General features: G+C 35.2%; 3 protein-coding genes across 9 annotated transcripts; 1 reads left to right on the top strand and 2 right to left on the bottom strand.

The window, feature by feature from the left end:
• Positions 1-21,808: 21,808 nt before the first annotated feature.
• Positions 21,809-26,361, bottom strand: LOC7455719 (DUF21 domain-containing protein At1g47330). The gene is made up of 12 exons (XM_002320596.4): positions 26,049-26,361; positions 25,817-25,893; positions 25,624-25,707; positions 25,388-25,501; positions 25,076-25,162; positions 24,738-24,877; positions 24,562-24,649; positions 23,852-23,925; positions 23,468-23,634; positions 22,947-23,215; positions 22,564-22,610; positions 21,809-22,278 (listed from the first exon to the last, which is right to left on the bottom strand). The coding sequence occupies exons 1-12, from the start codon at positions 26,224-26,226 to the stop codon at positions 22,062-22,064; spliced, it is 1,542 nt and encodes a 513-aa protein (XP_002320632.1). The 5' UTR covers positions 26,227-26,361; the 3' UTR covers positions 21,809-22,061.
• A 5,365-nt stretch (positions 26,362-31,726) lies between these two features.
• LOC7464428 (uncharacterized) lies at positions 31,727-34,023 on the bottom strand. 3 transcript variants are annotated; one of them, XR_002977666.2, is made up of 7 exons: positions 33,745-34,016; positions 33,555-33,662; positions 33,357-33,487; positions 33,167-33,267; positions 32,630-32,689; positions 31,873-32,048; positions 31,727-31,818 (listed from the first exon to the last, which is right to left on the bottom strand). XR_002977666.2 is itself a non-coding variant. In XM_002320595.4 (6 exons), exons 1-6 carry the CDS (start codon positions 33,923-33,925, stop codon positions 31,964-31,966), a joined length of 666 nt encoding a protein of 221 aa, XP_002320631.1. In that variant the 5' UTR covers positions 33,926-34,016; the 3' UTR covers positions 31,727-31,963. The 3 variants fall into 3 exon arrangements, 2 of the variants coding, with proteins under 2 accessions (XP_002320631.1, XP_024440512.1); XM_002320595.4 differs by having other exon boundaries at positions 31,727-32,048; XM_024584744.2 differs by lacking the exons at positions 31,727-31,818; positions 31,873-32,048 and adding an exon at positions 32,054-32,155 and having other exon boundaries at positions 33,745-34,023.
• A 6,106-nt stretch (positions 34,024-40,129) lies between these two features.
• Positions 40,130-47,241, top strand: LOC7464427 (uncharacterized). Of its 5 annotated transcripts, XM_024585697.2 has the most exons (18): positions 40,572-40,719; positions 40,910-40,992; positions 41,430-41,752; positions 41,833-41,910; positions 42,001-42,221; positions 42,834-42,926; positions 43,237-43,320; positions 43,517-43,624; positions 43,974-44,079; positions 44,182-44,244; positions 44,395-44,448; positions 44,883-44,940; positions 45,282-45,358; positions 45,846-45,916; positions 46,358-46,418; positions 46,493-46,576; positions 46,674-46,736; positions 46,897-47,241. In XM_024585697.2, exons 3-18 carry the CDS (start codon positions 41,447-41,449, stop codon positions 47,017-47,019), a joined length of 1,650 nt encoding a protein of 549 aa, XP_024441465.1. In that variant the 5' UTR covers positions 40,572-40,719; positions 40,910-40,992; positions 41,430-41,446; the 3' UTR covers positions 47,020-47,241. The 5 variants fall into 5 exon arrangements, with proteins under 5 accessions (XP_024441464.1, XP_052303117.1, XP_024441463.1 ...); XM_024585696.2 differs by lacking the exons at positions 40,572-40,719; positions 40,910-40,992 and adding an exon at positions 40,130-40,386; XM_024585695.2 differs by lacking the exon at positions 40,910-40,992 and having other exon boundaries at positions 40,131-40,719.
• Positions 47,242-72,089: the final 24,848 nt, after the last annotated feature.

Genomic DNA, 72,089 nt, shown 5'->3' with positions numbered 1-72,089 from the left:
TCATCTACCCGAATGTAGCTCTCCATATTTTGCTTCACTTTGAGTAACCTTCTATTTGGTAAGGTGTACCTTCACAAGGTTTTTTCCCTCACTCCACTAATAAGGGCTTTTAAAGCTACATGTTCGGTTAAATCTTCAACCAAGTATTTCCTTGTTAAATCTCTTGAGGTATGCTCTTGTAGACTCATCCTTTGCTTGGGTGATTCCAAAGAGTTTAGTAGAACTCTTTTTGGCTAGAATACTTTTATTAAAATGTGTCACCAGTAGTTTGGCACATAGATCACTGAAACTGGAGATTGAAGTTGGGTTCCAAGTTGTTGATAGAAGCTGGTTCCAAGTTGTTGTACCATGCTCTTACTTAACCTCTAAAGGTCATAGGGAGGATCTTGCAGATAACATGTTTGTCCTGAATTACTAGCTCCAGACTGTTGTGCAAATTTTGAACATGTTCTTTGGGATCTATGAGCACATCATAGTTATGTAGGGTCATTTTTGTGGCGATGTAGTCTCTACGTATGTGAGTGTTAAGCACATGTCTGGATAAAGGAGAATCTCTAATCTGATGAGCAGTGTAGACATCTTTCTAGATGAACCCTTCTTCCAACTTTTTGCCATTCCTACGCTTATCGAGTTCAAGGAAACTTGAAGTCTCTGGTGTAGGATGAAGGGATAGATGGACAACCTTTTTTTTACGCTACCCAAATAGGACGCCTAGAAAAAACAATTTGCACCGGAGCGCCATGAAAGTGTGTATGCTCATTGGAATGGCTCGATGACCCATGAGATTGAAGACCCTCTATAGGATCATTGTATTCGTATTCTGCTTATTAGTATAATCATCTACGGATACCAGATGGGGCCTATTGTTGTGAAGGTTAATGGAGAGATGCAACAACTTGTTAAGGAGGGGCTAAGACTCATTAAGGTGGATTTTCTCTCGATTGTTGATTTCCCAATAGTGTTTAGGTGAGGAGTGACACGATCAAAGAGTTGATGTCTTATCCCAAGTGCAGGAGTGTCAAAATAATAAATAACCCGGCAAGACTGGGGTCGATCCACATGGAGGTCAACTATATAAATTATAAATTATATATATAAATTAACAAAGAGTTAAAGAGATTTTTGAGATGTGAGATTAATGTGAGGATTAAATAATGATAAAAACTGTTGTCAAGGTTAGAGGATCCACTAATGGTATTAGAAATAAGTATAGTATAAACTCTTTTTATTACTCAACTAGAAACAACACACAAAGGAGATTCCAATCGAAGGATTTATCCTTAATAGTTCATTATAAATTTTTAACATGATCATATTAATGATCTTATTTTAGTAACACCATACTTTTAAATATTGTCAGGAATTCATGATGCTAACTTATGTTAACAACAAATCAAGTTCCTCTCATAACAACGATGTCGGCCGAAGACTATGAAGGATCAAGCATTTGATGTACCAAGTGTTATACAATACAAATCTAGATTAACCATTTAACAAGCAAGGTATTAAGAATTGATAAGATAAAAAGGTAAGATATATTAATAACAAACTTTCTTGGATATAAACATTGAAGTCTATGTTGAGTTTATATTATACATATTTTAACACCATTAATGAAACCTTTTCACCTTGACATAATTAACTTAGCTAGACATTATGAAGAAGAAGAACATAAATAAACAAGATAAGAACATAATTATGATATAAGTTAACTAAGAGTAGTAAAGGAAATGAAAAGCATAAACAAGAGATTAATGAAAATAAAACATGAAATAAAACTTGAACATTACAAAGAGAGAAAGCAAGAAAATGATCTTGATATGAAAACCAAGATGCCTAAATGAATGGCAAATGCCTCCTTTTATAGGCTAAAAATCAGAACTATTCATTTGATAATTGATTATTGATGTAGTGGCCAACTATTGATTTAGTGGACTTGGTGGACAACAGCACTCAAGCATTTTGGCGGGATGAAATGACACTGATGCAATCAGAATTTGGCAAAGTGTTCTTCATAAAAGTTGTTGGAAATCATCTTCGCTTTCTACCCACAACATTTGAGAGCATTTGGATCACTAAAGCTCGGGATATGGCTAAAATACCGAGTAGTGCTTCTGGTGGACGTGGTGGATAGCCCTCAAGCGCTTGTCTGGATGAAATATCATTGCTAACATCAGAACTTGAGCAGGTGGTCCTATGAAAGTTGTTGGAAATTGTCTTATCTTTCCACCCACCAAATTTGACGTTATTTTATCTTCTAGAACTCCAGCTATGGGTAATATTCTGAGCAGTGTTTGGGCAAGATTGCAGGACAAATTCTGACTTCTCTTTTTTTGCCAAGCTTTGAATTTGAAAACGGCAGATTTGGGTCTTCCACTCTTCATGAAAGTTGTAGGCCTATGCCTTAAATTTCCAACATAATAAACCAAACATACATCCAAGGTCCACTACTCCAGATATGATCAAATGACTGAATGGTGTTCTAGTTTGATCCAGCATCTCTTCTTTAACCTTAGCCATTTCTGTCTTTTCACTTTCAATAGTCAATCACATCAATCAATCTTTTTGTATTGTGAGATATGCCTGCATTTAAAATGAGCATTTACCATAAATTAAAGCTATCTATATTATCAAACTTGTTATTATAAAAAACATGCTTAAGTTAGGAATTTAATGATACTAAAAGTACAATATGATGATATAAAGCCTTAATAACAATGCACTTTTAAGTACTAATCACACCCGTCAAACAGCTTATTACTAGTCTCTAGTAATTAAAGCGTTACAATAGAAAAACAATTTGCAAGATCCAAAAGCAAGGTATTCATCATTTAACTTCCATTAATCTATCCAAATAAACAAAATATCATTAAATTTATATATCTGCTTCATACTTCTTAATCAAGATATTAATAAACCTTCATTTTGTGCTCAATATATCAAAACATAACTATGGGGCTTTTCTTGGAAGAAAACAAAATTTTGTTCTAATGTTTAAGGTTAACTTTCTTGGGTTAGGATTATTATCTTTTTTTCTCTTTTTTTTAGTAATAAATTAAAACACAATGCATCATGAACCCATGTAACGAGCTTTATGCTAATAACTCTCAAACCAGTTGGTCTTAGGGCATTAGGTGTTGAGACACCCCTTAGAGCTTAGTAACTCGGGTTGGAGATACTAAAATGTAGATAGTGCAATGTTTGATTCCCTTAAGCTTTTCTCCTCAACCTATGTAACAAGCTTTGGGCCAATAGCTCCCAAGTCAGTTGACTTTAGGGTCTTAGATGTTAAGACACCCCTTCGGACTTAATTGCTTAGGTTAGGGAGGTTACAAAACCAAACTTATCTACGTTTTTATTTTTTTTATTTTTTTGTTTATTTGTTTTTTGCAAATTATATACTATCGTTTTCCCTTTGTTGTAACCTTTAACAAAAGAATATAAATAATATAATAATCCAATGTGCAACCCACAAGCATATGTTAAAGTGTGTGTGAAATGATGGTTTATAAATACTTGTTAAATAAGTATATGAGTAGAATCAAGTGATAACAATGCGAGAGTTTGTAAACCTGAATATTTCATAAGAAGTGTGTGATAGACCTTGTTATGAATATTGCAAATAACCTTTGGAAAACATTTACTAAGATACATCTCATGAGTCAATAGAATTCCTCCTTACTCTGCCATCTTAATAATAACAGTTATGTCAAATGGTTTTAATACCAGCAAAAACAGTTAGTTTTTTTTTTGGGTGTCAACTACTAGTCTCTCCCCCCAACCAAAACGAGACATTGGCCCCAATGTTCTAAGGTAGAAAGATAGAGTATAAAAGACATCACCTGAAATAGTGACTACTGATAAACTTGAAACACACTTAAACCAAAATAAGAAATAACAAAACAAAATATTAAACTAAAACCAAAAGACACAAGTTATTACAGAACATGTATATGCACAAATAGTTGTGATTGTGGCTCACATCTTCCCTTGGTTTTACGTCCAAGAACAGCTTAAACGCCCTCTATAGGTCGGGGATAGGCTTCTCATCTAGTTTTCTTAAAAATTGACAAACATGGTCTTTTATAGTCAGATTCCCAAGATTATGCCGAGCATCTTCTTTATAAAAATGGGGTCATAAGTCATGAATTGCACAATGCACATTGCCACTAGGATATGTCCCAAAAGTCAATAGAAGATTATCTAAAGACTCTTTATGTTTTGAAATAAATCCTGACTTTTGACAATTTTCACAAGCTTTGCAGAACATATGTGTGTCTTTGAACATGGTGGGCCAATAGAATCCATATTGTAAGATTTTTGCAATCATCTTTGTTGACGAGAAATGACCCCCACATGCCTCAGAATGATAAAATTTAATGACACTACTTACCTTATTGTCGCGAATACATCTTTGAAATATTTGATCAGGACAATATTTGAGTAAGTAAGGGTCATCCCAATAAAAGTTCTTCACGTCATCCAAAAACTTACTTTTGTATTGGGTACTCCAATGAGCTGGCAAAAATCTTGAAACAAGAAAATTGATATTTTTAGCGAACCAAGGCAGAGAAAGTAAGGATTCGTCAGGAAAGTAATCATTAATTTGTGTGATGTCAGATGTTAAATCTATTGTCAATCCTGACAAATGATTCGCGACAATATTTTCAGTGCCTTTCTTGTCATTGACTTCTTCCTGAGAATAAATCATTTGCAAATCTTTAGATTCATTAAAGTCAATTTTACTCAAAGTAGTTTCAAATTGATCATAAACTAATTCTTCAATAAGATCTACTTCCTGGAAATCATTATCATCTCCAGGTTGCTAGCAAATGTTAAAAACATTCATCTCCAATGTCATGTTTCCAAAAGATAACTTCATCAGTCCATTCCTACAATTAATCAATGCGTTAGAAGTTGTAAGAAATGGACATCCTAGAATAACAGGAATTGAGTTACATGCTTCAACAGGTTGTGTATCCACGACAACAAAATCCACAAGATAAATGAATTTATCAACTTGTACTAGCACATCTTCAACTATTCCTCTAGGCACCTTTACGGATCTATGAGCAAGTAAAAGAGTTATAGAAGTTGGTTTTAACTCACCTAGATTGAGACTTTGAAAAACCGAATATAGAAGTAAATTCACACTAGCTTCAAGATCAAGTAAAGCTCTTTCAATTTTATGTTCTCCAATAAAGCATGAAATTGTAGGACAACCAGGGATTTTATATTTCAAAGCATTATTGTTTTGAATAATGGCACTTACTTGTTCGACTAAAAAGGCTTTCTTTTTCACATTCAGTTTTCTCTTCACGGTGCACTAGTCTTTCAAACATTTAGCATAAGAAGGTATATGTTTAATAGAAACCAACAAAGGTATATTGATCCTTACCTGTTTGAAAGTTTCAAAGATTTCAGAATTGTGATTGACTTTCCTTTGTTTGGTCATGGCATGAGAAAATGGAAGTTCTTGTGGGGAATCAGTCTTTTCTTTGCAATGTTCAGGTTCAACCATTTCCTTACCCTTAGAGACTAACTCATCTTCTTTCTCACAAGGTTCAAGAATGGGTTTTTCAATAACCTTACCATTGTGGAGAGTAATGATTGATTTGACTTGATCCATATGTTGGCTTCCAGAGCTACTTGCACTTGAATTGTATTGTCCTTTGGGATTTTGCTGTGGTTGAGATGGAAACTTACCTTTCTCCTGAAAACTAAGAGTATATGTGAATTTTGCAAGAGTATCTTTTAAATCTGCCATGGTTTGAGCATATTGAGTGTTGATTGTCTCTTGCTTTTCAATGAATGCATGCAATGTTTCCTCAAGATTTCTTCTAGGAAGGGGAGCATAAGGAGGTGCATATCCTTGAGAATTTTAAAAATTATGGTGGGCTTGAAATGGTGGTTGTGAAGTTTGTGCATTACCACTCTTCCAACTGAAATTTGGATGATTTCTCCAACCAGGGTTGTACGTTTTCGAGTATGGGTTATGATTTGGCCTTTGGAAACTGTTTAAAGCATTGGTCTGTTCATAGAGACATTCCTTAAAAGAAGGCAAAGTTGGACAATCATTGGTTGAATGTTCGTTAGTTTCACAGATTTGACACACAATGTCTTGAACAGATTTTAATTGACCACTCTTTTTAAATTCAAGTGCCTCGACTTTTCTAGCTAAAGATGCAAATTTGGCTTGGAGGTCATGATCATCCCTAAGGTTGTACATTCCTCCACTAGATGTATGAGGTTGAGTTTTACCTGGTGCCTCACAAGTGCCTGTAGTGTCCTAATTTTGAGCATTTTTAGCTAACAAGTCTAGGTACTCTATTGCTTCATCAGGGTCTTTATTTTCAAAAGTTCCATTGCACATCAATTCCACCATTTGCCTACCTTAAGGTGTTAACCGTATATAAAAATGTGAAACCAATCTCCATGTTTCAAAACCATAATGAGGACAGGTATTAAGCAAGTCTCTATACCTCCCAACATTGGTAAAATGTTTCTCCTGGTTTTTGAGTGAAAGTGGTGATTTGTCTTTTGAAAGAGTTTGTTCTATGAGAAGGGAAAAACTTCTTCAAAAACTGTTGTTGCATTTCATCCCAAGCACGAATGAATCTTTACCTAAGATTTTGTAGCCATGTTTTAGCTTTATCTTTTAATGGAAAAAGAAAAAGCTTTAATCTGATGGTGTTCATGCTACAATTTAAGTCATTATAAGTGTTGCAAACCTCTTCAAATTCTCTCAAATGCAAGTATGGATTTTCTAGATCTAAGCCATGAAAAGTAGGTAAAAGTTGAATAATGTCTGGCTTAAAATTAAAGTGAGATGCATCAAGAAGGAAAACTATAAATGATGGTGCACTTGTTCTTATTGGATTCATGTGGTCTATAAGTGTTCTAACACGATTATTCTCATTATTCTCATTATGAAGTGACTGGTTATCCTAGTAATAACCTATTTTTGGGTTATTCCCTAAATGTGTTTCAATCACTATTCCAAAAAAAAAAAGTGCAGGACACGGTGTCGACCATGCCCTACAGACAACCTGCCACCTTACCCTACAGGGGTAAGGTAGCCCCATTTCCCTCCTGCACCTTGATGGAACAAGGCAAGGGGGACTCCCTCTCCACTTGGCTATAAATACAAAGAAGGGGGAAGATTCCAGGGGGAAAGGAAAAGGGAAAAAAGGAAACTAGAGGGGGCAAAAATTTTGGGAAACGAACTTGAAGAAGAGAACCGAATAGAGAGAAGGAAGCGAGGGATTGTTTGAGAGAGGAACAGAGATTGTTTTGAAAATAGGGTAGACGAATAGAGAGGGGAAGACTTGAGCTGACGAGAGAATAGAAGCAAAGAACAGAAAAACAAAAGAACAGGGGAGAAGAACAGTAACTCACCTCTCTCTCTGGTCTCTCTCTCTTTGCCGTTAGAAGCAGCACCACCGTCATTCTGCCCAGTCACCAGCAGCCACCGTCAACAACCACACAATCACCGTCAGAAACTGAAGAAGATACAGAGAAACAGAAACAGAAAGAAGAAGGAAAAGCAGAAACAGAGGAGAAAGGAGGAGAAGCCACCACCTGGAACCACCATCTGTAGCCACATTCGGCCACCATTGTCACCACTAGCACCGTGAGCAACAACAGTTGCTACCACAGAAACAAAAGAACGATCAGAAAGAGGGAGAAGGAATAAAACAGGGAACGAAAGGAAGAATAGAGCAGAAGAAAAAACACAGAAAAGAAAAAGAAGGGTCGACCGCTGTCCAAGCCATTCTCCAGTCAGCAACCGCCAGCAGCACCGCCTCGAAGCCACCGCAGGTCCGCCCCTTCTTTCTTCTTCTTTTTCTTCTTCTTCGCTGCACTGTCTCCACTGTTCTGCGTGAGCAGTGGAGAGTGAATTAACTCTCCACTGTTCATTGGGGTGGACAAGTCTAACCCAACCCAAAATGAGTGGGCTGGGTCCAGCCCGGTCCAAAAAACATTTTCAAATTTTTTTTTGAAAATTTGTGATTTTTCCACGTATTTTTCTACTAAATTTTGCTTAATATTGGTTTGTATTTTTATACCGTAAAAATATAAATCCGGTATTAAAATACCCGGTTTTCGTTAAAAAAAATGTTTTTGTTTCATGCATACGACAAAGTCTCTCAAATAAAAAATCATATCATATTTTAATACAACAAAAATTCAAAAAAAAAAAACAAAAATGTTTTAGCATGCATTGACTTTAATAACCAGTTTATTAAAGTCACGAGAACTTGGCCAATATTTCAAAAAATCCAAAAAAATATTTTGTTTTGTTTTAGTATCGCGAATTACGAATTTATACGTAAAATATATTCTCGATATTAAAAGGTGGTTCTTTTGTTGACGTTAGAACGACTAGATTTTACCCGATAAAATAAGGATCTTCTTACCAAGGAGAACTTTTCTTAAACCATAGACATACCAACAATTAGAAACACAATGAAACCTTAGCACATATTAGACAATAAAACAATGCAACTTACCTTAGGTAGGGCATATTTAGGGTGCTAATACCTTCCCTTTACGCAACCAGTCTTTGTACCTGATCTCTAAGACCAGTTAGGGTTCCTAGTGACCAAAATACTAGGTGGTGAATCTCATTCCTTTTTTCACTAATAAGAGACAAGAATTCCTTGTCTCTCCACATTTGCCAGATAAATACCATATACCTATGAGAGGGTGGACGATCGCCGCAACGTCGCACACGTGCGACAGAATGGTGAATCCACTAGGGACCCTATGGACTAAGCATTTGTTTTGTCTTATTTTTGTGTTATTGCTGGGTTTGTTTTTTCATTGTTAATATGCAGTTCTCATTTGCTCATACACTTTAATTTTGTACATATTTGTTCATGCATTGTATAAAATTATTTCATGCATCATTCACATTTGAGGGGAATTATACTGAAAAAACTTTAGGTTAACTGGGGGACTACCAGCTTACCTTACGACTTTTAGTTAAGGTTTAAGTTTGTGTAAACCCCAACTCTTCGCTGAGTGCTTAGACTGGTAATGATTGGTGCACATGCCATCCCATTACCTACTGAGCCCCCATATTGCCTTCATGAGGGTGATCACTAGGACAACAAGATACCATTTTAAGACCAGGTAGAAAGCCACCCATCATGTAATGGCCCAAACCTATCCTTAGAGTATGAACTCTCTAATACGCATGTACATACATTTGCATCATACACATACATCCATTCATTGTAAATAACATACATACATGCATTAGGTTGAAATATAGGTCCCCAAAGAGTCTACAACACCCAACTTCGAGCGAGAAACATGGAAGATGAAGAGCGTGCTCACCGTGACGCCCATTTTCAAGAAGAGTTGGAATCTCTAAAGACAAGTGTGGCTCGCCTCACTAGCTTACTCGAGCAAACACTGAGAAATACCTCTGGTGAAGGTCCTTCTAACCGACCGGTCATCTTTAATCAGATTCCAACAATAGCTCAGGCCGAAGAAAGAATGAGTGAACATGGTCAAGAGCCTCAACATAATCCAACATTTGTGCAGTCAACGACCCCTGCACCAGCCCCTGCAGTCATGGATGCATTTGCTAACAAGTCCCACAAGGCCAAGTCATCTGATAGCATTGATCAAGATAAGATGGAGGCGCTAGAAGCCAAAATCAAAGTAATTGAGAGGGTAGACTTATATGATCCAGTATGGGCAGCAGAGATGTGTCTGGTCCCAAATGTGGTTGTCCCGAAAAAGTTTCGTGTTCCTGAGTTCATCAAATATAGTGGAACACAATGCTCCATGACTCATCTCAAGTCCTATTACAATAAAATGGCAAAAGTAGTACATGATGAAAAACTAATGATGCACTTTTTTCAAGATAGCTTAAATGGGGCAACATTGAGCTGGTACATGAGATTGGATAACACAAAGATCCGGAGATGGAAATATTTGCTGGATGCTTTTATCAAGCAGTACAAGTACAACATAGACATTGCTCCCAACAAAATCAGCTTGTCCAATCTAGAGAAAGAGGACAAAGAAAGCATATGGGAATATGCTCAAAGATGGCGAGAATCAGCTGCTCAAGTCCATCCTCCACTTTCGGACAAAGAGATGGTCACTTTATTTGCCGACACACTTAAAGCGCCATATTACGAGCATGTGATGGGTAGTTTAACTCAGCAATTCACTGATGTTGTGGTAGTGTGTGAACGTATAGAGCAAGGCGTCAAGAGTGGTAGAATTTTTGCACCCATCGAGAAAAGAGGCTTCAGAATGAAAGAGGTCAACCATGTTGGAGATGACTACAGGGGTAGGAAAAACTCATCCCAAAACTACCATACTCCATCCCAAGTTGCCGACATCAAACAACTTGAGCCCCAAAACTTTCAAGCCAAAAGCCAAATTGGAAATTACCAAAAGGTCCAAGAACAACTACCTCCATTACCGCCATCCTTAAATGAGATGTACCAGAAGCTATTAAGCATCGGGCAGGTAGCTCCCAAATATCTGACGTCTATGTAGCCACCTTAACCTAGCTGGTACAAGCCAGAGCTCACTTGCGAATACCATGTTGGTGTTGCTGGACATAGCATTCATACTTGCAACGCCTTCAAGAGATAGCTTTTGTAATTAATCAAGGCAGGGTGGATAGCATTAGAAGACGCTCCTAATGTGAACACGAACCTTCTACCTAATCATGTTTGAAATGGTGGATCAGTAAAGCATTAGAGGCAGAATGCTCAGAAAGCATCGATGGTCAAGGTAGGGTGCGAAAAAGACAACATAAATTTTGAAGGACTCGAATTTTGACCACAGTTTTTGTCCCCACCATCAATGAGACCTCTATAAGAGCTGTTGTGGGAAGGCTAGCCTAAGAGGAGATTTATGAAAATGGAAGGATGAAGCCTGCCCTATTATTGTCTTTTGTTTGATCATTTTTGTTTCAACCTGTTTCAGTCTTGTTGGTAATTTGGCTCATAATGCCACAAGACTTTCTCTGTTAAATGAGTCTTTCTTGTTAATAAGATCATGTGTTTTCCTGTGTTCAGGACATGCCTTCATTTTTCTTGTTGTTTCATGCAAATAACACACTGAGTATAATTTTTACTCACGAAACCACTAGTGTTTTCCCTTTTCTTCCAAAACTATACATGATCTCACATGTTCACAAAGATTTTTTGGGGAATTCAAAGTTTTTGGTATGAGACAGAAATCATATTAGTGTTTGTCCAAACAAACAAGTACTGGAAATTCAAGTGATTCCTTAGAAAGGTAACCATACACCTAGAAAATCTGGAAAAAAAAAGAAAAAAAAACAACACAAAAAAAAACCATGAAGTGACTCAAAAGCTGAGTTTTATTTGAATGAATAATGAGAAATCACTTTGTATACTCGCATGAAAGCAAGGCTTACTGATCCTAAATGCATGCATTTGAGATGAAGAAAGGCCATCTTTGATAATCCTTTCACGAAGCTAAAAATATATCCTTTGCAGTCCCTTTTGAGCCTAGTAAAGTTTTTTTGGAAATGACCTTTGCTAGGATCTCACCCCACACTGGGGGCAAGTGCGAGAGACAAAAAAAAAACCATAAGGATTGAAAGTGCCTAAGCAACATTGGGGGGTATAAAAGAAAATTCTCAATCATCAAAAGTGTCCAAACAAAGCTGGGGGCATGAAGGAAAAACCAAAGGGTCCAAAAGAATTGAGCTTCTCACAAAAATAATTGATATGATGTTGCTCAACCAAGTGAAGAATGAAGAAAACAAAGAGAAAGAGCCCAAGCCCAACACTGGGGGGCATGATAGATCATTTCGGAAATAAATTCAAATGACAAAAGGTCAAGAAACAAGCACAAGTGATCCTTAGTCTTGAAATCTCTTAAATAACTTTTGAGCTTGCAAATATCTCATTCCTCATAACCAATAGCCAAAACCTATGTTACATGCCTAATAAAGCCATTTTCTAATCAAAGGCAAGCAATCTAATGAATGCTTTGAACACTAGTTCTTTGAAACCCTCAAGTTAAATTTTAAACTATTTTTTGACCAACCAAACGTCATTTCATATTTTCATCAAAAGCAAAACAAAAAGTTTTCATCACTTCTGAAAACCTCTTCATAGGAATCTCTTGAATTTCTTCAGAATGAGTTTGCTTTGAATCGATGTCAATTTGTTTGGTCACCCCATATTGTTTATCATGTTATTTTAACAAACATCAAGTCATTTTCGCAATCAAAACAGTTTTAATCTTTCAAGATTGATTAGCCTTAATTGCATATTGGAGTTTGATCAAAATATTTTGTCAAAAATAAAATGTTAAACATCCCCTGACTTCAGAACAACAAAGAGACAAAGAAAAGACATGTTTCGTTTAAGGATGAGATGTGATCCCAAAACAAAATGCAAAATAGCAAAATTCCATAACAAAATAATTGATAATTTAACACCCTTTTTGGATAAGTTTTTCAGGCAATATCTGTGTTTTGAAAAGTATTTCGATCACTTGTCATTCTGAGGTTGTTCTGGTGACAATATGGCCAATCAGAAACACAACTCGCCTCTTGCTCACTATCCTTCGGACTCGATTCTTGAAATTCTTGCAACTGTTCAAATGAATGGCCTAGAACTCCACCATGATATTCACATCTCTTGTCTGGATTATATCATATAGGAAATGGTGGTTGCATGGGATTTGACGGAGTCGAGGCAATAAGTCTCGAGCCTAACAGATACTGGTAGACAAACTCGAGTGGTAGAGGAATGTCAACCTTTGACAAAGACATTTGAGCAATTGATGCTACAACGAGACCTGACTAGACCACATAACTAAGGTTTCCCACCTTCAGAGTCATTTGTCATCATTGTTCTGGAATCCATGGTAGAACCTTCAATCTTTCCCCTTTTCATAGCTTGTTCAATTATTTCAGCAATCCTCACAACTTCATGGAAATGTTGAGCTGAGCATCCTATTAAATGCTCATAATAAGGGGATTGAAAGGTGTTGGCAAACAACATCACCATTTCTGTATCCATCAATGGAGGTTGAACATATGTTGTCTTATCTCGCCATCTTTGCGCATATGCCCTCACAGACTCTTGGTTTTCCTTTTCCATGGCCATTAAGATGGTTCTATCAAGAGCAGTTTCCAGATTAAATTTATACTGCTTCAAGAAGGCATCTACCAAGTATTTCCATGTCTTGATCTTGATATTGTCTAGTCTCATGTACCAGCTTAAAGCAGATCCAGTGAGACTATCTTGGAAAAAGTATATCAGCATCTTATCGTTATGGATCATTTCAACCATCTTGTTGTAGTATGACCGGAGATGGGTGTATGGACATTTAAAGCAGATCCAGTGAGACTATCTTGGAAAAAGTATATCAGCATCTTATCGTTATGGATCATTTCAGCCATCTTGTTGTAGTATGACCGGAGATGGGTGTATGGACATTCTAGTCCGGTATACTTGACGAAATCCGGCACTCTAAACTCATTCGGCACCATAATATTTGGAACTAAACAAACTTCAGCTGTTATCACTGGGTGAATCAGGTTATTTCCTTCAACTACTCTCAATCTTTCTTCTAAGGCAACCCATTTATCATGGCCCGTGGGATTGGTAAACCTATTGTCAGAAGGTCCTTTCATTGTTGGATTCACAGTGATCTGAGCTTGACTTGGATAGACAACGATGAAAGGGACAAAATGATTCCCAGTTATTGAGTCTGCCTCCAAGTTCTGAGATGTGTGAGGGACGTGGATTGATGGTGTTTTCACAGGAGGTTGTGCAAAAATCCCTTTTCCATTCTTGGAGCTCAACACTTGTTCAAGCATATATGTAAGTCTAGCTACTTCACCTTTAATGCTCTCAATTTCATTTTGATAATGGACCTCCAATTGAGCTCTTTCTTCATTTTCCATCTTTCAAGTGTAGCAAATCTTGGGTAGGGGACCTACGTTTCAACCTGTCAATATGTATGATAAATGTATGAGTATGTTTCTATATGATGAGCTTGCCCTTCCAGGGTTGACACATGGTCGTAACCCTTGCATGATGATTTTGATTCTTGCTCTATAGCGGAAATTTCCTGAGTAACGGCCATTGTGTCAACCATAAGTCTTGAGTTTAAGATGCTTCACGAAAGGTTTACTTTGATGCAAAACAAAAGGTAACACGCATAACCTAAGGACAAGTTTCTATTCATTAAGTGAGACAAAGGGTAGGTTGACTATTTGGTCTCAAAAAGGGTCTCATATCTGCCTAATAACGATCTTCGTAAAGACAGTATAGGGGCGTTGCGAGAAATGGTTAAGGCACGTATGCCCACCATTACCAAGCAAGTACTTAGATATAAGTTGGGTGTTTCACGCATCTGAACCTTAACCAATAGTCATAGGGCAGATCGCTAATCCCCCTCTTAACTTAATAAGATAGTATGTGCTTCTCAAAAATTAAAGTATGTGATGCATGAGGCAGTTCTATACAATGCATGATCATATATGTACAGAAATTAAAGCGTGTAAAAATAAATAAATAAAATAAGCTTATTAACATAAAACACGCAAACCAAACAAAACACAATTATCAGACAAAAACAAAGCTTAGTCCACAAGGTCCTAGTAGAGTCGTCATTCTGTCGCACATGTGCGGCGTCGCGATGAAAATATTCACTCTCAATTATATTAACTTCTATCTAATTTGGCAAATATAGGGAGACAAGGAATTCTTGTCTTTTATTAGTGGAAAAATGGAATGAGAGTCACCACTAGTATTTTGATCACTAGGAACCCTAACTGGTCTTAGAGATCGGGTACGGGGACTGGTTGCGTAAAGGAAAGGTATTAGCACCCCAAATACGCCCTACCTAAGGTAAGCTGCATTGTTTTATTGTATGATAAAATCTAAGGTTTTGTCGTGTTTTCTAGTTGTTGGTCCATTTATGGTTTAAGAAAAGTCTTCCTCGATAAGGAGGTCCTTATTTTATCGGGTAAAAACCTAACCATTCTAAAGTTAAAAAAACAATCTTTTTAATATCGAGACTACGCCTTACGTATAAGTGCGTATTCCTTACTATCAAAAGAAAACAAAATGATTTTTTGAAGTTTTTTGAAATTTTGGCCTATTTCTCGTGGCTTTAATAAACTGGTTATTAAAGTCAAAATGCATGTTAACACATATTTTTTTGAGTTTTGGTTGTATGAAAATATGATATGATTTTTCTTGAGATACTTGGCCGTATGCATGAAAACAAAAACATTTTTTTTTAATTTTTTCAATGTTTTGGCTAACACTAGGAATTTTAATGCTGGATTTCAATCTTACAGTATAAAAATACAAACCAATACTAAGCAAAATTCAATAGAAAAATACGCAAGAAAATCACAGATTTTTTAAATAATTTTTGAAGAAAATTTCCTTTTTTTTTTAAACGGGTTGAACCCGGCCCAAAAAGAACTTGGGCCGTGATCAGCCCAATAAAACGCAAACCATCTTATATCGGGTTGGACTCAGTCCAGCCACATGGGTTGGGCTGATGGTCCAACCCGGACTGGTTACTGTGCTCGTGCACAGTAGTAACCAACCAAATACAAGCCAAATACAATTACCCTGTTACTATGCTCATGCACAGTAACAAGGTAATTATTTTTCCGTGCATAGTAACCAAGCTTCTTGCATGCAGAACGTGCACTGTGCATGTTTCTGCAGGTAAGGAAAATGAAATGGGAAACAAAAATGAGGGGAAGAGAATTACCTGGAATGGAGGCGTTGTTGTTCACGGTGTTGGTGGCTCACGGTGGCGTTGTTGTCGCGGCAACCGGTTATTGTGGCAGACGTTGCTTCTCTTTCTTCTCTCCTCTACTTCGTCGTGCTGTCTGTTCCCTCTGTTTTTTGTTTCCCCTGACAACAATGTTCTTGCCTCTCTGTAGTGGCTTCGTGAAGGTGCTGCTAGTGGCGGCGAAGAGGAAGACGGGCAGTGGTACGCGGGGGACGCTGCTTTAGTTTCTCTGTCTTTTCTTCTTCTTCCTCCTGCCTTCTGTTTGTGCTTCTGTTCTTCGTTCACTCTGCTTTTTTCTTGGTTTTTCCCTCTGCTTTTCTCCTTTTTCTCTCTACTTTCCTGTCCGTCACCTTTTCTGGTTTTTTTTCTCCTCCACGTCCGTGTATTTTATGTTCTTCACTTTGTATTGCTTTGTATCCTTCCCTCTCTGTTTCTTTTTCTCTCCTTCTGTTCCACTTTCTCTCTCTCTCTTTTCTCCCCCCCTCCCTTGTTTTGCTTTCTTCTTTTTCTTTCTGCCTTTTTTTCCTCTCCGTGTTTCCTTTTCCTCTTCCCCCCCTCTCTGTTTTTCTCCCCTCTGTTCCTTGTCTTTCTCTAGCTTTTATAGGCCAAAGAATGCCCTGCGATGGTAATGGTCGGCTCGTAATCTGCATGCAGAGGGATAATAGCCATAAAATGTGCCCTATAACTGAAGCAATTTAGCGCCTTTGCTGCAGAAAACGTATCTAGGCTTTTACTGCTGAAACGACTTCTGAAGGAGACAATGAATAGTGTTCAAGGAAACGGCGCCGTTTCAAAATTCAAATGAATATTTTTTATTTGGTCATTGAGTTTTTTGTAATTTTGTAATCAAGCCCCTAGATAAAATGTAATTGGATCCCTTGATTTTAGCGCCATATACAAGACAGTCTTTGGTTTTGGATTCATGCGTTTTCACCCTTAATTGATCAATAAACTTTTAATTTTTTTAATTTAGCCCCTGACTTGGTCAATTTCAACCCCTCTATTTAAGCCCTTTTTCGATTTGGTCCTTGGTTTCGGATTTTTTCAATCAAGTCTCTAATTGACCATTAAACTTCAATAATTATGCAATTAAGCCCCTGATTTGACCAAATCAACTCTTCAAAATTATAATTTGACCCTAGAACTTTAATTTCTTCCAATAAAAGCCTAAATTGACTTAAAATCAATTTTTCTTTCAATCAAACCCTCCATAAACTCAATTAAACCCTTGATAAAATTTATTTGAGTCCATAAACATCTGATTTTGGACTTTTCTTCCTCAAATTGAATTTTCCTTGTCAACAGGGCTCTCATCAGTAAAAAATATACTGTCAAATTTCAATTATTGTACTTTTTTAACCTCCTCAACCAAATTCTATCCATTTTATGGGCACTGCAGCATCCTTTTCTCATCTCCTGTTATTTTTTAGATTTTTAATTTTATTTTATTTTATTTTTATTTTTTGTGTGAGAACCTAAAAAATAGGTAACAACAAGGGGTTATGTTTTTGGTGTGATGATAACTTCGTTCCCAGCCACATGTGTCGAAATAAAAGGTTGTATTCTCTAAGTATAACGAAAGAAGATGAAGGTTATACAACTGATGAGGTGACTGAAGAGGAATTCCAGCTGAGGGAGCTCTCACCTCACATATCCTTGGATGCGTTGGAGGGTATTGTGGGGCTAAATACCATGAAGGTCACTGGTAGGTTGGATAGGACGACTGTGAGCATATTGATAGACTCAGGAAGCATACACAACTTCCTCAACTATGAGGTGGCCCTCAAACTCCAGCTTCAATTAGCTGGCATTAAGCCAATGACTGTGCAAACAGCTAATGGCGAAAAAATGGTCTGCAAATCATTATGCAAGGGACTCAAGTGGAAGATACAAGGGCTAAATTTTATGGCAGACGTGTTCATCATTGAGCTAGTTAATTGTGAGATGGTGTTGGGTATACAATGGTTATCTTTGTTGGGCGGTATTTTGTGCAACTACAAACACTTGTGGATGCCATTCGACTGGTAAGGGAAGAGAGTGTTGCTCAAGGGGGAAAATCCAACCAAGCTATAATACATTGAGCTGGAACATTAGTTGGGAGTCCCTATCAAGTGGATGGGTATCTTTTTTGTAATCTACAAATGGTAGAAGAGGATGAAGGGTCTATCTCTGAGTCTTCGACTCACTCCTTTCAACCTCCAAATAGTCAAGAGACCTAGCTGCAGAGTCTTTTGGCAGACTTTCTCGACTTATTTCAGGAGCCTAAGGGGTTGCCCCCTTTTAGAACCCATGATCACAAGATCCCTCTAAGAGATGGTAGAGAATCAGTTAATTTGCGACCCTACAGATATTTTGGCCTTCAAAAGGACACTTTGGAAAAGATGGTAAATGAGATGCTGACGGCTAAAATCATAAGAACCAACAACAGCCCATTTGCTTCGCCAGTGATACTTGTAAAGAAAAAGGACTCTACGTGGAGATTGTGTGAAGACTATAGAGCTTTGAACAAACTCACCATCAAGGATAAGTACCCTATTCCCATGATTGAGGAGTTGTTAGAAGAATTAGTGGGAGCTACTATCTTCTCCAAAATCAACTTGAGATCCGGCTACCATCATATCTGAATGGCTAGAGGGGTAGAAATTAAAACAGCTTTCAGAACCCACAGTGGTCACTACGAATTCTTGGTTATACCTTTTGGGCTAACCAATGCTCCAGCCACTTTCCAGAGTTTAATGAATGAGATTTTCAGGGAACATCTACGGAAATTTATCTTAGTATTTTTTGATGATATATTGGAGTATAGTCGTTCTCTTACAAATCATTACAAACACCTAGCTACTGTCCTCAACTTGCTAGAGAACACCAACTGGTAGCAAAAGCTAGCAAATGTTTTTTCGACAGAAAGTAAGTGGAGTTTTTGGGCCACATCATTTCTGAGCAAGGAGTGGCAACAAACCCTCACAAGATACAGGCCATTATAGACTGGCCATTGCCCACAGGGTTGAAGCAGCTAAGGGGGTTTCTAGGGTTGACAGGTTACTATAGAAGGTTTATCAAAGGCTACGGTAGCATTTGTAAGCCACTAACTCAATTGCTTAAGAAGGATGTCATAGGATGGAATGAGGAGGTTACTGCAGCATTCAACCTACTGAAAAGAGTAATGAAAAGTGCTCCAGTACTAGCTCTGCCAAACTTCAACAGAACATTTATAGTCGAAACCGATGCTTCCATGACAAGAGTGGGCGCAGTCCTTATGCAAGAAGGGCATCTCATAGCCTTCATAAGCAAGTCTTTGGGTCCGAAAAAATAAGTCATGTCAGTCTACAAGAGGGAGATGTTGGCCATCCTCCATGCGGTCACAAAATGGAAACATTATCTATGGGGACGCCACTTCGTCATTCGCATATATCACATAAGCTTTAAGTATCTTCTACATCAGAAGATGACCACCCCTGCACAACATCTCTGGTTGGTGAAGTTACTATGGTGTGACTATGACATGGAGTACAAACAGGGCAAATAAAACGTGTCAGCAGATGCTCTCTCCCAGATTCCCAACAATGAAGTTTACGCCCTGACCACTTCTACCATTTCGACCAACCTACTGGCCGAAATTAGGAAGTCTTATGAGGGAGATTGTGCCATTCAAGAGATTATCAAAACTCTGCAAGGGTCTACCAGCGCACATCCTAACTAACACTTGGGAAAATGATCACCTTAACAGGAAAGGGAAGGTGGTAGTGGGCAAGGATCCAAAACTGCAAAACAAGCTCATTTCTATGTTCCATGATTCAACTGTGGGGGGGCACTTAGGTATGACAATAACATCCAAGACTATAGAAGGTATGTTTTATTGGAAAGGGCAGCAGAAACATATCAGGCAATACATCAGAGAATGCAATATCTATCAGAGGAACAAACATGAGAATGTGGCAAGCCTCGGACTCCTATAACCGTTACCCATCTCGTCCGCCCCATTCATTGACATCAATATGGATTTCGTAGAAGGCCTTCCAAAATTTGAAGGAAAAGATGTTATCATGGTCATAGTGGATCGCTTTAGCAAATACGTGCATTGCCTGGCCCTAAGTCATCCTTACTCTGCTTCCAGAGTGGCCAAACTATTCATGAACAACATCTATAAGTTACACGGGCTTCCGGCTTCCAGCTTCCATAACCAGTAACAGGGATCAAGTGTTCTTAAGCAGATTTTGGAAGGAATTGTTCAACAGTCAAGGGGTCAACCTACACTACTCATCAGCATATCACCCACAAACTGACGGCCAGATAAAAGTCGTTAGCAAATGTATCGAACAGTACATGAGATGTATGATAGGAGAATGCCCTAATCAGTGGGTAAAGTGGCTACCTTTAGCATAATAGTGGTACAATACTAATTACCACTCAGCTACCAAGATGACTCCTTATCAAGTATTATATGGGGTTCCCCCACCCTTGCACATTCCCTACTTTCCTAAGGACTCAACCGTGGAATCAGTAGATGAGTTTTTGTCAACTAAGGAAGAAGTAATTAAAAAGGTCCGGAGTCATCTTCAAAAGGCTGAGAAAAGGATGACCATGGTGGCTAATAGGAAAAGGAGTGATAGAATTTTCGAAATTAATGACTATGTATACCTCAAGCTTCAACCATACAGGCAACAGTCAGTGGCACGCAGATTATCACAAAAATTAGCTGCAAAGTATTACAGGCCTTACTAGGTAATAGCCAAGATAGGAAGCGTGGCCTATAAACTCAATCTGCCACCCACAACTCTTATTCACCCAGTATTCCACGTATCTCAACTTAAAAGGCATGCAAGTAATCACACAGTATAGGGTGCTCCTCCTATGATGCCGCGAACCTCTGTCCTACAACCGAGAACCATTTTAGACAGACGAATGGCAAAACGACAGCATCAGGCAATCACTCAAGTTATGGTATATTGGGAAGGACTCTCCCCTGCTGATGCAACCTGGGAGGACATGGATGAATTAAAGTTGCGATTTCCACGATTTAACCTTGAGGACAAGGTTGGATTCAAGGAGGGCCAATTGGTACCAGCTGAAGAAGAAAGTGAAGAAGATGAAGAAGAAACCCGTATTATAAATTCAAAAATATAGTAGCCGTTGTAAATCTATACACACCGTTTCAATTATAGCCAAACGCACCGTTTTATTTTCCATAAATAAATATCATGTCGGTAGACGCACGTTTTAAGCTTTTATTCTCAAGGTTCCTAGAACCCTGTAGAAGGTTGAGTGCTTTATATAAACGTGCATTGTAACAGACCAGGAAAACAAGAAGAAATGAAAAACTTATGAACACCTGTTTTTCAGGACTCTAAAAAACTGTGTTGTATTTGTGTTCATTATCACCATCCTCACCGTAACCCAATCCCCTTACTATTCTTCCCATCCACCCCGTAGCAACCACCGGATTCCTTCCAGGTAGGAACCGCTCGTCTCTCAGCTGTAACAGTGAGAGTGGTTGAACCTAGACCAGCCTATTGTACAACAAATCTTAGGGTCGAATCTTCAATATCAAATTTAAGAGCAGCAAGACAAGCCAGTGAGAAGGCATTACATAATTAGGTAAATTATTGGAGAGAGAGAGGTGGAGAAGGGCCACGGCTGAAACAAAAATAAAAAGGGAAAAGTGTCTTAAGGTTTAGTCAAGTTTCTATTTGTACCCCTTGTATTTGTATTTTTAGTTGGGTCAAATTCAGTTGAACTAGTTCAATTAGTTTTAACTTTGTAAAACCACCAAATGATTTTTTTGTTTTTAAATTGATTTCTTTGGTTCTCTCAATTTGATTTTCTCGAGTCGGGTTTTTTTAACACTCCTGAAGTTGTCTTGTGTAATACCCGCACTAACAAACACGATCAAAATGCCGAAACTAGCATGATTGCACGTGAGTTCTTACATTGCCAAGTCGGCCAGAGGCTGACCCTGAGCTGTCAGGCCCCGTAGATTCATGCAGCCCTTCACAGAATTTGGAGATACATGGAAAACTCCGAATTCTTGAAAACTAGAGAGTTTTTGAATTTCATACACATAATAGAAGATTTTTTTTACAGTACTTTTATGATCTTAAGCACAATCATCCTGTTATGCAATCAAGCACATGGAACAAATAGCAGCAGTGTATATCTGCCTAATTACTTACACCAAGTCGACCATTGATTTCTACCAAGGTAATTGATCCCTAAATTTGTCCTGGTATCTTTGATCTATGTTAATATCAATATATCAACAAAGACAACTACAAATATTATTGGTTCTTTGAGGAGTCTCCCTCGGAAACTTGATTTGTGGTGGTTGGTGAGCTGGTTAACGAAGTGCCACTCGAGACGGAAAGGGTTGGTGTTGGAGCCATGGACAACAGTGATGTTGGGGATGCAGTGCCTGTGACAGATGCGTCATTGGCAGATGGCAGTGAAGTTGACTGGGGAGCCTTGTCCTGAGATGCATGCATATTGATCTTTATCCTGCATTGCGAAGACACGAGTCATTTTTGGATTTCACGTCAGATATTGCCACATGGTTCAATCAAGGCTAAAGGGTAGGGCAGCAAATCAAGAAACCAGGAGGTTCCTTCAATTTGCTCAAAACAAAATGGATGATGCCAAAGCTGCTCCAATTCATCTTTTATAAACTGACCTAAAATAAGATGAAGAGCCTTTGACTTGTCACACAGAGCAATTCCATTACTTTGCAGATTTCACATATGGATGCAACATAAGCAAATAAAAGGAGAGAAACTTGATCTTTACCTGTTGTGTATATTGACGTACTCATCAGTTTCATCCAAGATCTCCTCCTGACATAAGAAAACATTAGCAGATTGAGATTAGAATGATTGAGATTAAGACCTCTTTAGCTGCTTCAGCTCTTCCCTAGGAATGATAGTATCATATAAGCAGTTTCAATTACTTGTCCCTAATATTTGGAAGTACAACAACATGCAACAGTCTCACATTTTGCTTAAGCACACAGTCTCCGCACTGTTCCAGTAGAGTCTGGAAGTATTCCATGTCATAGGAGATGGAATACTTAACCAGAGCCAGATGCTGGTGGGTTCAAAACCCCTGAAGTTTGATCCCAGTACCAGTCAGGCCATAATATGTATGCCATGGAATATTGATGGCATCTTTACCTGAAGAAGTTCTTCGATGACATCCTCCATTGTAATTACACCAACAACTTCTTCATTGGATGGGAACTCAGGAATGGGAGCCTTCTCAACGTCCAAAATGCAAAATGAACAACCTTTGTGTCGCTTCTTAAAGGCAGGAGGAGTAGAAGGTGGACTCTTCTTAATCTGTTGGCCTCCATCATTCTTAGTTGCAGCAGTCTGATTATCATCCGAGTCCAAAGCAGCCTTCTTATTTGGGATAGCAGAAGTAGAGCCGACCTCACTATCACCTGGAAATAATCAATCAAAAGGTTATTTCAATGCAATAAACCAGGCATCCTACAGAAGTGAAGAATGCTTAATTCACCTTGCAGTATGAATCATGATAGAATCATATAAAGCAGTAGGTGAGGTATTATCAGTGGCAAAATGACGAGTTTCAAGTCTCAACAATGGAAAAAGGATGTAGAAATAGTTTCTATTATAAAGTATGGATCATTGACACTTAACAGAGGTCTCTCTTGCAATTTCTTAGCTCTCACCTTTCTCGTGTGATGTTTCAGTTTTGCCCCTCTTCCTGCAGCTGTCCTTGAACTCATTCTTTGGTGTCTCTTTATTAGCATTCAAATCTTTGTATACAACAGCAATGTGGCTGTGACCCTTCTGAAATTCATTTAGGATGTCATATAGAGGCAAGTCTTCAGAAACCCTGTAGAATGAACAAAAAGCAAGAGAAGAATAAGGTAAGCTCCTTGATACAAGCAAACGATATGTAACTACACAAATAAGTTAATTCAATCAATTGACATCGGGTTGTAGTTGCATTTCATGTCCCAACTCCCGTACCATACCCCATGCTGAATCACACACCATCATATAGTCTCTCATTAAAAAAGATAAACAAGGAAAACAAGGAATAGACATACCGCGGAATTTTCCGTATGATCATTTTTTTTAGAGGAACTGCATCTTCCGGATCAACTGCTAAAAGGTTCTTCACCTGCGCCCATGTGGAAATAATAAGTTCCAGGGAATAGCATAAAGAAGAAAGTGCATCATCTACAGACAAATAATTTACAATGGGTAGGAAGGCTGTGATAAACTCCGGTGAAAATAATGAAGGTTAGGATTGTTGAGTATATCTTAATATAACATTTGTGAAGTGCTGCAAATAACATACACAATAGATGAATTCAACTAGCAGTCACTTCATTTGTTTGGTTGTACTCTTTTTTTCTTTTCTTTTTTTCATTATGGCATCAAATGTTGCCTGGGACCATTTTATAGTTTCAACTGCATCCTAGAGCATTTCTAAAACTTCTAAACAGAAGTTCTTGGTTTGACTAAAGCTAACAAGCTGCATGCCAACTTTACACCTCAGTGCATGGGGTTTAGCCTAACAATCTCCTGATGTTTTATAAAATATGAGTGTCAGAACATTAACAAAGAATAAAGAACCAAAAGAAAGGAAGAACGAGCAAGTTTTAGAATCTAATCTCAATCAATAACAAACAGAAACATTATCATATGAGGTATGCCATCAAAGTACACGAACAACAAATGTTACTATTCTTGATATCCACTATAAAGAAATGTGATTACCATAACAAGTTTATATACAAAGAAATGCGATTACCAGAAAAAGTCCAATAATATTTGTTGGTTTTCCTGCATAAACTGGAACTCTACTATGGCCCATCGTCATTATTGCATTCAATGTTTCCCTAGATTGCACAAATAACTTTTGGTCAGAAAAATAAGAAAAACAAGTGAAACATGATGACGAGAATTGGAAGGAATTCATAAACCCACAAATTAAGAGTTGCATCCAGATCAAGGGAAAATGCCTTCGATATGGGAGTCATCGCATCTTTTGCAGTCTTTTCAGTCAATTCTAGTGCACCAGTAATTATAGTAGTCTCATCATGTGTCAAGTCCCCGCCTCTCCCTGCCTATATGAGAAAAGTTCTCTGCATATTAGAAACCATGATCGGCGGGCTTGGTCTGTAAATTAGCCGAAGTATGATGTCCATAAGTTGGGAATGGGCTTCAAAGCACGAGCCACAAGGGTTATGTTTCCCTTAAAATTGCTGGCTTATGTAAGCTTCCAAAGGAGACAGTTATAATTAGTTTCAAATTAAGTTAAATACCTCATTGCCATGAAAATTAACAAAAGTTTTGAGCTCTGCTCTCCGTAAAAGGACAGCGTGTCCCTTGCCAAGCATCCAATCCAGAACCTGCACAAGACACAGCATTTACGACAAACAAATTAACACATAACAAACTCAACAACAATATTGATGCAGGAGGCTTTTAAGACAAAAATACTTTTCCTTAAAAACTCCTGCATCAAATAATATTTGGTTCCTCACAACTATACCAAATTGACAGCAGCCAAATTGACTTGCACAGAATAAAACTTATATCCTAATCATATACTCAGAACCAGAAATCCACTATACCTTGCTAATTGGATAAGAAATGGGAAAGAATAGCAAAAGAAGAACACGGACAAGAGGCGCCAACGTTGCTCCAACAGTCAAGCCATAACGAGTACAAACTGCTTGTGGCAATATCTGTTATCAAATAACCATAAGCATAAAGACCCAGAAGATTCCTTTCTAAACATACCAAGCAGATAACTTCTAAAATGAGAACAGATAAAATACTCAAGTTTAACACTTCAATCATGATCTACCTCTCCAAACATTAATATGAGAGTCACTGATGCCAATACTGCAGCCCAAGGAGGAACAAGCTTGTCCAAGAATATAGGAAGAGCCTTAAAAGAAGACAAGGAGACAAACAACAGTGTAAATAAACAATACAAAATTAAAATTTAACAACTTTTTAGTCGAGAAAACAAGAACCCATCATATTTTTAGAACTACCTCCATTGCTAAAGAGTTCCCGATCAAAAGAGTGCACAGCAAAAGATGCTGATTCTTTACCACTGGAAATATTTTAGCTGCCACAAATCATCACTTCTTCATCCACTCATAAAGTATAGTCAAGTGACTTAACAGCGTAATCTAAACGCATATTAATTACTAAAAAAATATGGGAAAATGGGCAAAACTAAATTATAGTCGCATTATTTTCAAAGTGGGATTGTGAGAGTACCGGCGTGGATGCGATCCTGAGGACGGCCAGACTTGATGAGGACTTCAAGGTCGACAAGGCCCAAAGACATGAGACCAAGAGTTAAGCCAGCCATCAGGCCAGCAAAAGTCACCAATCCTATTATTATTACCATATACAACATAAACTTGCTACTACAGCATCCTATGTCAGATGCCATCTTTCTCTTTCTCTGCGGGTAGGTGCTGTGCTTGCTTCGTCTTCTTGTCCGCTCTTTATCAGAGAGTTTGGAGGTGAATTTTGCAGGCAGGTTGGTTTGTCTCGCACGGCCAACTCTTTCTTTCTTCCTTTTTTGTACGTAATTTATTTTGATCACACGGCCAGATTTCTTCATACTCGTAGAGTGATGGACCACCGCAAATGGTCCCACTTTATCAAATGCTCAATTGTGTCCATCCAGACTATCCTCTCGTTTTTACAGTTACTGATGAACGTTTTATCTTTTTAACCAGTGGATTTCCAGCTCATTGCTGATGGATGTCAAGGGATCACGGAATTAACTATAATTATAATTAAAAGAGATTATTTTACTGTAGATTGAATTATTGTGGATTATGAATTATTGAAATATATTGTTTAGGTTTGTTTTTTATTAAAAATACTGTGGATTGGAGTGATGTAATGATAAAATTGTCTTTGCTACATAGAATTGCAAAAACTGCATGGGAGGTGAGGTTATCTTTTTGGTTAGAGAGAAATGGTCAATTTAGGTTTGGGTGGGGCTGCAAGCCCCAAGCTGCAGACACCTAGTATTGGGCTACTAGGCCCAGGGTGCTAGGGCTAGACCCACGTGTCTGGCCGTAGCCCAGGCTGCAGACACTTGGTGTTGAGGTTGCTAAGAAATGAAAGGGTTGCTGTAAAAAGAAATTGAAGGGTTGCTGTGATTATTATTTTTTTGGCAGTGCATAAATCATGATAGAGAAAAGAGAAATGAAAGGAAAAAAGTAAAATCAAACTAGCACCAAACCGGATGAAATCACCATACACGTGCTATCCAAGAAAAAAGAGAATGCTAAGACGCATATGCAGCAAAAAAAATTTTCCACCACTAGAGTCAACCACAAGTGCCTCCTAAATGTGCCACCACTAGAGTCAACCACAAGTGCTTCCTAAATGTGGCAAAGCCGCTGACGCGTGCTACGTGGGTCTAGCACAACTTTTTGATTTTAAAAATAATAAAATAATACCAAAATACCAAAATGCCCCCATACTTATAGAAAATTATACAAAAAACAGTGTGAAAGAACAAAATTACCTACATATGCAAAGCTTATTTTTTGTTTTTTACAAAGCTAAAGATGTATTTTAACTATTTAACAGTTTGTAAAAGGTCAAAAAAATCATTGGGCAACAAGTCTTAATTTTGTTAACCTTGGGGATAGAATAATATTATTACTATGCAAATAAACGTGAAAAGACTACCATACTCCCACTCAAATATTTAATGACCAATGAGCCTATAAAAAATACTGAAATACCCCCACAACCACGGCTTCAATTTTTTCAACCAAAGGACAAAATAATAATTTGACTTTCTGTGAAAAGACAATATTAGCCCCATCCCAAGCCTTCAGAGCTTGGAAAATTCACTTTCCAAGTCTACAGTGGACCGTGTCTTGATCCACAGTACACTTGCAAAGAGTTGTCATACCCAAACCGCTTGGGTTTGGCAAACATGTCTGATTTGACAAACAACAAACAAAGAGGACAATTATGCACTTTAGTTGTCAAGAAGAAGAAAAGAAAGAAAAAACATAAACAATCGATCATCAAAGGCAATCCAACTATTATTTGTATACACGCACCACACCATGTGGAAGAGGGCACGACTGCGAATCTAGTTAGACGGTGGATGACAAGATTTGGCCACCAAGAAGCGTCATACGTGCCTCCTTAATGGCACGGGCACCGTCTATTTGCTGGGGAAGAAAAGAAAAGCCAAAGAAATGTTTATTCACTCGCGAAAAGATGAGAAATTAAAAATGAAATTACTATTACAATCCACAATAAAAAAATCTTTTGATTTACAATGATTTCCCCACACCATTTAACTTTTGTTATAATATAATTATTGACCCCTTGAATTGCTAAGAAAAACTCTATGGAGTTTTTCCAAATTTCACTATTGCTTCTTAGCCAAAAGAAAAGAGACATAATTTCTCAAAATAGAAAGTTATGGAATTCCTCATTGATTTTTTTTTCTTGTTCATAAAAACAAAACATTGAATTTTTTTAATACAGTCCACAGAGTATCATTTTTTTGGAAGGAATCTCTCTCTGGTTCAACCCTTTAATTTCCTGTACTAGTAATTACTTTTTATTTGAGTAAAAAGTTTAAAATCAATTTGCAAAAGTAATTGTAAACAATCTGTCTGGCTTGCAAAGGATAATGATCCTTAAAACTAAAAGAAAAAATAGAGACAATCATCCACTTGATTATATGTTTGTGATATGTATGTCAAGTTGCGCATCATTACTATTTTGATTTAATAAATCCAATGGCACAAGAATATTCCTGCTAGTGTTATGTTTTCATATTGGTTCAAGATTAAGCTTGCGTCAGTCTGATGTTAAGACATCCAATGGCACAAGAATACTCCTGCTAGTGTTTTTTTGCTTGTCTATCATAAACAAGAGGTTAAGGAAAGTCTTTTAGGGGTGTAAAACACTTAGATTATAGGTAAAAACACAAGTGAAATTGACGAGAAAGGCAGAGTCCAGTGGGTGGTAGGCTTGTCTATCCTAATAGGTGATGACACGTCTAAACCAAAACTGCAAAACCAAAACCATTCAGTAGGTCTCGAAGTTCTAAAGAATTGGAGAATTTTTTGTAGGATATGGAGCAGTACTTTAGTGTGTCCAGGATTGATGTGGGTGAACAAGTGGATAGTATGAATGATACTCATAAACATCTAAAAAAAGAATTGAAGGAACAATTTATGGTAAATAAAACGTCATGGATTGCATGAGAAGAATTGAAAAGGTTGAAACAGGACAAGTTGATGTGGCAATACATAGAAGACTTCAGTTCTCTCATTCTAGACATTGAAAATATGTTTGAAGAGGATAAGTTATTCAACTTTCTATTATTTTGCAACCTTAGACACAAGCAAAATTGAGGCTACAAAAGGTGATTAACATGTCTTTTGTCAACGTTGTTACGGATAGACTGGTTGATTTTATGATAATGGCAAGAGATAGTTCTGTTGTAGCCTCTTCAAAATCCAAAACAAAGGATAAGAGGGAAGATAAGAAGAGGAAGAAGAAAATTGGTGGGGGATTCGAGCCTACCATTGACAAGGGCAAAGACAAGCAACTAGATACGTCAAGGAAAAAATCCAAATCAAATGCATGCTATTTCATATGTGGTGGACCACATCACATAAGGAAATGTCTAAAAATGAAGAAATTGAATGTTATGTTGGTTAATGATAGTGAAGGCGAAGAAACAATCATGCACGTCAACCCAATACATGTGTTAAATTATTTAATTACTAAATTAGAGGGTTCAATGGATGAATCTAGCCTTGTAAAAAGTGATCTGGTACAGATTGATGCATTGAGACGGTGGAAGTTGGGTGCAGTGGAGACTCTAATATATACAAAGATTAGAGTTAATGACCGAGATATAACTATCATGTTGGATTCTAGTGTTATGAACACTTTTATTGTTGATAGATTGGTGATGTAGCTTGGGTTGTGGCTGAGTAATAGCCAAACCACAATGAAGGCAGTGAATGCCAAGGGAAGCATGATTTGTTGGTAGTGATGTTAGACAATTTTGATGTTATTTTTGGTTTGGATTTCATAAAGAAAGACAAAATTACCATAATACCATACTTGGATGGTATTTTGATTGTTGATAAATTGGATACCCCCAGCTATGATTTTTGAGATTTTCAGGAAAAAAAATAAAAAATATATATGTATAGAATAAAAAAATATTAATTAAATTGGGATGAGGTATTAAAAGTTGGGAACTTTTAATCACGATAACACATTTATTCTGGCATGGGTGCTGGTTGATTGATGGCAAACCAAAAAAGACTGCAATAGTCAGGGGCATTTGTCGACAATTATCGATAGTTACTGATTTTATGAAAAACTGGCTAGATTACTATTTTGACGTAATAAATCCAATGGCACAGGAATATTTATGTTGGTGTCATGTTTTCATATTTGTCTAAGATTGTGCCTCCGTCAGCATGATATTAGAACATGCTACATGGAATTCTTTGGTTTTTTCAATAAATTATGCTCTTACACTTACTGATTCATTAGTATTTCTAGTTTTATTTTATTTATTCAATTTTACTCTTGCAGTTTTTAAGAAATTTCAATATCACTCCTTGCTATTAAATAGCTAATAAAAAACCAAATTTTGTTTTTATTTATGTTCTTGTTTTCCTTTTTTGGTTTTTTTTTTCTTTCGTTTTCTTTTACTAAAATCAGACTGAATGAGGATTTTACACGGTCAAAGTGTATGATGGTATTTTTGTTTTGTGTATATTTGACTGAAAAATGGTTATTTGAGCAGGTGTCATGTTTGCCTCGTATCTTTCAACACCATGGGCTCGAGTATGATGAGTAGGTGCTCCCCTCGATCGGCAATGAGGTGTTGGAGACTGTGGTTACTCAGTTCAATGGAGTGGAGTTGTAGAGCAGAAACTGGCTGCGCGGCAAGAGGCAGGGAGGTCCAAGTTCGGGTGCTTGAATTTCTTTTCACAAGTATGCTGATTGCAGGCACCCTTTAGAGTGGCAGAGCCATTAGAAGCCAAATTGCTGAAATGCAACTCCCGATTGACTTGGAAGAAGATGATGATGATGTTTTTGGCGAGAAAGGTGGCAAAGAAGGAAGCTAAAAAAGATACACAAGTTTTTATATTCCATCTCAGAGGATTACAAAGAACATGACATAAGAAAATAAGATTTTTTTTTAAAATCATTTGCTTCAAAGAAAGAGAGAGGGATATAACAAGGCAAGATTGTTATTATGAAAAAAAGAAATACTGAAACAACAAGAGTGAATACTATTCGACAACCATGTCTTGTCTTGATATTTGATTGAATATTATAAGATGCATCAAATGAAAATACTAGTTAAATGTCATGATAGTGATTTTAATTAGTATGCATTATTTAAATCTTCATTATTTCTTTAAGTGTTGCATTTCTTTAATTTATATTATAATCAAATAATTAATTCTTAAATGTGTTATTAAATAATTAGAAAAACATACACTTAAATATTCATCTCACATATAATTTAAATAATAATAAAAAAACAATAAAATGGCTATTTAGCTGTTTTAGATGCTCTTAGAGTCTTGAAATGGCTCCTTGTCTCATTTAAGCACTGTGGTCGAATCATCGGTCAAAACACCCTTTACATATATTGAGTCAAAACTGCATTATACCTCATCTCGTATGGCGTCAATTTTGTCACTATGTTCACAAAAGAACAGATAATCATCGGTCTATTGAATTTTCATAAAATGGAGCCATCCTGGACAGTTTTTCTTATTACCCATATCAATCGATGCTGGTGCAGGTTAACAAGTCAATAGAAAGCATGGGTGGTTTATCTTCTCCAGCGACAGAGAGAGAGAGAGAGAGCTTCCTGTCCCTGTACGTGAATTCCACAACTGATGCAAAAAAGCAAACAAAATACAAGGGAACTACGCATAACCAAACTGATTTGTTCCAGTTGTGATATACTATGATACAGATACCTTGCCTCTATCAAGGATTTGACAAAAAAAACCATGAAAAGGGGCAACAGGAATCAAGCAGAAAGAAAGAAAAAATCAAGTAAAAACCATCTCTGAAAGGGAAAAATATCTATAAGACCTTGACCACAACCTGAATGCTCTAATTCTGGAAGAAGACCTGAATTGTCAAGCTTCAAGGCAGTCCTTCACTCCCTGCTCGAATTTATCAAGTGAAGATATAGTATTCATGAGTGCATCAGCAACCTTCTGTCTGCCAAAAACAGAAGGGATGATGGGAGGGCGTGTTAGAAAATTGTCAGGAGGAATGCTAAATGGGCTTGTATATGCAATTCAGCTTCACTTGACAAGCATTATTGACTGCCACGATTCAAAAATTCAGAGAAATGAAGAACGGGTATTAAGAACTAAACTTGTGGACAAAAGATTTCACCAAATTAAAATGTTAACAAACAAGGTATGTAACCCTGCTAGCAAGAAGAACCAATGTTAGGGAATTTTTTAGGGGAGGTCAAAAAATTTTCTTTATTTGCTTAAAGGATGAGAACGAGAGGTCTTGTTATTAGATTACATTCATGTTGCTTGAATAAATTTTCATGAATAAATAACGAGGATATAATCGTAAATTTGAGTCCAAAATTTATTCCCTTGCCTCCATTACACCGCCAATTTGGGAGGAGATATTTTAATAAAAAGGAGGGAATGGAGGTTAACTTATTAGTCCCCTCCATTTTCCTCCCCTCCCTTCCAGTCATCTCCTTCCCAAACAAAAATAATTAACAATCAAATTCACTAATCAGTGTGGTTCTTATAAGCATAGTATGGAAAACGTACCTGTCAGAAGCAAGTTGAACATTAGCTTCATTCGCCAGACCATCAAGGGAAGTGAAAGATCTAAGTACAATAATCATTAAGCAAAATGCTCTTAAGTGAATGTTACAAAATCAATCATGAATTATTCACATAACATAAATCACAATGTTAAGTCTCTAGGTTGATTTTGGAATTGGGCAGCCTAAATAAGCTAAACATTTTCCACAGCATTTACCAATTATCTCCAAATTCCATCAGCATTTGCTTTACTTTGAAGTGGTTGGTAATGAAAGTAACACTTATTTGCTTCTGCATTTATGGGAGGGTACTTAGGTCAAAATCCATGTATTTGGTTTATAAATCATAAGCAGACTAAATGCAGTCGTTATTACTACTTTATAAACAATTAAAAGACAGTTTCATCTTTGTTGATATACATTCAAAATTTAACAACAATGGAAAAAATCATCTTCAAATGAGCACAGGTTTGGAATGTTAATACAAAGCAGTAGTTTATATTTGTTGCAATGTACTAAAAACAGAAGAAAAGGTGGTTACCTTATAAGATCATCCAAAATAGCTTCTGCTTCCAACTTTGCAGGGTCGTTTTTATCAAGTAAGGAAGCAGCATTCTTCACAATCAAACGAAACGTGCAAACCTATTCACATTAAAATCAAGCCTATGATTACTTAACACGATTAATCAAAACCCTAATTACGAAGATACACGATAACAAAATGCACATACCTCCACTCCTGTATTAGCCTGAAACGCAACAAACGAATTCCTATCTTGAGGAACACAATCCCTAGCGGCAGATTTTAACAGTCTTTGAACTTCCTCTAATTTCTCTTCCTTAAATTCGGGTTGACTGTCCGCTGCCAAGAACAAGCCAAATTAACCCTATTTAAAAAATCAACAAAAAAAGGGTGAAACCGTACTTACTTAGCAAGAGATAGGCAGAGCGAAGGATTTCACGGGAGGCATCGATAGGAGCCAATATATATTTCGCAGTCTTCTTCTTTTGATCTTTCAGCCAGTCCTTCGGTCCTGCTGCATAATTAGGGTTTTGAAAGCAATTAGCGAGAAATTAATCAGCATTTAATGAGCGATGAGAGAATGTAGTGTTGCTTACAGATGCCGACGGAGAAGGCAGAAGCAGGAGCGGAAGGGACGAGAGCGAGGAATGAGAGCAAGGCAGCGTCTCTGCGAGAGAGTTTGTGTAGGAGCAGACGACGTTGATTTTCATGTCGTTTGCTGGAGATTTGGGGTTTTGGAGGGAGAAGTGAGAGGGAAGCAGATGCGGCTGTTGCCATGGTGAGTTTGTTTGGGTTTCAAATGAGCCGGTCGATTTAACGGATAGGACCTCAGGGGAACAAACAGGCATGGCCCCACAAATATTTGGGAGGAATCAAAAGCTATCCCTGATTTTCAATAAGGAGACATAACGGTCCCAAGACGTTTTATGTTTTCGTTCTTACTCCATTATTCATTTTCCGTTATATCCCTCCCTCGTATTTTAACTACGTTTGAAACTCAATGTTTTGTTGGGAAATCGACTGAATGGTAATTTCTTGCGTGGAACTATGGATAAATTACATATATGCATGTCCGTGAAATAATGGAATTAAAAAAAAAAAAAAAAACAGGTTGCGAGGAACATAGTTATTAAACTCGGCTCGGGAGTTGACCCAATCAAAGTGCCAGGTCCCGGGTTTCATAAGTCAACCCTATTAAGTTATAAATGTTGTAAATAATAAAATTTAAAATAATATTTTAAAAAGTTTTTTATCCCACATTAAAAAGATATTATGTTAAGCTTTTAAGTTGAAGTATTTAAACTAAATTTTTTTTATCCCACATTGAAGAAATAATTTTTTATCCAAAATTTGTATTCAAAACAAAGAGCAAGGACATAATAATTCAATTAAGATTAGTGATTTTTTTTTTCTGTAATCAATAAAAATTTGGCTGAGTTTCCTCTATATCTTTAGGTACCAAGTTATCAACTCTTCTTCCACAATCCCTAATTAACAAATTTCTTACCCGTCCTATCATCAAGGACATCCTCCTCTCATTACATCACAACTTCTCAATAATCAAATTCACACATGTCTAAACAATTCAATATCCCACATTTACATGGATGCAATCTAAAGAATTATTCTAAAAACTGTAATTGAAGTACATTACATAATTCAAAGATTTACAAATAAGGACCATTAACAAAATTATAATCGAAATAAGTTCATAATTAAAGAAGAAATTTATAATTAAGATTATACTACACAAAAAAGCTTTCGATAAATTGTAGACGCATTATATAACAAAATGATAAATTCATTCATTATAACATGTTATCCAACAAAATATAAGGAAATTAATTTATTGTTCAGTACGATAGGGGGATGTACCTGAAAATAGATTTAATACAAATAAAAAAAAGATATCCATAAAATTCTTTCTACTTTCTTTCTTTCTTCCTTTCTTTTTGAAATTTAATCAAAAGATCATTAAATTAACTTGCTCATCTAGTATTCTATATGAAATAAATTTCAGAATAATCTATGATTTTGTTTCTATTTTTTTTAACATCAACAAAAATATAATTATTCTTATCACCCAATTAACACGGCATTACTTTTACTAATAGATGATTAATTTTTCTACTAGTCCATTCAACAATTGTCATCAGTCCAAAAATTAATTTAACGTTTCACCCATTCATCAGGGTACAAATCCCATTAACCAGGGAATTAATTTTTCATCTCACCTATTTGCCAGGGCACTAATTCCATTAAATCAGGAATTCGTTCAACAATTTACCCATTCACCAGGGTACTAATCCCATTAACCAGGAAATTAATTCTTTATCATATCCATTCACCAGGACATTAAACTCGGTAATTCACTAATTAATTCAACGATTTGCCCAATCACCAGGGTTCTAATCCCATTAACTAGGAAATTAATTTCTTATCACACCCATTCACTAGGGCATTAATCCCATTAATTCAGGAATTAATTCATCACATCACATCTTATTTTCTCAAGTAAATAACATAATAATTTCTAATATATCAACCATAATTAATCAGATATAAATACATATTGACCAATATTAAATTCGGGCATCGTGTAATTACCTGACGACTGAGCTCGAGCCAAAGTTCTCTACTGTGGTGTCGGCCTGGCAACCTCTCCTGAATTGACAAGTATATCACATCATTATTCTACTTTCCATAGTTACATACTCAATAAATAAAATCCTTCCAATTATCCTTTCATTTGCCAAAATAAAATTTAGAGAGAAACATGAAAATTCCCTTCTTTCTTTTGTAAATTTCCTTCCTATTCTTTCAATTTCCATAGTAACACAATTCATTTCATCATTCAAAACAATATATATATATATATATATATATATATATATATATATATATTCTTTAAATGTATTTATTTAATTTATTTTACCAAAATTTAAATTTAAAGAAAACATAAAAAAAAATTTCATGATCTATTCACTCTTTAACATTAATATCATCTCTTTCCTATACAATATCATCATCTTATTCAAATTCTTAAATTTTATTCTTCTTCTTATTATTTTTCCAAAAAAACCCCTTATTCAAGAACACCTAAAATTTTGCTTTAATTACCATAATTTCTTACTTTCTCTACTCACTTCAATAATCTTAACACAATTTCACAATCAATTGTAACTTTTTCTAAAATTTATCATCAATCCAAATTCCTCATTTCACAGAGTTCAATCAATTTAAAGTATTAATTCTTCAAGAATCTTATTTAAAAGTGTGAGGGCACCTTACCAAGCAATAGCCAAAGCTTTAACACTTTTGAATTGAGAAATTTTCCTTACTTGAATTTGTTTTTCCTCTCCTAGCCGAATGCTTCTTTCTCTTTGAAAAAGCAAGTTTTGTTCTTTTTTTTTTCCTTAGAGCACACACTCACTTGCACTAATATATATATAAAATTAACTTTTTTAAAAATACCTTCCATGTCCCTAAATGTTTTCTTCCCGTTCACACTTTTAGCACACATATTATTTCTTTAACTTTTTTTTAAATGCCTTCTATATCCCTCAACAATAACTTTTATGATTTTTGGGTAAAATTTCCTGAATCCTGATACCTGTTTATACTAAATCTTGCCCGGGTTATATCGATTTTCACTAAGTTACTCGTTAGTACTTTTAGTTTCATGAAATACACTTCCATAAAAATTTTATTCATATTTTCGTGTTTATTTATTTATATATTTTAACACTTGAACAAAACATTTTAATTCAGATTCTCGAATATATCATCATTCTTATAATTTAATTTATCACTTTTCCTCATTTTTTGTAATCCCGACTTTTATTAATATCAATAATATTACTCGGGGTTTTACACTCCTCATTTCCCTTATTCTGTTCATTCTTCCTCGCGTCTGTTAATCTTTTTCTCAATTCATTTGTTCCCTCACCAGAGAGGCATCTCCAACCATATACCCCCAAGCCTGAACCACACAAATTCACCCCACAACTTGGGGAGAGAGGAGGCGTCAAGATAAACTGTCCAAGTCCACAATACCTATACAGTGTTTTGCCTTCACGATTTGGTACCGTTTGGTATTGTGGTTGGAACTGTGTTTTGTTCCAACCACAATTCATAACCGTTTGGTAAACATTTTGAACATATATTTTGGAGATGGGTCCTATTAAAAATTGAGTTTGTACCACCGGTTTTGGTGAAGCAAAAAATTACTGCTTTTCATTGCCCGCCTGTTGCCAAGAGAAAGAAAAAACTCAAGGGCCCACCTAATTTGTTGTTTGCTTCCTTCCTTCAGCTCAAGTAGGAGTTTTTAATATTTCTTTGGCAATCATCATCATCTGAGACTGGGAGGGTGACATCCTTCAAATCAGATTTTAAGCTAGCTTTTGAGACATCTAATTGAGGTGAATCCTCCAGCCGAGTTCATAATGTGCAGAGTGAATATTCACTCTGCACTGTTCACTTCTTGAAGTGAATAGTGCGGAATGAATTAATTCACCCCGCACAGTGGTCACTTCAAGAAGTGATTAATTCACCTGGCACTGTTCACGTGAACAGTGCCAGGTGAATTAATTCACGGGTCATTGTTCACATGAACAATGACTCCACTGTTCATTGAATTAATTCACTCCGCATAGTGTTAACTTCAAAACAGTGCTAGGTGAATTAATTCACAGGTCACTGTTCACATGAACAGTGACTCCATTGTTTATTGAATTGTGTCCGACTCGAAAAAATTCAATTTTTTTTAATTGTGTTTTACTAAAAAACTAGTATTTAATATTATTCAATAACACTACATAAATTAAAAGGAGATCGCATGATGACGTAGTATTTGCAGAATTTGATCGCAATTTCAATTTTGTTTCTGATGATATTTTACTTGATTTTGTTGCACGCTCAAAAAATCATGAAAATTGTAGTCCTTATCGGATGAATTTCATACGTGATGAAATTGTAGACAAGTTAATGGAACAATTAAAAATATTTGATATAAAATATTATTTATTTAATGATGTAATAGTGGTAGTTAAATTTACAATATTTAAATTAAAAATCATCAATATTAATATATATCTTTTTTAGTTATTTTATAACATCAATTTGAGAAGCATGTTTAACCAAACACATTAAACTACTTTTTATTCAACCTTAATTTCAACCATAGTTTTAACCAAACATATATAAATATCAAACCAAACTCAAGTAATTTTGTTTTTTTCAAACCATAACCACAGATATTATCACAGTAACCAACATACCAAACATAGGTGCACCCTTGATATTGCCTTTAAAAAGGAGCCTTCTTTTACATAATTAATCCAGGCGATTGTACCGGAGATGAGTTGATGGAGAGACATCAGATCCACGCCCAGCACTTGAGATTTTAAAATCACTCGAATATATTTTCAAGAGGTCAGGTCCAAGATTAGAGCAGTGTGGCGAATGAATATGCTATTATTTCACTGCAGCGATGCTGACAGGGAATATGTGCCGTATTTTTCAAATTAAAATTATAGGATCGTGTGATAGTGGTGAACAATCACTCCCTCAAGATTCACACATCTTGGAAGAATGACTCATGCAACTGTTTATTGCCAAACCATCATATCCTTCAAATTGCGTTTGTGATCCTCATCTTATGCACCCCTTTCAAATCACAAATCCACTACCCCTTCTCTTGGAAGAAATTTATTCATTTAAAAAGAGATTTTCTGGTATCATTTTCATTTTTTACAGTAGAAGTTTGTTCCAAAACATATAACAAATTAATAACCAACTGTCAAAACCATATAATAAAATAATTTTGAAATCATTGCGTTAGTAATTTTTGGTAAAAAAATATATCCCATTTCTGTTTTCAAAAATTTTAAAAAGAAAAAAACAAAGAGAAACATAATAGCCAATCTATTATTCTAAGATAAAGTTTATTTTCTATTTGTTTATTTTTAGTTTTTTTTTTCTATTATATCCTTTTCTAGCCTATTTGTTTGGAATAAGGCTTAAAATCATGGTAAATTTATAACATTAAAAGCTCAAGTATAAAAAAAATAAGAGGCGGATAAAATTGATGGTTACTTAAAAATGCATTTTTGATCATAAAAATTATTTTTTTATTTTTTTGATCATTGGATGAGAAAAAAACAAAGACATATAAAAAAATAGTTTTAGAGAAAAATTGTATAGTTGTCATGATTTTGACAACAAAACAGGTCAATTTTCATGTCAAAATATTTCATTTGATGATGAAAGCTTATTGATAGTAGTTTTAAATCCTGGTATTACTGGAAAAAATAAATTCAAACTTGAAAAGTTTTGTGAAATCGATTTAATTTTTTGGTTTTTACTATTAAAGGGCACATGAGAGTTGATTGAAAAATAGGTTGTTTTAATAAAAAAAAATTACAAACTTGATTTTCTATCTAGGTTCCAACCATTATAATTGTTAGAAATTGCGGAAGAAAACAATATATTATCTACCATAACAGATAATTCATTGCTCACTTTATTTAAAAGAAAAAAAGACGAGGAGCTTGGACTTGGATTTTTTAAATGATTTAGTTGAATTTTAATAATTTATTTTTTTAAATTATTATGTATTTTAAATGACAATAATAAATTGCCAATATAAATTCAATTAAACTCATTTTGTTTTTAATTATATTTTTTTTATAATATTTTTTTAAAAATATCATGGTTTGTTTTTATCATCTTAATTGTTTTTTTAAATCAAAATCGAATTTTTACCAGGCACTGGAATTAGTATTAATTACTCTCTCTCTCTATATATTCTTAAAAAAATAAATATATAATTCTTTTTTCAAGACCAAGTAATATTTTTGGGTTATTCTTCCACAAATAATCTCCAATTAAGACAGGATTTCCACACTAATACATAAAAGGTTTATGATAATTGATACAGTTAGGAGAATTTTTTTCAGAAATAAATTTATAGAAAAAAAAAGAAAAAAAAGGGAAAGAAATCTAAGCATTTTCCCCTGGTGGAATTGCAGAAGGGGACGAAGCATCGTCAGACTCAGGAATAGAGAGAGAAAAGAGAGGATCGACATTCGCACAAGTAACAAACGAAGCACGTGGCAAACGTACAGAATCTTGATCCTCAACAACACACAACGCTGCAATTTTATCTATGCACAACAGAAAAGGGAGAGGGAGAGGGAGAGGGAGAGAGGCTGTTGGAAAAAGAATCCAGGCACCAAGTAAGAATTAAATTCCTTCTGTAGAAGATAAATGGACAATACAAATGCGGTAAAGGGAATAATAAAAGAGTAGGTTCCTAGTTGGGGTAGTTGCAAGAGCACATTGGAGGGGAGGGGTTATTCTGGTATCGGATTCTTGTTTGTTTAATCCAACTCATGCCTACTTAATTCCCCCAAGAATGCGAATTCCAAAGAAGCCGGTTTCCTTTTGCCTTTCTCTTTTCTCTCCTGAATTTCCCCGTCCTTTCGATTCTCGAATTAGCTTCTTTTCGGGATTTCATTATAAAACTCCTAACTTCTCCTTCGCTAAACCAAAGCAAATTCACTCCGCAGGTTAGTTCTCTCTCCCTCTCTCCCTCTCTCTCTCTACTGATTTCGTTTCTCATTTTATTAAATCGTTTTGAAAATCTGCATCATTCCTCGTTTTATTGTTGAAGAAATATGAGGAGTTTTTTTAGTGTAAAATTTGGTGGAATCATAGGTGGAATTAGAGTAGGTTTTGATGGAGGAATTGGATTTTTAGGTGTTACTTTGGAGCGAATGTTGGAAGATACTTAGACTGGGAACATGCACTTTCACTCTGTGCTTTTTGATTCAAATTTGCAGGTAAGATGTCAGCAATTGAGGTTTTTTTTTTTTCTTTTTTTTAAAAAACCCTTTTAGGTTGAGTTCTTGGTTTTACTCTTCTTCTTCTTTTTTTTTTTTACCAAGAAAACAGTGTTTTTATTTTTGCAGAGGACTTCATGGCTGTTGTGTGCTGTTTGCTAGTCATTTCACCTATAGTGTTGGATTATGTAGATTGGTCAACTTTGATCATAAGAGCACTTAACCCTTTTTTTTTTTTTTTTTTCCTTTCATTTCCTTTTACTTTAATCATGCGTGTTTTGTATCGATCTAATATGGCTTAATGCGAGTCGTGTATGTACCATAAAACCTTGTTTTCTTGAATTTGTTGAGTAATGGATTTCTTTCGTGTTGTGCATGGTGTGATTTGAATGTCATTATTTATCGATGTTAAAAGTTAATTCTTTTGAATATCTCAGGAGTCAATCAGTTGCACATGAGCTATAAGATGGACAAGGGTCAGAAGGCTGTTTTAGCTGACCAGAGATTGAGCTCTGAGCTTATGGAGAGTAGGGATGGAGTTCAAGAACCATGCATATGGTCATCTCCTGAAGGGGGGAAAGATGAAGCTGAACTTGGAAAACGGATCTTCTGCAATAGGTCATTGAACATGAGAAATATTATAGCTGTCGGCTTTGATATGGATTACACATTGGCACAGTATAAGCCTGAAACCTTTGAGAAACTTGCGTATGAAGGCACGATTGAAAAGTTGGTGTCTAATCTTGGCTATCCTGAAGAGGTTTGTCTTTCTTAAAACCTGTGCTGCTTTGCTCCATTGAATTTGACAGTATGTTGGCTAAGAATGGTGTTTCTATGCAGTTGTTGGGCTGGACATTTAATTGGAAGTACATGGTCAGAGGATTGGTTGTAGATAAAAAGAGAGGCAATATCTTGAAGGTTACTCATCAATAATTTCTCATTAGCTGTTTTTTACTTAAAGAACATTTGTGTGGGAAAATATTTGAACTAGTGATTTGCATTAAACAGATGGATCGTCATAAATATGTGAAAGTGGCATACCATGGATTTAGAGAGTTGACCAAGGAAGAGAAAGTTGGCACCTATGGGAATACTCTGATACGAGATGCTTTTGACGAGCCAGATTATGCGCTTATTGATACTCTTTTCTCATTAGCTGAAGCCTATTTGTTTTCCCAGCTTGTTGACTATATGGACAAAAACCCAGGAAGAGTTCCAGCAAGAGTAGAGTAAGAATGCAACATTTATTTTTATTGTCTTATGTGGTACTAGGTCTTTTATTTATTTATTTATTTATGTGGATTCTCTATCATAGTAAATTCCAACTAAACCAAATCCCTTTTCTATTCCCCTTCATATGCTGATTCAATTTTGCCAACTTAGTTGTTGCTATAACTTTGTTTAAGATTAAAAAAGCTTTCAGGGCCTAAAATATACCAACTTCAGGCAGAACTTGTTTCTCTGCTGTGAATTTCACTGGTTTAGCAATAAAAGTGTGCACTTTGAATGGTAAAAACAAGCATGTCTACATATGTGGTTTAAAACCAGCAGAAATGTCATAGTACGGCTACATAATACAGATGGGGTTTTTAACAATGAATTATTCATTTCCTTGCAAAGGGTTTCCATATTTAAGGTTATCCAACTTTTAGGAGTCAAGTAATTATTGGGGTTCGTATTAAAGATGAAATGTTATGGTATTGCTATTGAATAACATCCACAAGAATCACCTACAGTTGTTTGTAGATAATAAATAACCAATTGATGTGGTGGAGGGTAGACCTGTTCTTCAATGAAGTGTAGATCTTGAAAGCTCATTGTTTCACAACCAACTCTTTCAGCTATGCTCGCATGTACAAAGATGTTCGATCTGCTGTTGATATGTGCCATCGTGATGGAACTTTAAAGCAAATGGTAGCAAAAGATCCTATAAAGTAAGTTAAAAAATTGGCATTAATTCCTCAAGCGGTTGTCAATCATTGGAGATATTTCTGCTTTTCTATTTATGCTGCTTTTCTATTTAAGAAGGTTATATTTATTAGTTAAGAAGAGACTTTAATTGCAGTTTATTTTGAAGTTTGTTTTGCTGAATAGACAAATGATCTAATGGATGCTGGTTTAGACAGAATAGACAAATGATTTATATAATTTTTGGGTTATTTGGAAAAGGTTCTTTTAACTTGTTCTTCTTTATTTTTGGTTATGGGTGCTTTTGTTTTTATGTCTCTGGGCTTCATCTACTAGGTACATCAACGAGGATAAGTCTATAGTTCCACTTCTCAAAATGCTCAGGGATTCTCAACGGGCAACGTTCTTGGTAACAAATAGGTATTAAATCTTCCCCTCCCCATTCCTGTTCTTTTCCCCATTGGAATGCTATGGATAATGAATATCTTTTCATATTCAGAACAAATGTTACATAACATCCTGGCAGATTTCTTTCTAGTTTCTTGCATGAGACTTTTCTGGATGTTACAACTTACTTGAGATGGGACTATAAGTAATCATTGCTTTATCTTTGCAGTTTATGGGACTATACAAATATTGTGATGAATTTTCTCTGCGAGTCCCGTACCCTCGATGCTTGCAACTTTGATTGGCTTCAGTACTTTGATGTTGTCATCACTGGCAGGTAATGTTTTTTTCCTTAAAACAGCATATTTAATAGCTAAAATATTGATTGTTGATTCCTTTTTTTATTAAAGAAGTTTAGTAATTAGCATTTGGCATATAATTTGCACCAAAATTGCAAAAATATTATTTTAACTAATAGCCAGCTTCCATCAGCATGTTATAAAACCATGGATTGCATTCTTAAAGATGCTTTTAACAGTCTTGTTCTGATAATAAGATAGAATTATATCCACACTTTGAAGTATTAATTTTCGCTCTTGTTTGAAAAATTCTGTTCTGCCAGTAGCTCCAATATTTTGTGTTTTAGGGTAATTTATGACAGTTGTTGACTTTGACTATATATACAGTGCAAAACCGGGATTTTTCCATGAAGAAAGTAATGCTAATCTTTTTGAGGTTGAACCTGAATCTGGCAAGCTTATCAATACTGATAATGGAACTCCTATGGCTCAGGTTAGTGTAGCAGTAGTTCTATTGTCCCTTAAACCTGTTTGACATTCTTATGCTTCTCCTTATTATGTCTGTCGGTGTGTTTTTTATTCTTTTTTCAAAAAGGTTGGAAATACTTCACCTAGCATAACACTGAAGAAGCAAAATGAGCGTTGCAGGGTTTTCCAGGTATGTTAAGAAAGTTCTTAGTTAATTAAATCCATCTAAGCAATTGTATATAAAAGGCAACATCAATGACTTAGATCATATCAACTGAATTTTTAGATGGAAATGACAAATACGAGACATCTAATGATGTCCTTCAATCTGACATTTCAGGGAGGGACTGTTCGTCATCTGCATAAATTACTCTCAATTGGGTCAAGTTCACAGGTAAATCTTTGTCCTGTTTATCATTCTTAATTCCTTGAACAAATTATATTTCCTTCTAGTATTCCATTTTTGTTAAATGGGTGTGCAAGGCATGGAAGGAAAGTACTGCCCATAAACATGAAAGAAAAAACCTTTCTTGTGATTATATACTGTACTTCTGGGCATATTGGATGACTGCTCTTTTGTACTGTTATTTTTCGGAATTATATCCATGGCAAGAAAGAATGTGGGTTTGTCATTTTTCTTTTTTTGTTTTAATATTGAGTAACTTTATGATTGATGGTTGAAATCTTTTGTACTGTTATTTTGCGGAATTAATCTTTTTTTGGTTTGTCATTTTGCTTACATCAGATGCTGAGCTGCTTGCTCTTGATATGCTTTTTTTTGGATTCATGCATGTGAATTTTAGATCTAACAACTGTTTAATCCCATAGGTTCTGTATGTTGGGGATCATATCTATGGAGATATTTTACGCAGCAAAAAAGTTCTCGGTATTGCACTCTTTCTTGTCTTCTGATTCCTATTTTCTGTAGCCTTTGAAGCTAATATGGACTGGTTATGAATTATCATTTTGTGTAAGGCACTTATGTAATCAACAAATGGGGTGTGCACAAAACTATTTTAGGGTCTGCATGGGGAATGAATAAAAATAGAAGTTGACACGTGCTATCTCTAATTCCTCACTTGAACATCTAGAATTCCCCCTTGCACATCAAGCCCATCAATCACAGTTTTGCAATTAAAATATTATATTTAGCCATAGCTACGGGGTGTGGTGTGTGTCTTGTGTTGGTTTTTGCAGTTTACCTGCCATTTATGCCTTTATGAGCAGGTTGGAGAACAATGCTTGTTGTTCCAGAGCTTGAGGCAGAGGTAAAACTGCTTTGGGAACTAAGGGACTCACGCAAGGTAATTTTTGAAATTTCTTAAGCTCTGGTGACAGTTTTTTTATGCCTCGTCCTTGTAGAAAAGGCTAACAGTGGAAGTTCAAGATTCTGAATCTCACAAAGGCATCAACAATTACTATTAGTTGTTTGGTTAATTTTACAGTCAGAGAAATCTACCTTAATATTAATTTCTATTACTGAAATTGCTCAAACCGAATCATTGCATGGAATGCATTGAGGAACTGTAAAATTGGTGCATCTCTTGTGCTGGAAGTCGGAGAGCAATATTTATGTCTTCTTCCTTAGACACCTGTATTTCAGGACTCACTGTTGCTATGTTGGACTTTTTTACTACCAGTTATCCAGGTGGTCATGAGATGCTTAAGTTTGTCCATTTTGTGGTCCAATGTTTGAAATCTAATGATAATTAAGCTATTCGAGGATGTATTAAGTTGTTTATCCTGGTCAAGTCAGTTGCTCTTCTTTTCCCTTGCATAAACTTTTTGCAGGCACTTCAGTTGATGAGAAGTGACCGTGATCACATTGAAGATCAAATACATCGTCTAAGGTGGTCTCTTGAGTAAGTACATATCTGGAGTCTTATTTTCTGATCATACTATGATATAAAATCACCTCTTAACACCCCCCAAACCAACTTTATCTAAAGTCTGAAAGGTAACGGGAAATTTTATGTAGAGTTATATAATCTGTTTCTCCCAACCAATTGATCCATGGTAGGGATTTTCCTAAATTGTTCTTGTCTTTTCTTTTTTACATTAGCTGCCAAAATCTAGACTATAGTGGTGCTTTTTATTGCAATGTGGTAGATGCAGAATAAAATGAAACCTGCAGTTTGGATTTTGAACATTGTGTTGTGCACTAATGAACTTGCTTCTAGTAATTGCGAAAAAGATGGAATACTGCTGACATGAGTAAAACAAAACTTGTGAAAGAAATGATTGATCCGGTATGATTTTAGTTCTTTTGCTTGGAAAAAGTGAAACTGGAATTTCTTACACAGCTTTGAAGATCTTAAAGCCGATCAGAAGCAGGAGAAGTCTGCTTTGGTAGAGGATTTGGAGGTTAGGTTGCTTGTTTGTGATGCTAGTGTTGCTATTGGAATATTTACAGATAGATTATTAAAGTCACTGATTAGTTATTCAATGGTTTCTTTGAACAGCTCCAGAGGGATCACGTAAGAATCAAACATCAACAGGCTCAACGAGAATGTCACCAAAAGGTAAAGCTGCTCTTTTGTCCCTTGCGACTCCCAACTCTCTGCAACCAGTCTAATAATAAGGTTTTGATTTTTGACTTCTTCACTGATTAATTTACAGTTTCACAAGGTCTGGGGACAACTCATGAAGACGGGCTACCAAAACTCTCGCTTTGCACATCAGGTGAGATCTATGTCCTTCCATCATAGAACCTATTGCTGCTTTGTGCGTGCTTTCTTTTCAAAAATGCTGGGCCAAAATTATCCTACATTTTTTTTTTTTTTATATCATGAAGCCTCAGTGTTCATTTCGGTTTGTTCTTAAATGTCTTCTGCACAAACAGGTTGAGAGATTTGCCTGTCTTTATACCAGTCAAGTATCCAACTTAAGCCTTTACTCTCCAAACAAATACTATAGACCCGGTGAAGATTTCATGCCCCACGAATTCAATATTCTTCCAATGTGAACCCTGTTTGCTTGCCGACTACAGTTTAAAAGGGGGCATGATTTAATTTTTTTTTTTTTTTGCCATGGAAAAGGATAACGATAATCCTTTAACCAAAATGTTTTTTTTTCCTTGAATGAAAGTGTGACATGAATAACTCTGTTTTTATACAACAGATGCTTACAACTGTATTCCAAATATTGTCTATAGTAGCTAGATGCTTACAACTGCATTCCTTCCAAATATTGTCTATAGTAGCTAGATGCTTACAACTGCATTCCAAATATTGTCTATAGTAGCTAGATGCTTACAACTGCATTCCAAATATTGTCTATAGTAGCTAGATGCTTACAACTGCATTCCAAATATTGTCTATAGTAGCTACGTACGAGATTTGCTCGATTGAATCATGATTTCTTCCCAACTTAAAAAGTGTGGCTATATTCTGAGCGTTTATATTGATAGCAACAAGTATATCACACAGTTTTGACTTTTGAGTTGTAAACAAAGGTGAAATGAGATTGACATATTTTAGAGAGATACTGAGCAAGAGAACCAAGGAAAATTTGATCATTGATCATGCAACTGCTAGCAATCCAATCCCAGTATTAATGTTCATTTTAGGTTTTGTAGCAAATTTTATTTTATTTTTTTTGCTGGAAAATTAGACGGCAGCGTTCTTGATGCTTGGTTGAAGGCCCCCGTTATATTATTTGGTTCATAACGGAAAACTTTTAGGTAGCGTCATTATTGTTTCAGGGTAAAAGGAAGGGATAGTTGAGACAAAAGCCTAGATGGAATAGAAGACGGAGATGTGTTTAGCAGTGTTACGGAAGACATAATAAATAATTATGATAGATATGTATTATAATGTTTGAAATAATATATAGATATTATTGTTTTTATTTTAGTGTTAATCAATATTACTTTTTAGAACTAATTTAAACTCGTAGAAATTGTACTAAAAAAAGATTGCAATTATTGTAAAAGAAATAACTCATTGCTAAGAAGATATAATCAAATTATGATTTACTCAATCATTAAATCATTTCTCTAAATATATTTAATAATAAAATAAATATTTAAACCAACTATTATAATCCAATTTTGAGTCAAAATTCTTTTATGTAAAAAAATATTTTTCTAAAATATTCAAAAAGTAAAAAGAATTATAAATTCAATACCCAAAAATATTTTCAGGACACAAATAGATAAACTTTTGAGCTACAACAAGGTAAAACACTAAAAGGATAGTCAGTTTGGAATATTATTGCTAAGATAGGCCGAAGAATGACTTAATTGAAGCAAAATTAAGTTTGAAAGTCAACTTGGTCAAAATTAAAAGAATTAATTAAGTTCAATGGTTCAATTAAACTTTTAATGGGTTTAATTGATTTAGTTAAATACTTAATTGAAAAAAAATTAAGTTTGGAGGTATAATTCAGGTCAATTTGCAATAATTACCAGATCAAGAACCCAAATGAACTTTATAGAGGCTACTTCGTGCAATTAGGAGCTTAATTGTAAGAAGTTTTAAGGTTAAAGTTCATTCAGTACCAAATTAAAGAATACTAAAACCAATGATACTTGTGAAGAAGGCATGAAAAGTAGAGGATTCGATTGAAACATTCTAAGATTGAAATTGAAAAAACTCTAAAAAATTGGGTTCGATTGAGGGTTTAATTGAAAAATTTAAAAGAATAGGGGCTAAATTAAAGAAGGTACTATAGACGAAAGGCCGTTTATTTGGAAAAGAGAAACCATAGATGAGTTGCCCTGTTTCAACCCAATCCTGATCCTTATCCTTTCATAAAATACCTATTTTTTTCTTTTCAAAATGCAATAATGATTCCTATCAACAAGATCCAACCATCAAAATCATTATTTTATCTCTAAACGATAAAAGAAAATACCACAATGACCTATCTCAATCACAACTATAAAGAACATGCCTGGGTTGTTCTCTTCTAGACTCTCTCAAACCTTCATCTTTGCATCAATTAAGATTATAGGTGCCAAGATCAACACACATTATGTTCCTATACAATTCCAACCGCTCATATCTTCTTCATTTTCCCTCAAGATTCAAGAAAAAAATCACAACAAACTCAAACCCTAACTGCCAAATTTCCCAGATGGTGTAACCACCTTGACAGATGTAGAACAGAACAAGCTTTTTTCATTGGTTGTAGTTAATGGTCACACTTTCTTCTTGAACATCAAGGGTCGAGATTCCACCAGCTCTTAACCCCAGACACTGCCTATTTCTCTTATAAAAATCCCACAAAATCATAATCTAAGAGTAGAGCTTATAACCCTAGATACTTCACATTTATTCTATAAAAATCCCATAAAACCATAATGCAAGAGTAGCCTGAAAGGAGGGAACATTGCTATAAACAAGGCTCAACCTAAAACTTTTACACCATCATGTAACCTCTCTCCTCCTCCAACCCTTGACAGTCATAATAACCCATCTCCACCATTATTTATAATCAAAACCAACCCTAAAACCACATCTAAATCAGACTAGAAACAACCTTTATATTATTGCCAGGAACCCACAAAAACTCTAAACATGACGCTGCCTTCATCATCCAGCCATGGAAGCCAAAAGGGAGCAACCTACCACAACATATAATTGATCAAGTCATCATCTCCTTGACGGATTAGCCCATTCTTTATAGCATTCAATCGAGATAACAACCATTCCAAACCCAACGCTGCTTCCTTTTATTTTCCAATCAAAGGGCTTGGAGCCTCTCACAAGGAAAGAAATAAGGAGAAGATGGGCCATTATCTCTCTCAACTAAAACAGAATAAAAAACTAAGAGCATCTCTAGAATATACATAAGTAAATCTAGTTTAATGAGAAAATAGCATAATCTTTCACTGATCTCAAGGGATATAATTCTCTTCGTCATCGTTGGTGATGTTATATTTTTAAGCCCTTAAGTCTTTCCTAGTCTGCTAAGCTTCAAGGTTCATTAATAAGCCAAGAAGATCTCAATGTGTGCCTATCAAGAATCTCAAGTTTATAAAGTTGTGAAGATCTAATGGAGTGGAATTAATCCACGGTGGTATCCTACAAGTACAAGAACAAAGAGTCAAGTTCTATTTTGTTTTGTTTGAATAAGTGCCAACTATTTAGTAAGAGTTAGTTGCTAGAGTCTTAATTCCATGTAGTTTTGCTAGTATTTTAGGAAGAGTCTGTTATTTATTCATGTATTTAAACTCTGGTATTATGCAGAGAAGAGGGAGTTCATTCAATAACAAATATATGTGATATATTCTCACCCAAAAAAGAATTCTATTTGCATAATACTAAAAGCTTTGACTGGGACCTATCATTTGGTATTAGAGCTGATACATAATGGCAACCAACAAAGAACAAATTGAAAATCTTAAAGTGGGGCTTGGAGGACTTCAGGATGGTATGAGTAAAATGAAGCTTAACATTATTGACAGGTTCCACCAAATGAAAGGCACCATTAATAAGCTAACAGAGGCTTTACTATCAAACAAAAAGGGGTCCAACAACAACAACAATGACCGTAGTGTTGCATTCGCCACAATAAAGAAGAATTCGTAGAGAAAATAGAAGGGGGAAGACAAATGTTCTCATCTAAATTGGCTAAACTTGAGTTTCCAATATACTTGGGGAATGACCCTACTAAATGGTTCAACATAGTAGATCAATTCTTTGAGTACCAAGGCACTACCGAAGCTCAAAAGGTGTCATTGGCATCTTTCCATCTCCAAAGCAAAGCAAACCAAGGGCGGCAATGGTTATGAAGTGCTTACAAATAAGAAAAAAAGGGAAGTGACGTGTGTAATTTTTTAGGAAGAATTATGGGCTCGATTTAGGCCGTTAAAGTGTCATGATTTTGATGAAGCTCTATCAAGGGTGAAACAGGTGGGCTCATTACGTGACTATCAAAAAGAATTTGAGAGACTAGGGAACCGAGTGTTAGGGTGGACCCAAAAGGCATTAGTAGGAAAATTTATGGGAGGCCTGAAACCAGAAGTTGCAAAAGGAATAAGGATGTTCAAACCCAAATCATTGAAGGAGGTAATAAGCCTAGCACGAATGTAGGATGATCAACTAACTCGCTAGCAAGGAATCACAAATCTATTACCCTTCATTCACAATCAAATTTCCCTCTCTTCTCCAACAAAAACACTAGCTGCAATGCCCATGAAATGCCTTGCTTGGGATGAAATGCAAAAAAGACGAGCTCAAGGCCTCTACTTTAATTGTGAAGACCAATTCACTCCAGGCTATAAGTGTCGAAGGCCTTAGCTCTTGTTACTGAAAGGGGACTATGATTCGAGCATGGTAGATGATGAGGACCCCGTAGATGACAAACCTAAAATATCACTACGTGCTCTTACTGGATGGTCCACTTTAAAGACTATACGAATCATGATGAAAATTGAGAATCATGAATTGATTGTCCTCATTGACAACGAATCCACTCACAATTTTATTAGTGAACAAATTGCTAATTGGTTACAACTTCTAGTGATACTAACAAAGCCTTTCAATGTGAAGGTGGCAAATGGGAATCCATCAAAATGCCAAGGGAGATTTGAAAACATCCATGTCTTGCTTTAAGGTATTCCATTTTCCTTACTCTTTATGCTTTACCACTAATCGGGTTGGACTTGGTTTTAGAAGTTCAATGGTTAGAGCAATTGAGGATATAGATTTGTGATTAAAGAAAAATGACCGTGAAGTTTTGATTGAATAATCGAGTTCAGAAGCTACAAGGGGTAGATGCTTAGCCCATTCAATTCGCATCTCTAAAGGTTGTCTCAAAGGAATTACACTAGGGAAAATCCATGTTTACTATCTGTTTGCAAACAAAAGCTGAGTAGCCAGTAAATAGGGTTGAGTCAGAAATACAGCAGTTGTTGAAAGTTTTTGAAGACATTTTTCAAGAGCCAGAACAATTACCTCTAGTAAGAAAGATTGACCACCATAAAGAAGGAACCGAGCCTGTCAATGTGAGACCCTACAGGTATGCCTATTTTTAAAAAGCTCAAATTGAAAAACAAGTCCAAGACATGTTAAAATTGGAACTTATAAGATCAAGCACTAGCCCCTTTTCATCTCCTGTCTTGTTAGTTAAAAAAAAGTGGCACATGACGTTTCTGCAACGATTATAAAGCCCTTAACGCTGTAACCATTAAAGACCAATTTCCAATCCCTACTGTAGATGACATGTTAGATGAACTACATGGGAAAGCTTTTTTCACTAAACTAGATTTGACTGTCGGTTACCATCAGGTTAGGGTATATCCACCCAATATTCATAAAACTGCATTTCATACCCATAATGGTCATTATGAATATTTAGTCATGCCATTTGGTCTTTGTAATGCTCTCTCCACTTTTCAAGCCATTATGAATTCTATATTTCGCCCCTATCTTTATAAATTTGTGTTAGTATTCTTTGATGACATCTTGATTTATAGTCCCAAGTGGACAATGCATCTTGAATATTTTCAAAAGGCTTTTGAAATTTTAAGGCAACACTAATTTTTTGCTAAACTAAAGAAATGTGCATTTGGTCAACAAGAATCGGAGTACTTGGGTCATATTATTACTCCTCAATGAGTAAAGGTAGACCAAGAAAAAATACAAGTAATGTTAAATTGGCCAAGGCCTACTAATATCTCTGAATTGCATGGATTCTTAAGCTTTACAGGTTACTACAAGAAATGTGTCTGCAATTGAGGGATTCTGGCTTGACCACTTACAACTCTGTTACGAAAAAGACTATTTGGCTAGAACGATGAACTAGAAACAACCTTTGAAGGCCTTAAAAAGCCATGACTTCCACACCAACACTTGTAATGCCTAACTTTGATGAACCTTTTGTTATTAAGTTTGATGCTTTAGGGGATGGAATTGGTGCAGTTGTAACTCAATAGGAAAGGCCCATAGCCTTTATGAGCCGAGCTTTAGGGCTTTAAAAAGGAACATGGTCAACATATGTAAAAAAGATGTTGTCCATTGTTGTAGTTGTCCAAACTTGGAGGCCATACTTGTTGGGCTGGAAATTCTTAATCCAAACAGATCAGCTCAACCTAAAATATATATTAGAGTAGTACATCACTACTTCAGAACAACAAAAATTGGTGTCAAAGCTATTGAGGTATGCGTATAAGATACTGTACAAGCCTGGCAAGGAAAACGCAATTACGGATGTACTTTCATATATGACAAAAAGCCCATGTCTTGATACTTTATATGTCCCACAAACTCAAGTATGGAATAACATCAAAGAAGAGGTTGTTTCTTATCCTTACATGCAGAAAATTGGCAAGATGACAACCAAGAACTCAGACAACCCATATACATGGTGAAATGGGCTAGTTTATTACAACAATCGAGTGGTGGTACCCTCCAATTCTAACATCATTCAATAACTAATGTGAGAATTCCCTGACTCACAACTTGGGGGGCCATTCAGGGGTGCTTTACACTTACAAATGACTTGCTCAACATTTCTATTGGCCATCAATGCCTTGGATGGTGAAATAATATGTCTCTTCATATGATGCATGCTAACAAGCTAAATCAGGAACACTCTCTCCAGCAAGACTATTGTAGCCGTTACCCATTCCATGTCAAGTTTGGGATGACATCATGATGGACTTCATTGAGGGTCTTCCACAATCCTGTAGGAAGAACACCATTCTAATTGTTGTTGATCGCCTTAGTAAGTCAACACATTTCTTGGCGTTAGCTTATCCCTATACTACAAATATGGTGGTTGAGAAATTTGTTGATAGTGTGGTGAAACTCCATGGTATGCCGAGATCCATCATTAGTGATATGGATCCAATATTTATCAGTCCTTTTTGGCGTGAGTTCTTTAAAATGTCAGGCATAAAATTACAGATGAGTTCCGCCTATCATCCGCAAAGGGATGAACAATTTGAAGTTGTCAACAAATGTGTCGAACAATATCTTCGATGCTTTGTCCATCAACAACCCTGAAAATGGAGTTCTCTCCTTCCATGGGTTGAGTTCTGGTATAACACAACTTATCACTCCTCCATGAGAATGACTCCCTTTTAGGCTCTATATGGATATCTACCACCAACAATCCCACACTACCAAGTAGGCATGTCACTAGTGAATGAAGCAACTTAACAACTCACCACACGAGATGGAATATTATGTCTACTCAAGGCTTATTTACATGTTATTAATAACCACATGCAACAAGTTGGTAACTCAAAAAGGTGTGATCTTGAATTCCAAGAAGGAGATTGGGTTTTCCTTAAACTCCATTCCTACCGCCAGCAATCAGTCTTTAAACGAGCATGTCAGAAATTGGCAAGCTGCTTTTATGGTCCCTATAAGATTGAACAAAGGATTGGCAAAGTGGCGTATAAGCTCAAGCTTCCTAAAGGATCCTGTATTCATTATGTCTTCCATGTTTCATTGCTTAAAAAGAAACTAGGAGACTCCAACCTCACTATTGTAGAGTTAACACTTACTGCTGATGATGAAGAAATCCTCATAGAACCCGAAGCCATTTTGGACAGATGTTGGGTCAAAAAAGGGTCAAGATTTGTTAAGGAAAGTCTTGTTAAATAGAAATAGCTTTCAAATAAAGATTCTACTTGGGAAAATGCTTAAGAACCATGAGAGAGATTTATCAACTTGAACCTTAAGGACAAGGTTCCTTTAAATAAGGGAGGTATTAATAAGCCAATAAGATCTCAACGTGTGCCTATCAAGAATCCCAGGTTTATAAAGCTGTGAAGATCTAATGGAGTTGAATTAGTCTATTGTGGTATCCTGCATGCTTAAGAAGGAGTCAATTTCTGTTTTGTTTTGTTTGAATAAGTGCCAACTATTCAGTATGAGTCAGTTACTAAAGTCTTAATTCCATGTAGTTGTGTTAGTATTTTTAGGAAGAGTCCATTATTTATTCATGTATTTAAACTTTGGTATTATGCAGAGAAGAGGGAGTTCATTCAATAACAAATACATGTGATATATTCTTACCTAAAGAAGAATTTTGATGTAACCATATTATTCGATAGTTTTACCCACATCTACCTAATGTTTTGTCCATGTTATATATATAAAATGCCTTGATATTCTTTGTTTTAGGTTTTGAAGGCACTTTTGGATGAAAGATGTAAAAAGGAGTAAATTGGAGGTAATTGGCAGATTTGATGTTTAATCGATGTTTTGTGCAGAGCGTGAGTTCTAGAGATTGAAATGAAGTGATTCAAGTGGCACTAAAAAGCTAACATCCATACCTTTCTGCAAATGTAATGCAAGAAAAATAAAAAGAGAAAGATCATGGAAATCACATCCTGCAAAGTCAAATCTGCATTCTACTAGTGTTGACCTTTGACCATTCAAAATTTAATATTTGGAGCTACAAAAGTCCAATTGATGCAAACTCAATTTTCATGGATTCCTAATTCAAAGACCTATCCACGCTCCAAATTTTAGTAAAAAACGATGTCATATGAGGGAGATAAGAGTTTCCAAAGATGACCACTGAATTCTGCCAGCAAACAGGTTTCGTGAAGAAATGAGTCCAAATTACATCTTGAAGCATCTAAACCGACATCCAAGTTTTTATATCAGCAATTTAGCTCCTTTAAGTCAGAGCTTGAAGATTTAATGCAAGGCTATTTCTCCTTTTTAGGGAAAATAGTTATTGAAGTACTTAAATGTAAATTGCCAACTTAAGGGAGGACTATTTTGTAAAATAGAGACTAGGGTTTCTTAGCATATAAAAAGAAAGAGAGAAGGGGCTGGCAGCCAGCAGAAAAGAGGGAGAGCAGAAGGAGGCAGCAACCAACAGAGAATAAACACAAATTCTCTCCTCTACAAATCCAAAAATCATGCTCTCTTCAATCTTTAGAAGTAGTTGTTCCATAAATATGCAAGGCTAAGCTCTTTTCTTGGTTGCAAGGACACAACAAACCTTCGGATTTCAAGAACCGTGAGATTTATTCTTCCTTTTATTTTCAGTTGATGTTATGAATGAGTATGATTGTTTTCCTATGCATATTTCCTATGATTGTTGTTGATGATTGCTAGAGCGGACTCTAAGTTATTGTTGTGAACAATCTATTGCTAAGTTTAATATCAAAACCGGAGTTGTGATATACGAACTTGTGAAGCAACTAAGCTTGATAATTGTGGCGGAACTACATTATTGAACTTAGGGAGAACATTTGAACAAAGTGACACAAGCTGCGGACAACTTGTATGTTTATCTTGATGAAATTATCTAGTTCTTAAAGCTGTCATTAAATTGAATCATTAGTGCAGACACTTTGATTGTTTGTTGGTTATGATTAATTATACGGCGGATCCGTTAATTAATCAACATTAAGAAAAGATAAAATTTCAGAACATAAACTGCAATTTTCGTTTCAAGGATCGGTTCTAATTTCCGTTGGTGGATGTGTGCTTGCGACCAAGGTTTGTTTTCTTGATAAATTTCTATTAGTTTAATTGCTGCCATAGTTTAGATAATCACAAACCAAATCCCCCCAATTACATAACGTACAACATAAAAATCTAACTTGAAACTTCCTCGTGGGATCGACCCCTTGCTTGGTCTATACTATCTTGTGTGTTCTAAGCTAGGGTAATTAATTTGTGCGACCGCGACATTGCAATAAATTTTATTTGCATAATACTAACAACTTTGACTAGGACCTATCATTTGTGTAAGAAGAACATGTACAACTTCCCTTCTTAACTTATTTCATGAGGTTGCAAGTTGATGTTGCCATGTTTTAGTTTACTAGATGAATATACCATTTTTGGTTTTATCTAGGCGGTGCATTGTTTTGGTTAATAGATAATGAAGATATGAGATGCAAAACAAAGGTTCATTTATGGTTAAAAGATGGTTAAAAGATGACAATTCATTTTCATGGAAAGAAAACAGGAAAGGTGGTATTCTTTTTTTAAGACAGTAACATGGTATTCTTATTCTTAAAAAAAAGAGAAGTATTTTTTTTACATTGTATTTTGGAAAGGAAGGGTGGAGCATGCTTTGTTTTAAACTGTATGAGACTTTCTGGGATTAATAAGAAATGAAATATCACTTTTCTAACACTGAGCAGTAGGAAATAATGTAGGTGCTGGGTAAAGTTCATTAAATCTATCGTGCTTGTTTTCTACGTGTACATGGTTTCTAGGCATAAGTTATATGTAAGTCCATTAATTCAGTTGTTTCAATCTTTTAAAAAAAATCATTTAACTTTGTTTCTGTCTTTCAATTGCTAGACCTAGAGGGCAAAAAACTATTTTTGGCCTTTTGATTTTAAGAGAGGTTATAAAGCCATTGATAAGAACTTTTTGAGAAGCTCTAAGTGTGAACACACGAAAAAAATAGGTGGTTTTTGAAAAATGGATGTCACAATTAAGGCTGATTAGGTTGATTACTACTGAGGCTTCATTGGAGCAACTCTAATGTAAATGTCATCGAAAACCACCAGAAGTTGGTAGAGGAGGTGCATACCTTTTGTTTGGATCAAACCCTACTCAATTTGGAGGTCTATAGCTTCACATTCATTCATCTAAAAGTGTCAACTCAATTAGCTTCAAATTTAAAAATACAAGGAAAGCTGATCATGTACAAGATGTTGAAGATTTTTATGGAAGAATTTGGGTGTAAACGTCCAATTTAATGGGCATAGGGATGTAAAGGAGGTCTTTCTTAGTTAAATAATGGTGGTTACAACCCTTGAGGTAGTAAAAAATACCTCATTCATTCACTTGAAGATGCCTACTCAACCAACTAAGACCGTTATGGAAGAAGATGAACATATGATGAACAACATGTCATCTAGGTTAAACCCTAGACATTTGGGTTTTGGTAAAGTTCAATTTAGTCCATCCTCTTCCAATTTCTTTTAATTGCACTCAAAATTGTCTCCCAACTTTTAATTGCATGCAATTACACCCATGTCAAGATCAAATATTAGCCCCAAAGTTCAACGCCTTTTACAAACGAGTCTTTGTTTTTCAATTTGTTCAATCTCATCCTTAATTGACTACCAAAATTTCACTTCCTTTCAATTTAGCCTCTGAATTCACCAATTTCTACCCTCGAAATTGCACGCCACTTACAAGTTGGTTATTGGTCTTGGAAATCTACAATTAAATCTTTAATTGGTCTCTAAATTTTGATTTTTTCATAATTAAGCATTTGATTTGACCAATTAAATTTTTCAAAGTCCAATTTCAATCTCTATATTTTAATTTCTTTCAATTAACACCTAAATTGAATCCAAAAACGAATTTCCCTTGCAATTAAGTCCTTACTAAAATTAATTGAGCCTTCCAAAATTCTCATTGAGTCCTTGACCCTCCAAATTTGCATTTCTTTACCCCAAATAAAAATATTTCCACCAATGAGGCCTTTTGTTAGCCAGAATTGAGTTGCTAATTTTGCCAATCTTATACATTTTATTCCTTTAACTTTTCTACATGTCATCTTGCTCCTCCACCACCAACCTTGGCAATCTTCCAGGATTTCTTCATGCATGTCCATTATTTTTTGTGTGATTAAAAATAGGTAACAATAACGCATATAATTTTTACTATATTTTTGTTATATATAAGCATCAAATTTTTTATTCATGGTTATATTCTTTACTCGATGTCAAAAAACACACTAATAACACCTACACATTAATTATTTTGCATTAGGAAAAACAATTATTCGACCTGCAACAAGGCAAGTTGAATAGACTCACTCACACTTTGTTTTTTGCATTTAATTGCACAAATGATTCTCGATGTATTTAATTAAATGCATGCATAAGCCTTTTGATTTATAACTAGAATAAAAAAAATACATTTAAAAACCTTGCATATTTTGTTTTGCCAAAAAAACATATCCGACCCACGGCAAAGCACAAGTCAAGATAACTAGTATTTAATATTTGGGATTGTGAATTTACATGTATGGTGTTTTTCTGGTATTAAATAAACTACATTTTTAAAAATAGAAAAATAAAAAAAAGTCCTTAAAAAAACATATTTATGATTTACATTACATATGACCAAGTTTCTCAAAAAATAATAATCATGTTTGCATTTTTCATAAAAAAGAAAAATACAAAAATACTTGCTTGATTTAGCGTAAAAAAAATAAAGAAAAATAGTTTTTATGTTTTGCATGTATTATAAATTTAATAACAAGTTTATTAAAGACACGAGGACTTGGCCTAAATTTTAAAAACATTAAAAAATTAATTTTGTTTATTTTTACTACCAAGGATTATGAACTTACACACAAAATGTATTCCTAGTTTTAAAAGAAAAAATGCAAAAATATGTTTGACTTTAGAATGGCTAGGCTTGATCTGTAAAATTATTGTCCACTCTACTAGGGTGGATCTCCTTCAACCAATAGATAAAACAACGGTTATAAAAACACAACAGTGCCTTAATAATAGTCAGACAAATAAACAATGCAACTTATCTTAGGTAGAGTGTACCAGGGATGATATTGTCATTCCTATACACAACCATTTTCCTTATCTAGACTCTGAAGATCAGTTAGGATTCTTAGTGATCAAAATACTAGGTGGTGACTTGAAACCTTTTTAACCATAAAAAGGATAAGAATTTCATCTTTCCACACCACTCAGAATCCTGATCTAGGAGAATGATTGTTGCGACGCGGCACACGTGTTACAGGATGTTGACTCCACTAGGGAGTTTGCTATGGACTAAGCTTTGTTGTTTGTCTGGTTGTTGTGTTTTATTCTTGTTGGTTTGTGCACTTATTTTCAACATGCTTTATATACGCATTAATTTTTGTACATATTGCTCACACATTGTATATTGGATATGGATTATTGCCTCATGTATTACATGCTTTAATTTTTTTGAGAACACATACAAACTTCTAGGTTAGTTGGGGATTAACAGTCTACCCTATGACTATTAATCATGTTCAGACCCGTGAAACATCAAACTCAGATGTGAGTGCCTGCTTGGTAATGATGAACATACGTGTCTTAGCCATTTCTTGCAATGCCCCTATACTGTCCTTACGAGGACCATCACTAGACAAATCTGAGATCCTTTTGAGACTAGGTAAAAAACCTACCCATACTCACCTAATGAATTGAACATATTCTTACGATGTATGTGCCATTTATCAATTCATTAAGGGAAGCCCTATATGTAACATCCTGAATTCCAGGATTTTTGGGTGAAAAATTGTCATCACATAGATTCTATAAGAGTCTGAGCTATTACAAATCCATTGAGATGAATGTGGATTCTATTGTTGGTGTAATAATGACATCAGATGAAGACCATTGTCAACCCCAAAGGGTAAACCTGTATTTAATTTACCTTTCCTTTCTGTAAGCATATCATATTTATTTGGCAAACTAGCATGTTTTTCATTTGAAGGAGAAATATAGGCCTACCCCTAAAAAACGCCGCCCTCTTTTAAGAAGCAAATGGGAGACAAAGAGGATGTTCAACCTAGGCAGAAATGTGATAACTTCTAAGAATGGAGATGACTCTGTTAACTAATCTGATAGGACAAATCATTCACTCTGAACGGTTATCATGCTAGGACCCCCACACATGGAAGCCAATAGTGAGAAGTTCACCATGAGCATGCCCCTTGTCCCTCTGCACACTCATTAGAAGAGAAGTTTTGGATGCTTATCTAATTAATTAAAGTTTGTGAAATCTTGCTTCTAACACCCAAAGTTCACTAAAGATTCATGTTGTCTTGCCTCATACTTCACTGCATATTGCTACAAACCAGATACACCAAATACATTTGCCTTTGTTTCAACCTGGATTTCATAACCATAAAAAACAATTTCGAGAGTGATTTTCTCCCCTCCCAATTCTCATTAATGATATCTATTAAAGGCTAAAAAATGCCCATCAAATAATGCCTCAATTATTTAAACCTATCCAACCACCTTTTCCTAAATGGTACGACGAGAATGCCAAATGCAAGTACTATGTATGAGCAGTGGGTCATTTTATTGATTGTTGTCAAGGCTTCATAAGAAAGATTCACCAACTGATTTAATATGAATGGCTACCATTCCAGGAGAAAAATGGTGTATTCAATATAGTAACTCATGATCCGCTTCCAACTAGGGAAATATGCTGTAAGCCAGATGTTGAGATTCCTAGAAAACTCAAAGCCTTTAAAATTGTCAAGTATATAGGAGCATAATGTCCAGAGACTCACCTTATGGTGTATTATAGTAAAATGGCTAAAGTAATTTATGATGAAGAGCTTTTGATTTGTCACTTTTATGAGAGCTTGACTGGATTGACTCTTAACTGGTATACAAGTTTGAATGGCTTTGAAATGAAGAAGTGGGAGTATATGGTCGATGCCTTTTTAAAGAGATTTATGTATGGCTTAAAAAAGGCTCCAACTAGATTTGACCTTCAAGGAATAATGATGCGAAATGATGAGTCAATTAGAAAATACGCTCTAAGGTTGCGTAAAATGGCAACACAAACTTACCTCTTCTGTGCCTGAAAATGAGCTCATTGTCACCTTTATTAATCCTTTAAAAGTCATGTATTATAATTAATTGATCGGTAATTCATTAGCTTATTTTATGGATGAAGTGACTATCATAGAAAAAGTTGAGCAAGGCTTGAATTTGGGAAGGATTAGAAATCCAGGGGTAATGTTAGATGTTATGTCAGAGGACGAATAAAAAAGAGGATCCTATATGGGGAATATATGTTAAAACCATTCCGTAACGCAACATCCCATTCAGCCATCTAGGACACCGTCTATTTTCACATCACCAGCTACTTTGACACCTTTATTAAAGATTGATATATCTTTACCAGATGAGAAATGTGAATATCATGATGAGATCCTCAGCCACTCGATTGAAAGTTACAAAAATTTCAAGTATTAAGTTTGAACGTTGGAAAACAAGGGACAAGTTGAGTTTTTGAAGGATAATAATACCAACTACATTGTCACTAGACCATCTTAAGTATAGCAAGCGAACAATAAAAATACAGATGAGTGCTAGGAAAACACAAATGTTGCTGGGAAAGCTAACCTAAAAAAAGGGTGTTGCATTGTTAATCCTATTATTATGGAACTTTGTTACTCTTGCTTTAAGTATGTTTCCCATATGTGTTGGGATCATATCACATGTTTTTAATGAAATATGTATTTTATTTATCTTTTTGTTGTCTTGAAATAAAGAGATGTTTTGTGAAAGTAATACTTAGTATTTTTTTTGTTGTTCATGATTGGATAATATAATGGTAAAATTAGTTGAACTTCAAGGTGTGCTAGACAAAACACTAAGAGGCAATTCCCACCATTTTAAAACTTATTGATTCTTAAATTGATCCCATGGCTCTGTTCAAAACACCGTGACCAAATAAATTTTGTAAAAATTGTTTTTTCCAATATAATCCTGAAAAATTGGATTGGCTTTTTTATTTTGAAAATAATTCGATGTTTGGTAAAAATAGCATTTCAGCATCTTGCTCAAAAGATGACAAATGGATTAATCTGGCAACCCATTCCTGAGGTGACCAAACAAACTTGAACCCAAGCAATGAAAAATGAGAAAATATGCAAAAACTCACATCTTATGTCTCTCCAACCATATTTTAACTTTATGCATAATCACAGATAGTTGGATTCACTAGTCATTGATTCATAAGAACATAGTCTCATGAAAAAGTCTCAAACCATTATACTGGACAAGAATAAAATTTGTCAGTTTTAGTTGCTTGAAATAATGAAAGACCATCTTTTTTATCCTTTCATGCTCTAGAATATACCCCATTGTGGTTCTTATTTGAGCCTGATTGAGCCTTTCATAAATTAAACTTGACTAGGATCACACTCTATACTTAGGGAAAATAGAAATTCTAAAAAATCAAAGGTTGATCCTGACTATAATCATACCACACACTAAGTGGCAAATATAAATTCAAAGATCAAAAAGCAAGAAAGACCAAAAAACTCAAATACTGGGGGCATGCCTGAATTAGGAATAAAAAAGAAAGAAAATCAAATCAAGTAAGGATGCCCCGCCAAAAACAATAAAAAAAAGGAAAATAAAAGAAATAAATGAAAGAAGACTGGAAGACAGAATGAGTCAAGTAAATGGTAGTGACCCTAAGTTTTTAGAACTATAAAACACTCTTTAAGCCTACAAATCCTTTATTTTATAGCCAAGAGCCATAATCTACATTATATGCCTTTAAAATTCCTTTATGATCAAGCAAGCAAACAACCTAAACTGATAAATAGTGCTTTCAAAATACAAAAAACTTTTCATAAGAATGATGACATCATGAATAAGTTACTCGTTATTATTCATGCTGATAAAATAAATGCTAAAAAATGAGACAAATTTTTTCTCAACAAAACCTTGAGCTAAGATTTGGACTGTAGGACAAATTCTGACTTTTCCATTGTTGCTAAGATTTGGACTTCCAAATAGCATAATTGAGTCTTGGACTCCCATGAATGTTTTAGGCCTATGTCTTAGCTTTCTAGCCATATAAACAAAATTGAAATCCAAGATCTACAGCTCTAGATATGACCTAATGACTGAAAGTGTTCCAGTTTGGACTGAACCAATATCTCTTTTCTAAACTTAACCCTCTCTTTGTCTTCTCAATTTCAGTAGTTGAACTCATCAATCAATCCTTTGATTTATGTGATAGGCCTGCATTTAAGATGAACATTTACCATAAATTACAGGTATCTTATATTATTAGACATGTTATTATAAAACATGCTCTAGTTAAGGAGTTATTGATACTTCAAATGCAAAATGATGATATAAAACCTTGATAAAAATACACTTTTAAGTACTAATCATTACCTTACTACGTACCTTCATCGATTCCGATCTTGCTTGCATGACAGATCAAATTATCTTTTTTCTAAATATAAACCCTTAGGGAGTTGAAAAAAAAGAAGCTCGTATCGAATAAATTCCTGAAATAAAAAAAACACAAGTGTTAAAATTTTAGGATTTTTATTTGAGTCATGGATAGGCAAATTTTAAGATGACATTTCCTTCTTACCTTGTCAATTGTCAACCAAATACACACGAAAATTGTATCTTAGTGATGAATGACGTCACGATCGAAGAAACACTTTTAAAATTACATACCCATGATTTCTTTGCAACAATGAGACTTGAATGTATAGGATCTTTAAAATTTGTGATTTGATTCCAAAGCAAAAAAATTATTTTCAAACAAAAAGGGTCATCGACCGAGTTTGCAAAGTCCTTGACGAAGATGATGTTGTCACATTTGATGAGTCGTCATTAGAAAGTTGAGTAACCAGGGGGCAATGTTGTAGACCTTATGAGGGGTAATGAATAATATCCAAATAAGTTGAGGGCAATATTGCTCAAAGACAATCTATAATAGGGGATTACTTGATGAACTCCATCAGTAATTAAGAGTAGCGCTACACTTGAGGAACATTTTCATGGCTAAGAGGTGGTTTACCCTTTGGAAGATGACTATAAAGATTTTATTGCATGAGTGTATTTTGATGAATGTTGAAGAGATGCATATAACCAGATCAACTGGGGGCAATTTGAAATATATAGTCAAACACATTAATCACACAAACAAAACCTGAGTGGGTTGAAGAATCAAGCAACCAAGAAAACTCCTTTCATAAATTATAAACTTCATCCATCAAGCAATAAAGAGATGACAAAGAAAGGGGGGCCTATATTTCAATACAAGTAAAATGCACGCATAAACATCATAAGAGATCTTTCAAGAATTTTTAAGGAATATTCCTCGAAAGCAACTAGAAATGATTAAAGACCCAGCATTTAAAGTCAAATTTTCTTTGACCTCATCACTCTCTAAAATGACTAAATCTTTGAGATGACCGCTCTATAAAAAGATCAAAATTACAAATTTTCTTCCAGCTCAACACTCTAAAATGACTAAATCTTTGAGTTGACCGCTCTATAAAAAAGGACAAAATTATAAATTTCTTTAAGCTCGTCACTCTTTAAAATGACTAAATCTTTGAGATGACCGCTCTATTTACAAATTTTCTTCCAGCTCACCACTCTCTAAAATGACTAAATATTTGAGATGACCATTCTATAAAAGGTCAAAATTACAAATTTTCTTTGAGCTCCTCAATCTCTAAAATGACTAGATCTCGAGATAATCGTTATATAAAAAGTTAAAATATCAATTTTTTCTTCGAGCTAATCTCTCTTTCAAAGAAATTTTCTTCAAGTCTGTCACTCTTTAAAAATGACTAAATATTTGAGATGACCATTCTATAAAAGATCAAAATTACAAATTTTCTTTGAGCTCGTCAATCTCTAAAATGACTAGATCTCGAGATGATCGTTATAACTAAATATTTGAGATGACCATTCTATAAAAGGTCAAAATTACAAATTTTCTCTAAGCTCGTCAATCTCTAAAATGACTAGATCTCGAGATGATCGTTATATAAAAAGTTAAAATATCAATTTTTTTTTCGAGCTAATCTCTCTTTCAAAGAAATTTTCTTCAAGTCTGTCACTCTTTAAAAATGACTAGATCTTCAAGATGATCACTCTATAAGAAGTTAAAAATTCAAAATCTTCTTTGAGTTTATCACTCTTTCCAAGAAATTTTCTTCAAGCTCATCACTCTCAGAAATGTCTAGATCTTTGAGATGATTGCTCTATAAAAAAGCCAAAATTGCAAAATCTTATTTGAGTTGATCTTTCTTTTAAAAAAATTTTCTTCAAGCTCGTCACTCTATAAAATAATCAAGTTGAAAAAATCTTATTTTCCACACCACAAGAAGGTCACCCGAACATAAATCATTCATGAAAAATCCTAGGTATTTTTCACAGCATGAGCAAGTCACCTGAACACAGATTATTCGTGAAAATCCTAGATATGTTTCACATAAATGGCATGTTACCCGATCATAAACAATAAGCAAGTCACCCGATCACAGGCTATTTGTGATAAATTCTAGATATTTTTCACATATTAGGCATGTTATCCGATCACAATCTATTTGTGAAAAATCTTAGATATTTTTCACATTATAGGTAGGTTATCTGATTATAAACCACGAGTAGGTCACCTGATCACAAACTATTTATGAAAAATTCTAGATATTTTTCACATCACGGGTAGGTCACCCGAACAACAAAACCATTTTTTTTTAGACAAAGAAAACCCTTAATTTTCCAAAATAATTGAATTTTGAAACATATAATATTCATCAAATATTTGATGAATGAATCTAATATTTGATCAACGAACCTAAAGTAAACATAAAGTCCTTAGGGTAAAAATGCTTTGCAAAGGAAATTATGAAGTTGTTATAATTATGAGATTCTTATTGTATTAAAACATTGTTCCTAAATGTTCTTGGTCAATGTTCTATTAATACTAAATATTAATTAGAGCTATTGAAACCGATACATATTATATTCTTTCCTTTATGGAAGGAAACAATTGTTCTCATAAACTAAGATATGAGGGATACCTAGAACTAATATGTAGGTGCTTGTCAGATCACATGTACACTGAACTAACCTATATGAGAATTTCATATGGAGATATCACCTGTGTTTATGGAAAGACTCACGTGATGGTTTTGTAGGTGATCCTTAAACTTGAAATCACTAAGTTATCATATTTAAGGAGTGTTATATTTTGATCATGCTACATGTTGTGCTAATTAAGGGTAACAAATGAGTAGATATTAGATATAATATGAATTATATGAAGATATTTAAGTAATCAAGAGATGATTTATCACCCTTGATGAATTAGAAAAAATATTTCATCTATTCTCAAATAATATTGATTGTAAATTCTTATGTGAGGTTGAATGAAATTTGAAAATAGTTTTAAATTTTATTCAAAGAATCAATGACTATGGTATTGAGAACAAACATCATTTGCAATGTAGACACTTCATGCTATAATGTCTAAATCAGAACATTGTTGATGAAGGGATAATAATTACAATGAGAAACTGGTCGTTGAAAGGTTAAGTCAAACCATTTATGACTTTTCTAATATTTAGGGGGTCATGACAAGTTACTAGACATTGTACTTAATCTTTAAATATAAATTAAACAATTGTTGAATTGATAATAAATTAATTTATTTAATCTTATTTTATTTAGAATTGTGATTTATATTTGGATCAACTTATTGGAGAATCTAATGTGTCACACATAAAAACCATTGATTATAAATTAAAATGAGATAATTAATCATGTGTGACTTGATTATAAATAAATTTTAGAAATTAAGGACTATAATGTAATTAATACAAGTGATTGCAATTCTAGATTCAGAAACAATCAAGTAAGGACTTGATTGAATAAATTTCTAAAATTAGCCTAAAATAATATATGAGATATTATTTAAGGGGCAAATTGATATTTTACCAATTATAGGGTTTTTAGGTTCCCTATAAATAGAATGATATGCCTCCTATTTCATGTGAATGATGATGTAAAATATGAGCAGAGCACAATACTTAAACACTTAAAATATATAAGAAAAGAGCTAACACTTTAAAGTATAATAATCTCTCTCTCCTAAAAGGATTTAGGATATTTCTCACTAATGGTTCATGTGGATAATTGTTAGAGGCCAAGCACTTGGATAATTTGTGGTTTGCAACACTTAGCCTTGAAGCAAATATTCAAAGTCGAAAAGAATATTTGATCTTTAGATAATCTTCATATAAACCCTAAACAACTCTAGATCTGTCTAACGAAATCCTTGAGACTCCTAATTTTTAAAAAAATTATCGTTTTTGTTGTGTATATGTGTTTCAGGAAACCTAATAAAACAAACATGAGAAAGTTTGGAATGTAATTTTTAGAAAACCACTTTCTATAAAACGAATGAGTCCTCAAATATTTCTATTTCTTCTGTCTTAAAATCTAGCACCGTCTTGAAATGAAGCATGACATGAACCACGTGTTGGGCTCAAATTAAAGGAATCTCTTTAGTAATCACAAGGTTCATGTGTTAAGAATTCTCTCAACAAGCAGTGTAATGTAAGAAAGAAGAAGAAGAAACTATATTGCTACAGAAACAATAAATTCTTATTACTTGTTTTTCACGTTTCTAATACAATGCCATTTATGCAATGACTATTAACTAACCAAGTAATAGTCTGTTAACTTCCAAGTACCAACTATCAATAGATCAAAACTATATTAACTAACTTTAACTATTGTTTTTGTAATGCAATTGTTACTGCTACCATTTCTGCTATTTTACTTGTTGTTGCCGCCACCGCCTTCTTCATTCTTCTACTAAAAACTCTCTTCTAGTTTCTTCCAATGCTATTCAATTGGTTCACACAATGTTACACCCTAAGCTGCGTCATCATGCAAAGCATTACTATTAGGATGCAATAAGGGGGGAGATAGAGACAAAGACTTGAGGAACACACAATTTATTATTAGTTAGTTAGTTGGAGATCAGTTAAAAGAATTTGTTAGTTAGTTAGCTAGCGGAAGAATCTATTAGTTAGTTGGTAATGCTCAATATAAAGCTCATTATATTGACGGTAAAGGATAAGAAGAAAATATACAGAAGACTAATCCATTCTCTGCTTCCTTTCTCTGCTCTCTCTCTCTTACCTCTGTTCTTTCTTAATTTCTATCATTCTTCCTTCTATTCTCTCAACTTGTTAAGTTGAGCTTAAAAATTGATATCAGAGCCTTAAGATCCAACAACATGGTGAAAAATCATAAACTGAAAAACATTGAAGATCACTACAAGAAGTTGGAGGAGCAGATGCAGAACCTTCAACAAGAATTTCAGGAGTCTTTGGTCGATCAACAAAATAAATGGCAAGAACAACTTGGTGAACAAAACAGGAGAAATGATCAAATTTGTTCACAAATTGAAACACCATCAAATCAATTCCAAACATTCCTTGCTAATCAGGTGACGAGGAAGGACTTGGGAAGCAACTCCAAGGGAATATTACATACACCAACAAAGGGCAGTCCATTTGGAATGCTATTAGGAGGAAAAGGTCACGCTCGGGGAGATCAAACCAATGAACAGTAAAAATGATGAATAATCCTTCTCTTCCAAGGATGGATCTTATGTCATTTTAGGGAGATAATCTGAGAGGCTGGTTTAGAAAGTGCAGGAAGTTTTTTAAACTCAACTCAACTCTTTTTCAACAATGGGTAAAAGTAGCATCTCTTTACCTGGAAGGGAAGGCAGAGATCTGGTTTGAAGGCTACATGTGTGGTGTGGAATATTCAATTGATTGGGAAGAATTCTTAGGAGCTATATGCACCAAGTTTGGCAATAAAGCTAACATAGTAGAGGAGTTCAACAAATTAACACAGGAAGGTGGTATTGAGAAATATATAGAGAGGTTTGAGGAGCTTACATTCACTAAATCTCTTACTTCCTGATCCTACTATAGCTCTAGTTTCATTAGTGGATTAAAGGAAGATATCAAACCTATGTTGAAGATACTAAAGCCAGTGACATTGATGACAACTTTTGATCAATCTAAATGGCAGGAGGAATCGAACAGTGTCTTGGCAAGAAAAAACAAATTCGTATCCAGGCCTACAACTGCTGTACAATCTGGTAGGCCAACAGGTAATTTTCAAAGTAAGTACACCAATCTATATATGAATTATAACCAATAGAAACAAAAAGTTTCGGAGACTATGTATGAATAAAGGCGTAGGTTGGGGCAATGTTTCAAGTATGGAGATAAGTTCATGCTAGGGTACAAGTGCGGTGTTAAAGGATTACACATGATTGATGGTAATAAGGAGGAAGACTTTCTGGATGTAGAAGCAGAAAACATCATTGAAAAGTTGATGAAAAATAAGAAGATTAAAGAATATAGTCTATCATTAAATGCATTGGCAGATAATTATGCACATAACACCATTAGGATTAGGGGCAATTATCATGGGAGGGAGTTGGTAATCCTCATTGACAGTGGAAGCACACACAACTTCATTGATGAGCACATTGCGGGAGAATTGCAAATCTCTATAGAAAGATCATTAGTCTTAACAGTAACAATAGCAAATGGCAGTACCATATTATGTGATTCCTATACAACGGAGTTTAAATGGTTTATGCAAAACTATGAATTTGTAGTAGATTTAAAGATTTTGAAACTAGGAAGGTGTGATGTAGTATTGGGAATGGATTGGCTAAATTCACAACTTCTATTTGATTTCATCAAAATAAAAATATCCTTTAGGAAGGAGGGAAGAATGATCGAGCTTAGAGGCATTGTGGAAGGAGCCAATCTTCAGTGCATTACAGTAGAGAAGGTCCAGAAGAATTTAAGGGCAGCTATAATAGGGTTTGTAGGGTAATTTTTTGTATAGAAGCAAAAGCAGAACCACACCATGTACTTACTAACACATAGATAAAAAGATTGTTGATAGACTAGGCAACTGTATTTGCAAAACCAACAGAGCTTCCACCTACCAAGAAACATGATCACAAGATTCCACTAAAACCAGGAGCTTAACCTGTCAATTGCAGACCCTATAAAAGCTCATTCTTTCAGAAGGGAGAGATCGAAAGGATGGTTAATGAGATGCTCCAACATAGCATTATACAACCAAGTGTAAGTCCTTTTACTTCTCTTGTTCTACTGGTAAAGAAGAAGAACAAAACATGGCGTTTCTATGTGGACTTTAGACAGCTAAATGCAGTCACAATTAAGAACAAGTTTCCCATTCCTCTGATAGATGACCTATTGGATGAGTTACAAGGATCTAGCTTCTCCTCAATATTGGATCTAAGGTCGGGCTATCATCAGGTCCTCATGCATGAAGGAGATATGGAAAAAACAACATTTCACACTTACCAAAGGCATTATGAATTCAAGGTAATGCCCTTTGGTCTCACGAATGCTCCCGCCACTTTTTGAGCATTGATAAATGATATCTTAGAACCACTATTGAGGAAATTTGTCTTAGTATTCTTTGACAATATCCTCGTTTATAGTTCTTCTTATGAAGCACATATCAATCACTTGGAAAAAGTCTTAGAAACTCTTAAGATTAACCAATTGTTTCCAAAAAAATCTAAATGCACATTTGGTGAGCCACAAGTGGAGTATTTGGGACATATAATCTTAGTGGATGGAGTGGCAACTGATCCTAAGAAGATGGAGGCAGTGCAAAAGTGGCTAGTCTTAAGATCCATTAAGGATTTAAGGGGATTCCTAGGCCTAGTTTGTTACTATAAAAAATTCATTAGAAGATTTAGTGTTATCAGTAAACCCCTAACATATATGCTCAAGTAGAATAACTTTCTTTGGCATGAGGGTGCATTAAAGGCTTTCCACATTCTAAAAAGAGCCTTGTGTGAGGCTTCAGTCCTTACCCTGCTAGACTTCACCAAACCATTTGTATAGGAAACAAATGCTTGCAATTCTAGAATATGATCGGTGTTTAGCCAAAAAGGAAGACCTTTGGCATTTCTGAGCAACGCTCTAGGGGTTAAACACCTGGGATTATTCATCTATAAGGAGTACCTTGTTATTTTGATAGCAGTTGATAAATGAAGGCATTACTTGGATTTGTCATTCAAACTGATCACGAAAGCCTCAAGCATATGTTGGACCAGAAGATTCACACTTTTATTCAGAAGAAAGGTCTAACTAAATTGTTGGGATTGAATTATCAGATCATTTACCGAAGGGGAAAGGAGAACAAAGCTGCAAATGCATTATCTAGAAGGGATACTTGTGGGATAGGCAAACTACAAGAGGACAAGCTAGAAGGTGGTGGTTTCACAACCATAACAAAGATAATTTAATCCTGGTATGAATAGATATATGCCTCCTATAAGGAGGATACCATTATACAGGACATGATCACTAGTAAGATGGTGGGGATGCCACACAGTTTCCCAACTTTGTATACGAAGATGGCATGATCAAGTATAAGGGAAGAATTGTCATAGGGTCTACCGGATTGTTGAGGGAAGACCTCATCAAGTCTATACATGATTCCTATATTGGTGGTCATGTGGGAATTCAGAATACCTA

Source organism: Populus trichocarpa, chromosome 14, assembly GCF_000002775.5.
Source record: "Populus trichocarpa isolate Nisqually-1 chromosome 14, P.trichocarpa_v4.1, whole genome shotgun sequence".
NCBI lineage: Eukaryota > Viridiplantae > Streptophyta > Magnoliopsida > Malpighiales > Salicaceae > Populus > Populus trichocarpa.
Note: the sequence above shows the minus strand (reverse complement) of the source record. Positions and strands in the feature narration are given on the sequence as shown.

Excerpts from the sequence above, each read along its gene's own strand:
- LOC7455719 (XM_002320596.4), bottom strand. The coding sequence starts at position 26,226 with ATGGCATCTGACATAGGATGCTGTAGTAGCAAGTTTATGTTGTATATG. Across the intron at positions 25,708-25,816 it reads GGAACTCTTTAGCAATGGAG|GCTCTTCCTATATTCTTGGA; the intron begins GTAGTTCTAAAA and ends TCTTCTTTTAAG. Across the intron at positions 24,878-25,075 it reads TTAATTTTCATGGCAATGAG|GCAGGGAGAGGCGGGGACTT; the intron begins GTATTTAACTTA and ends TTTCTCATATAG.
- LOC7464428 (XM_002320595.4), bottom strand. The coding sequence starts at position 33,925 with ATGGCAACAGCCGCATCTGCTTCCCTCTCACTTCTCCCTCCAAAACCC. Across the intron at positions 33,488-33,554 it reads CTCTGCCTATCTCTTGCTAA|CGGACAGTCAACCCGAATTT; the intron begins GTAAGTACGGTT and ends TGTTCTTGGCAG. Across the intron at positions 32,049-32,629 it reads GTTCAACTTGCTTCTGACAG|ACAGAAGGTTGCTGATGCAC; the intron begins GTACGTTTTCCA and ends TGTTTTTGGCAG.
- LOC7464427 (XM_024585695.2), top strand. The coding sequence starts at position 40,566 with ATGCGAATTCCAAAGAAGCCGGTTTCCTTTTGCCTTTCTCTTTTCTCT. Across the intron at positions 42,927-43,236 it reads GTAGCAAAAGATCCTATAAA|GTACATCAACGAGGATAAGT; the intron begins GTAAGTTAAAAA and ends TTCATCTACTAG. Across the intron at positions 45,917-46,357 it reads CGTCTAAGGTGGTCTCTTGA|CTTTGAAGATCTTAAAGCCG; the intron begins GTAAGTACATAT and ends TTTCTTACACAG.